Source organism: Jatropha curcas, chromosome 9 (genome assembly GCF_041381405.1).
Source record: "Jatropha curcas cultivar XTBG-Jc1 chromosome 9, XTBG_Jcur_1.0, whole genome shotgun sequence".
Classification (NCBI taxonomy): Eukaryota; Viridiplantae; Streptophyta; class Magnoliopsida; order Malpighiales; family Euphorbiaceae; genus Jatropha; species Jatropha curcas.
In genome coordinates, this window is record NC_143159.1 from 18,295,991 (window position 1) to 18,368,079 (window position 72,089).

The window sequence follows — 72,089 nt, forward strand, 5'->3', positions numbered from 1 at the left end:
TCTAAAGCTTAGAGAGAATGATGAATACTATCCATTAGATCAAAACTTGAGGTAAGTTGAAATTGACTTGGAGAAAGAGTTTTACCATGCATTTTATGTATATATATATGAGTTTATCTTGCATTTTTGTTGAGTTTTGTCTCCTTTTTGATGGAGAGCAAGGAGAATGATGTAAGAGAGAGAGAAAGGGAAAAAGATGTTGAATCGAGTTTTAGAGCTTTTTGGAAGTAGGGTTCAAAGCTAAAGAGGTTGGTACATTAATCTCTCTTTTTCTTTGAAATTTCATTTCTCTTGATCTATGTGAATTTAAGGTTTACGCTTGTAATGTTTAAATTTATGCTAATTGAAATAATTAGAGTGATTTATGATTAAATATAGAATTATAATGAGTTAAAATTGAAGAAAAATGCAAAGGTATAAATTTCTATTTATGGGTGAACCTCCCTTTTATTGTTTAATTTCCTTAATTTGTAAATATTAAATGAGATTAAATTGGGAGAGAAAATGATTGTTTAATGAGAAAATAATAGAACGTGTTAAGTTGGTAAACAGTGTTCAGCTAACTAACTTTTATCTTTGCAAATAAATTTCATATAATTCAATTATATTAATAAAATATTAGCCCTATATAAAAAAATAAAAATATATTAATTCAACAAATTAATCAATCCTATACAAAAATCTTTCTATAAAGACAATGAAGAAGTAGACATTCAAATTGGTAAATCCCGTGTGCTATACAGATCATGAACAATATTCTCATATATTCAACTTGTCCAATTTGTACTCCATACTGGGATAGCAACGGATCAGGTACCCGCTTAAAATGCATTATTTTAATTTGAACCCGATTATAAATTGGGTATTCAAACTTGTTTAGAATTTTATCTTTAATACCCTAATCGTCCCAAACCGATTATAATTACTTATTTAGATATCATTTAACATTAAAAATGTTTTTTATTTTCATTTTTCAAAAATAAAAAGTAAGTAAAAATTTATAAACTTATTGACTTAATAAAAAGTATAACATAAATATGAAATATAATTGTAGCATTAATTATAGTAAAAATGAGAGTACACATAATTTTTCTTTTAAAAAAAATTATTTTAAATATTTTTTGAATATTTATTAAATGGGTAACGAGTAGCAGATACCTGAGTCCTTGAATTTGAACCCGATATAGGATAGTAAAAATATTACCAGAACCCGTCTCAAACCCATTTATTCATTATCTCGAACCCATTATAACCAGATCGGATAGGGTACCTGTTGAGTCGGGTAAACTTGACATCCCTACTCCATATGACATAACCATATATACTTTTTTGGTCTCTTCTCCTTTTGTGAATCTCAAATTCTTACAATCAAATTCTACATCAAAATTTTTTTTTCAGTAAGAACTTTAAGGTTTGAGATTGAGAATAGAAAATATCAACACCAACTCATAGTGTAACACGTTAACACTATGTATCCAAGGATAAATAGTGATGAGATGCTACATAACACATCATACAAATCCATTAACAGAAATATAAGTCGCACCACATGTTAAACAGTAGAAACTAGTATCAGAAAATTTCGTACTTTTCACAACAGTCGTGTATGAGTATATACATGACCAGACAGAATTTAAAGTTACTTAATACATGGTGGACGTTAAGGAGTTTTAAACTCCTATAAGCATATTTACAAACTAAGAATGTGACGTATGCAGATACAACTGATCTGACTTTTGCTCCATTTCTGTCAGTCTGAACATATGAAATTCTGACTGCTAATGCCTCTTAGTGCCAAAATCTAGAAAAACATTATCATTTTATATGAGATTCTGTCAATGAGTAAAAAAGCCATCATAAATGATTATTTGAAATAACATAACATAGCAGAAGCATCTCAAACAAAGTACACAATGCACTCCCAATAATCTAAACATCTCTAACTCCTCGGGTCACCAATGCCCGACATCAACAATTATCAGATAATAATAGTCATTCGTCAAATCATTCTTAATAATAGTGTGCAGATATCACATCATTTCCATTGACAAATATTTAAGTCATAGTTATTCAAGGCATCACAGATACAATGCTACAGAGATATATTTCAGAAATATGATGCAGATGATTGTCAAATTATTTATGTTATGACCTATCAAACCAAACTCGCCCCGGGTATCAGATATCAAATTTAGCTAGCCAGCTTTCATATCAGATATTTTGAGCTCGCAGCTCCAAATTCATATTTTTGAGTACGCAGCTCCTAATAACAGATTTATGGGCACACAGCTCCAGATAACAGATTTATGAGCACGTAGCTCTAGATAACAGATTTATGAGCAGACAGCTCCAGATACATATTAGATTCACGAGTTGGTAATGACACTCATAACTTCTTTTTATCTCAGATGCAAATATGACAGAATTGCATTCACAGATTAGACTCATTGACCTCAGAATAGCACATAACTTTTTGCTTAACTTACCTCTTTTTAGAATAAATCATATGCTTTGCATTCACAGATTAGGCTCATTGGCTTCAAAATAACACATACCTTTTGCTTACTTGCCTCTTTTCAGATCACAATAGCAGGTATAGAATAATATCATAATTGATATATCAAACAAAACATTCATCACATATAAATAACCATCATAAGCTTTTACTCATAGTACACAGAGCTGTAGCTTCAAGGCCTGGATAAGCCTGCTTCTTCGCCTTCTCCTATGATCATTTTACCTAGATGAATATCAAATACCTTAATACTCATTAGGCATTTAATCAAACATTTGGTGTGCTTGACTTAAATGTTTAATATTTTTATTCCTATTTGTATTTTTGAACTTCCGAAGAATTCCATGTATTCACCAACAATCATTAAACAATCATGTAATCTTAATTCAATCAATTACTCATCAATGAACATTATTAAAATTCATCATAATATCACCATTTAATGAATATTTCTTAAGCTCTTTAAACTTCCATAACCATATAAATATGGTAACTTCAATTTAAACACCATTCTTTTCACACTAACACTTGATAACATCATTAGAATGCTTAATCAACTAATTAAACTCATCAATTCAAAATGAAATGCTCATTCAGGGTCATTTCGAGTTGGCAAAATTTCTACCTTTGGCCTTAGGTGAGATTTTCTCAACTCAATCAAATTAAAGCTTGAATCATGATTTATATAATCAATACTTACTAATTAACACTTTAAATCATGTTTATTTCACTTATTAGCATCAAAATCAATCTCCCCTTCAAAATCTCTACTTTGAAACTCTAGCTCAAACTTCTCCAAATCATGAAAATAACATAAACTAAATAGAGATTAAGTTATCTTAGATGATTTCCAACAAAAACTCTTTGAAATTCAAGTTGAAACCTTAAGGTTTTAAGCTTTTCTTCTTCTTCTTCTTCCTCTCCTGTTGTGAACCCCTCCCCCGAAAACACAGGCATATGATGCATATGACTAAGGGCAGAAATGCACGTGAATGTGTGAGTCGCCACCTTGTTTAATTATTTTAGGGTAAACTAGGAAAAAAACCCTAAGTTGACTCCAGTTTTAATTAACCTAATTATTAGATTAATTATCACAATGTTAAGGCACGATCTTCGAACCCGAGGTGGATCCCGAGACCATGTCATGCTGATGAACTAACCAAAAAAAAAATTAATGCTTTGCAAGGTAATTGGACCAAATGGAATGTTTAAGTGATTTCGACTTGCCGCCCGGGGTTAAATCCCGAACGTGCCTACGTACTTCCGTTTGAATGGAAGATCAAAGTCAACGTAGTTCGATAGGCCTTTTTTAAAGGGCTTTGAATGGGTATGCTTTATGCATGAGTGTGTGTATGCTTCGTGCATTTTGTTTAGGCATTTTGCCAAAAATTGATTGATTTGATTTAGGCATTTGTTGCCAAAAAAAATGTCGATTTAAGGCTTTTAGCCAAAAAGATTGATTTAGGCAATTGTTGCCAAAGATTGATATGATTTAGGCGATTGTCGCCAAAATTGATTATTTAAAGGCTTTTAGCCAAAATGATTGATTTAGGCAATTAGTTTGCCAAAAGTGTTTGATTGGGCGATTGTCGCTAAAATTGGTTGGTTTTAAGGCTTTTAGCCAAAAGATTGATCAATTCAAGGCTTTTTAGCCAAAATTTCGATTTAAGCGATTTGTCGCTAAAAAAAGGATTAATCTACTTATAGGCAATTTGTTTGCCAAAAGAGATCAATTGAATTGTAATGTAGGCAATTTATTGCCAAAGAAAAACGTGTTTTATTAAGGCCTTTTAGCTACAATTATTGATTAATTGGACTTAAGCCGGATTGTTCGAAATAAAGGCGATTATACCATAGCTATTAATTAACTAGGCTTTAGCCAATATTGTCAGATTTAGGCTTTTAATACCACGATTATTAATTAACCGGGCATTTAGCCTAAACTTATTTAATTGAGGCAGTTTATTTGCCTAATGATGACGTGAATGCATTTATGCAGTTGTAGAATTAGGAGTAGAAGAGAAGCATGCATGAAGTGCTAAAATTAAATAGGCAGAGTTTCGTTTATGTACCTGATTTAATCGACGGCCGCTTCTTAGCTTCAGCTTGAAAAACTCCGGATTAAGCTCCTCGTTTGGGGAATATTAATTAATTTAATTCAATTTAAGTGACCAAATTATCACAACAACACAATAATAAAAGCCTATGCTAAATGCAGAAAAGCAGTAAAGAATCTCAAGGAGCGTAAGGGATCGCAAGGAGCGTAAGGGAGAAGGAGCGTCCGTCAACACAGACTGAGTGAGTAAAAACGGAGTGCCGGGGTTGTATTTATAGGCAAAAATCGGTCTGGAGGGCGGCAGCTGCCGCCTTGACCGGCGGCCGGAGCCGCTGGCTGCCGGTGCCGCCGTGGCCGATGGCAAGCGCCGCCGGGGTTGGCAGGTTTGCTAATTTTTCGTTCCGGAGGCTTTTCCGGGAGTTCCGGACCTCCTAAAAATATTTCAGGACCAGTTCTGTGATCCTCGTAATTTTCCGGACGTTTCAAGTACCATATTGGCATACTTTCGGTGAATTTTCTGAATGGCCTCCGGTCCGGCCGGACTGTTTGCAGTCCGGGAAAACTGGCTCTTTGAGCCTCAAAATTTGGTATTCACACCTATGCTTCGGCCTCTCTCTCTTTCTTTTTTATTGTTTTTGTTTCTTTAATTTTTGTTAAGTTATAATGTCCTTATAATCTAATAGGTTATGTGCAAGTCACATGACTTTCTAACTTCTCCTTACTCCTTAATGTTTTGCTTATTCATGTTTTTACCCATACTTGTTATCATAACTTTCTTTTATACTAATCAAGTCCATAGTCCTCCACTAACACTTAATTAATCTCGTTTAGGCCTTAGTTACACATCTTAGATAATTTAACACCAAGTCATTAATTACTTAATCAAAACACTAATTGAGGTGCTTCTCGTACTAGCTTCTCATTACTATAACTTGAGCACATTTAATCTTCTTCTAATTAATCTCCATAATCATTTTCTGCTTTCATTAACTTATGATTTTGTGATTAACAATCTCTTACTAGCATATTAAGGCAATTTTAATCAACTTAATCATCAAAATAGACATAATTCTCCATAACAATCTCACTATTTCCACTTAACTTAACTCATTCATAAACACCATATATAGGTTACTAAGAGGCTTTAAAGAACACACACATACGTGTACACCTTCTGAGTCTAAGACATAGTGTTAAGCTTTCTGGGTTCAGAGCTTATTCATATTAATGCATTTGCATATTCACATTATTATCATATGCTTATGTGCATGGTCATGCTTAGGCATATCATTGCCCAATATTGTAAATGTATATATATATATATATATATATATATATATATATATATACATTCATGTTACACGTATCATGTTCATAAATACAGATATATGATCATAATATGGTGTTTCAGGTTCAAGATGTTATACATAGTATGCAATGCAATGGTAATGGTGAAACTATAAAAGAGAGCACGAGACGAAACAGTCACTTTGGCTCCTTTGATCATCGATTTCACAAAGTAAAAAATAAATTATTGAACTATGGAGAAAGGTATAGTGGCTAGTGAAGCTAAATATTGCCGACGCAGACAAAGATAGCTATGAGCTTGGATGATAATGAGGCTTTTGTCAATATGAAGAGAAGAAGTTTTGATTTTTTCTTTTTCGGTTGGCAGCTAAGGTTATTCTTTGAGGAAGAAAAGAGAAGAGATAAAAGAGAGGGAGTGTGATTGGGATTTGAGAGATAAAAAAGAGAAGAGATAAAATAACAATAACAATAATAATTGGACTTTAAGAATATAAGCCTAGCAGGCAAATTTAGGATTTATCTCTAGTTGCTTATCAAATTAACTAGAAACAATTTTCTCACCTTCTACTTCTTTTTCTCTTATTTTATTTTTGTTATTTAAATTAGAAAGTTTGTGATCATCTTAGAATCCCCAAGAATAACTATAATGAATACTCCATAATTTAATTTAATTTAATTATTTTTAGGAAAAAGAGTGGTATAGTGAAGAAGGAAAGGGTGAGTAGGTGGAGGTATGATTATGTTTTCATCATCAGAGCCGATAGATTTACCTTTGATTTTTGAATTTTGGGAAAGTATGGCTTCATTGTCGGTGCAGATGGTGTTTAGGGTTGTTTCCATAAAATTTTGTTGTGTTTGTAGATTAGATAGGTTCCTCTCTACCTCCTTTCATCGTCACTCCATTTTGGTTTTTGTGATGGGCAAAAGGATAGGTCGAACCAACCTGATAGAGTAAAGAATAGAGTTCTAATGGAAATAATAAAAAATAAGATCTGGAATAAAAAAAAAGGCCTTGGAAGCTACCAATTAATTGAAATAAAGAAAAAAATATCAACTAAATAAGAAACAAAGGATAAATGATTGAAGATATAAAACAACCAAAAGAATACTCCCGACGCCAAAACAATCTTAAAATTACTGATCAAAAGATACTCATCACAACCTCATACTCACTTCTAAATACAACGAGGTTTCCTAACTAAATTCTGCCACGTAATCATCCTTTTGTTGTAACTCTTCCTTGCCCTCCAACTTTGGACCTTCTAGAATACATTATGAATGGTCTGGGCTTGGTAGCTTCCCTATCAAAAATACCAAGAATATTAACGAGATTCTTTGCCATCATATTAATATACTACAAGATGCCCAAAGAGATGGGATTCAAGGTGCCAAACGAGATGGGATTATGAGATGGTTATAATTATGCTATATAAATTGTTATTGATGGTTAGTTATATGTTTGAATTTTTTGCCAAAACAATTATATATATACACAACGAAACATGTTTATTAAATGATTAAAGTGGATTTTAGATAAATGATGAATATATATATATATATAATATTGACAACTATTTTATTAATTAGCTATAATCATAATAATGCAAATATATAATCATGGTTTTAGTTCAAGAGAAAAATTATAAATAATATTTAATATTATATAAAATAATAATTGATTTTGGTGAATGCATTACCGTTTGGTCATAATAATAAATTATTCCTTCTGTCCTATAAAAATTATCCACTATTTCATTTTGAGATGTCTATTGTCCACTTTTATTTATAGTATATATTTAAAGCTTTTTTTTCTATTTTACCCTTCAATAAATCCACTTTTACACATATTTACATTTAGTTACATCTTATGTGAATAAAAGTGGAAAAGAGAAACACATGAATTATTTTATATTAATTGCATTTTTTTTAAAATTTGTAAAAAAAAAAAATGGGAATCTTCTTCGGACAGGGAGAACTATAAATAATAAGATAAGAGCAATCATAAGGTGCAAAAACGTTATGAAAAAACTAATTTTTTTTTGAAACTTTATGAAAAATCTAATTGAACACAAAACTCGATTTTGCTGTTATTTTTTTCTTTAACAATAAGTTGAGAGGCAAATTGGACTTATCTTTAAAATATATATATATAATATTTTACTATTATTTTATAATTTCACTTGAGCGAAATAACAACCAGTTGAGTTTCCATTTTCTTCTCTCCTCTTTTCACAATCAAATCCATATCTCTCGATCTACTCCTTTCGAGGCACAATTCCTACAATTTGTCCTGTCTATCTCTCCACTAGATCTCTTGCTCTCTCTATACGTTTTCGTTGGAGTTCATAATAACGTACTTACACAACTTGGTAATGGTATACATTATATAAAGTATGAAAAGGAAACGGTGAAATCGATGATTATGGAATGGAAGTGCTTCTTCATGTGAAATATTGTTGTTATTGTTGGTGGTGGTTTGCTGGAGGCGAGGGACAGGATATTCCTTTGATGTTAGAGCTATGGCGGACTCATATAAGGGAATGTCTTCTGATAACATAAAAGGACTCGTCTTGGCATTGTCTTCTAGCTTCTTTATTGGTGCAAGTTTTATTGTCAAGAAAAAGGGTTTGCAGAAAGCTGGTTCCTCTGGTCTTAGGGCAGGTAAAATGCTTTCTTTATTATTATTATTATTATTTTGTCATCTGGATTTGGTTTTGGCTGAGAAGTGAATTCAATCAGTAGGCTGTTTTGGAGATTTTCATTCAATTGTCAATTTCATCTTTTATCTTTTATGGATGTGGATTTTGGAATTCTTTTGGTTGTTGGATTTTTACCATTAAGATGGGTAGTAAGTGTACTTTTTTTTTTCCCTTTTGGATATATAAAATTTTCCTATAGTTATCTGATAAATGTGAAATGGTTTGACATTTGGTGGTTTATTAGAATCTGAGGTGTATGTTCATGGGTTTTCTCTCAATTGCGAGTTTCCATTTCTAAGTAGAAGGGAGATTATGATGTTTCATTGTTGTATATAATTGTTAGGCTAGGCATTGTTATTCCTTGAGATTAGCTGAGGAACGGATCTGTTCTTGGCTCAGACTGGGCATGGGCGAAACTTTGGTGGGTCAGCTGTAAGTTCTTTTGTATGCTGATTTGCATAACTCCAATGAAATGTTCACAACAAATTGAGAGTTTGAGGAACAGAATTGTATTGTATTCTTAATATCTTAATAGTCTAACTCTTGTGATGAAATGTTATCTCTTGGTAATGCAATTGCATAATGTTTCTGTTTATGATAATGAAGTGATCTGGCTATACTGTATCTAAGTTTATTGATTTTGTTGCAGGTGCTGGAGGTTATTCTTACCTCTATGAGCCACTTTGGTGGATTGGCATGATTACAAGTAAGTTCGTATGATTTTTTATCCCCTCAGATGTTTGTCATTCTTCTTATTTGAGACTTACCCTACAGAAAATTAATCTAACATTGAAAATAGATGTCAAAAATGGAACAGGTGCTGTGATCCTGAAATTTACATGGAATTTGACTTCTATGCATGTGACTTCTGAAAACTTGATTGTTTCTTGGCTTTTCGATAAACTTCTCTCCATTAAAGTGGTTGGTAGCCAACTTAACAGTCCTGTGCTTCGGCAACTGATGTTCCATTTTTTGATTCCTCCACTTTCTTCTTTCTATTAGATCAATGCTTTTTTCTTTCTTGTACTGCTACAAAGTCTCTGTTCTGATTATTTTTACTTTTCTTTTGTTTCATATTTGGGAACATTCTTTCATGTTTTATCATCTGCCTCTCAACTACATGGTATTAATTTATTAAGAACAAGAACCTTAAGAAAATGATTTTATATACACTTTATAGCTGCTCTGACCTTCATGCTTGTCATGACATAAGAACATGACTCACTGTTGACCATTTTTTTTTTTTACATAAATCCTATGTGCTCCCCAGAACCTACCCCCTCAAGGAAAAGATGATGATGTTTGGTTGTCCTATGTTGTTTTGTCTTTTTCCCATCCTGGAGTTAGGGTGGTGGGATGGTGTGTTATTTGAGATGCACGAATTTTATTTAAACTTGTGAGGTCTGTGTAATGTGTTTTGATTTCTTTACAGCTTTCAGTAAATGGTACGACGTACTTCCTTAATACACCAAACCATGGAAAATTACTATGATGTCACACTTTTTGGTGTTGGACATGTTTTAGAGACCAAAACTTTTTGGAGAATTTAAAAATGTTTACCATTGAACTCTTTGAAAAAAAATTGAGACACCTACACTGTGTCTGTGTGTTATAAATGAATTCAATATGTGGAATTCATTTGTAAATGAATTCTATCTAGAATTCATCTATAAATGAATTTTTCTTGCTTAGAATAAATTCAAAATTGAAAATTCATTTGCTTTAATTTCTTTTAATACTCTTGACGTAATAGTTTTAGAAGAATGGATAGTTTTTGTCATTAAACTTTGGATTGTTTAAGTTTGTGGAATTAATTTGGAAATCCCATCTTTTTTGTAGAACTTGGTTTACTTATATTCAAATCCATAGAATTGAATTCATAGAACTGAATCCTCATTTTTTTTTTCATACCAAACATGAAAATTTGGATTTATAAATGAATTCCACAAAATTTTGTGAAATTCATTTATTCCAAACTGGGGGTTAGGCAGATTTATTAATGTGATACAGGCAAGAGGAAACCTAAGAAAATTCAAGTCTAAATGCTCAAAATTCTTTGGATTATGCAGTGCTTATTTCATGCATTACAAGCAGTCTTTAGTCTTTTTGATGGATTCTTAGAAGTATGTTGAATGAGCTGCCAATCTAGCATTGAGGACTATATTTGTGGCCTGCTGAAAGAAGATGGCTTGAGGTCTATGGGTCTTATTTATGAGTTCTTTGCTAGAAATCATATTCTTATGCAATATTTTCTTATTTTACGCCCTGTGCTTTTATAAAACGGCACTTTCATGTATCATATTATGTTTCTTCTCCGTTTCTATATTGCTGCTGCATATTATATAAATTTTGAACTGAACAAAATCAAGTCAAGTAGCATAATAGTTAGATATTTTAATTCCAAAAAAAAAGATAAATTGCCATGCCTTTTTTCTAGTGGCTTTCTAACTGGATTAGGTTCATGTAACTTATCAAGTCAACTGGATTAGTGTCTTTTTTCACTATCCTTTTGAAGTTTTGCCATTCAATTCAATATTTTCTTTCTTTAGTTTTGTTGTCCTTTCTTTATTTTGATTACATAAATGAGTGCATATATTATCTCTGTGCATAACTGCATGTATACATTTATATAGACTTTAAGTTTATTAGTATCAAGCCTATTCAAACCTTTTGCACATTCTAACACAAATAATTGTCGTTATGGCAGTGATTGTGGGGGAAATTGCTAACTTTGCAGCTTATGCATTTGCGCCAGCTATTCTAGTCACTCCTCTAGGTGCACTTAGCATCATTATCAGGCAAGAAAAGATTTCAGGATGACTATGATATCTCAGTTATCTGATTTTAGGCTCAATCTATTTTAGAAAGAAACTTAAATCTAGCAAACTTTTTCCAAGAAAACCTTTTTTGTGAAAATATTTTCTGAAGAACTCATTTTTTGTTTTTTGATTACAATAAATTAGTTAGAAAGAATTAAAAAATAAATTTATTAACAAGTAAAATTTTTAGGGTTTAGTGTCATAAAACTTCATATATCTTTGTTTGAATTTATTGTTAAATAAGAGTAAGAATCCCTCTAAAAATGGTAGTTTTGGCGGTCACCAGATTATGATGATCACCAATGATTGATGTTGGTTGGTGGTGACTGGTAATTATGACTACCGGTGATGAATTGATTAATGGATGTGTTTTTATGTGTTTTTCTTCATTATTATACGTTCATTAAAATTTGGAAAAATGTTCTCTCTTAATAAGTAGAAGTATTTTCCTTAAATATTGCCTATTTTTTCTTTAATCAGAAAATTATTTTCTGTTGGGTAATTTTTCTAGTTCCCCAAACATCATAAACTCCAGAAAATGTTCTACAATTCTCTGGTAAAATGTTTTCCGTGAAATGAATGGAGTCTTAGTGGTAGCTTTCAAATTCTCTTGCAGTGCTGCCCTAGCACATCTTATCTTGCGTGAGAGGTTACACATTTTTGGGATTCTTGGTTGCGTTCTATGTGTTGTGGGTTCAACAACAATTGTGTTACATGCTCCTCAAGAACGTGAAATTCAGTCAGTTAAGGAGGTGTGGGACCTTGCAACAGAGCCAGGTATACATCTCTTCTATCCATGATAGATCCTTGATATTTTGAAATCTTGTCCGTTTTCATTTTTATCTTCCTTGTTAATTATAATCTTTAAGAATTGTAATTCTAGATATTTGGCCATTTGCAGCTTTTCTATTTTATGCTACTTGTGTTATAGCAGCAGTTTTCATCATCATTGTCCATATTATACCCCATTATGGGCAGACTCATGTTATGGTCTATATAGCAGTTTGTTCACTTGTGGGTTCGCTATCAGTATGTGCCAATTTCTTGAATCTGATTTCCTATTAATCTGTTTATGCTCACACATATTCATGCATATTCTGTCGTTAACATAATTTTCCATGTGCACTCTGACAGGTAATGAGTGTCAAAGCTTTGGGGATTGCTCTGAAGCTAACATTTTCAGGAATGAATCAATTAGTATACCCCCAAACATGGGCCTTTACTTTGTTTGTGGCTACTTGTGTGATCACTCAGATGAACTATCTAAACAAGGTATTGCTTTTCTTAGGTGTTCTTTCAGTCCCCTGTAATTTTGGGGGATTAACCTCTTGCATTGACCACATGCTGACTGGGATAATTTTAAATGCACCAAATTATTTGACTAGTGTGCTTGAAAAACCATGAGAATGATTGATCTGTGAGAAAGCCTGAAATCAGGGTTAAACAGCATTTCATTCACTTTAGCATATGAGTTCACTCATTGAGATAATTAGGCATATGTCTCACACTGCTAAACAGTAATTTAACAAAGGATAGATCTGGAAGTCCAGGAAGTTAAGTTTAGCTCTCAAGATTTATCATGATGAGCCCTTGAACTTCCTGTAGGCAAGAGTCTGCAGGATTTCGGTAACTTCAAAACCGCAATAATAATCCTGATGATACTTGAGAAAATAACCACTTTTTAGCTTAAAGAAAAAAGTAGAATCTTTCGTTTGACACATTAAGCAGCTTGTTTTGAGTTAGGTGCTGAAAATATAAAATATTATCAAATGCACCCAGGAGCCAACTTATGAAGATTTTAGATTTTGTGTGCTTAATTTGGGGAAGAAGCTCACTCCAAAGTCTTTTTTCCCCTCTATATATACAGGAAAATTTTCATGTATGTGGTTTTCTTGAAAGCGCAAAATTGATGGATGCAATGGTGAAAGCCTCCAACTTGCATCCACAAGCTTCAAATTTGAATACCGAGTGAAGTTATGTACCATAAACAGAGATATTTTCAAATGCAGAAGTACCCAAATGATTCAAATTGCCTCTAAATTTTATGTTTCGAGAAACCAATGTGGATTGTGGTTTTGACGGTTTTTACATGAAACTTACATTATATTCTCTTAATTGCAGGCTCTTGATACATTCAACACAGCTGTTGTGTCGCCCATATACTATGTGATGTTTACATCCTTGACTATTTTGGCCAGTGTAATCATGTTTAAGGTAATCATTTGGCCAATAATATTTGTTTTTCTTCTTGGTTCATTCTCTCCTCCCTCTCTCTCTCTCTCTCTCTCTTCTTTTGACCTTAAGTTCAATGTTGCCTTAACCAAGTGCTTATCTCCTAAAACTATTCCCTGTCTCAATTCTATACAGCTGTTATTTGATGGTGACACTAAGTTTTCTTCTACAATAAGACATTTAAACATAGGTGCCCGGTAGTGTTAAGTTAATAGGACAATTTAGTTAATCGTGCATGCAAAAGAAAGAGGTGTCCTTCACTGTGTCCAGCAGTGATGACCTTATTTCTCACTTTAGCTTTTTTAGGTCATAATTTTATAATTGATGGTAGTTACTAAACTATACTATGACCATTCCAAGTCCAGAAAGTTTAATGCTAATTCAGTTGGAGTTGACTACATATTCCTTTTTGTTCTATTCCTACAAATTACATTTTGTGGCTACAAATTTCTTGAATTACATGTCTAACCTGCATGTGCAGAGGATTGAATCTATTGAGTTATATTTGATAAATACAAAAGTAAATAAACAAATTTTTGTTCGTGTTTATTTTGATAGAATTCATCTGTACACTTAACGTGATTCAAGTGAATCACATGGCATTATCGCATGATACAGCTCTTTAGAATGCTTTGTTGATGATCTTTTATTTTGAAACCATTATTGCTTCAACCTTTGGTTGTCTTTTGAGAAATTGGGTTTTGTGTTATTAAAAGATTCCCTTTGATTCTGTGTCATTATATTGCCTCCAAATTTTGAGGGCTTTAATATTTTTTCCTTTAGAAGATTGATATATTTTTTCTCTATTGACATCAGTAGTTCTTAACTAGGTCTTGTTTTCACTTGACACTTAAATATGGCTTTTTCCTGTTTGCTTGAGTCTGGGTTGAGTTGGTTGGCCAAAATTTGAAAATTTTCTAGAACAGGAGCTGTGGTCAACGATCAGCATGTTTGCCATGTTGGGCTTTGCTAACAAGCAAATATGTTCTATGCTTATGCAGTAATTATAGAAGGGCTGAAAAACTTTTTAAGTAGACAAAGGAAGTTAGTCTTATTGCTGTTTAGACTTCGATATGCCAATGGGCTTTGCTCAAGTGACAAGGTGAGGTGTGATTGTGATAGGTCACCAACTTGACTCTTTTGACAATGTGTCTATGCTTAATTTATGTATTTGCAAATTACACATAAATCTCGAACTCCTAGGCTTACTGGTGATTCCAGAATTAATGATTTACTCATTTCTTGCTTGAAATTGTCTATCCTCATTTTCAAATGTCTGTTAATTAAGAATTTCGATTTGGAATTTTTTATCAGTTTGAAATACTCTCTCCTTCACACACAATATATGAGAAAGGGTTTCTGCATGCAGAAAAGAGAATATTTGTTTGTGGAAGACTAAATTTCTTATATTTTGAGTGTCTACTTGTCAGTCATTAATATTTCCTTAGAAGCTGAAAACTAATATATAGTACTTCTACTGATTTTTGTAACTAAATTTCATCATTTAAAATTGTGTTTGTTTTTTATCGTAATTAAATGTTTTCTTTTTCCAATTCAGGACTGGGATCGACAAAACCCAACTCAAATTGTTACGGAAATATGTGGATTTGTGACCATCCTGTCTGGAACTTTTCTCCTTCATAAAACGAAGGACATGGTTGAGGGTTAGTATTCAAGGCTTTTTCTGTGATGTTTGGTTGTTTTCTTGCAGTTCCTTAAGAGTATCCATGTGAACAACAAATTGAGCTTCGTCCGCAGGTTCATCACAATCTCTACCACTGCGCCTTTCCAAGCATGCAGAAGAGAATCCATATGAACCTGAAGGAATCCCTCTTCGACGTCAAGAATCCCTGCGACAGGCGTAGTTGTCTGATTCATCGTTCAAGATTTTGCATGTGTTCTGGGGGAGTGTGGGACTCGCAGCCATCGACTTGTGTGTTACAAGTACATTGAGCTGGTCCTTTATGTTCATTCAGATGACGGAGATGGCAAGAATTCTTCTCAGAAGAATTCTTCTCAGATAGAAAATGAAATGAGCACTTTTCGGCTTCTGCCACATAATGTTCAACTCCCCATCTTGCCTACTGGCAAAAGCCTCTCACCCCCTCTCTTGGGGACTTGTAATTTTGTTTACATTATTCAATATAATGTATCTTAGCTTCAGTTTTACAAAGAAATGCAGAATTTTCTGGATATTCTTATGATTGATTGGAGAAGTGAGGGGTGATATGCTACAACACTTCGGAGGAAAAATTATGATTGCCAGTCTTAACAAAAATAGTGAAATTACTATTTAGTACCCAAAGGTTAGTTTAATTAACAAACATGCCCCAGGTTAGTCTAATTAACAAGCCTGTCTGCTCCTTTTGAAATATGAATTACATAATCTCACATTTGTTTTTCTTAACGAAATAAATCTTTGTTCAGAATATGTGCTTATAGTAAAAATATGAAAATGCTTTTCATGATAAGAAAAGAATAATAAAATTTTAAATTAATTTCTGATTTGGTTTTTTTAAAAAACTTGTCTATTCAAATTCAAAATTAATTATATATGAGAATTAAAAATAATATATTTTATTTTGGATGAATTGAATTATTTCAAAAATATAAATAAGTTAATTTTATATTTTTTAATAATATAAACTATATTTTAGATGGAATATTATTTATATATTAAAAACTAATTAAAATGAAATGTTAAATAATTTTTAATAATGCAAAAATGAATTTATCATTAATTATGTCAACAATGTTATAAAATAATAGAAAAATAGGGAGAGAAGTAAAAAGAAAATAGGGAGAATAGGGAGAGATACGAGATTATATTTATTATTGATTAGAAGTCATATATATATATAGTTACATAAGTGGAACCTTAATAGATAGTTCTACACAAATCAGGAAGATAGAGTTCGCAATAATTAAGAATATAGATTTCTAGCTTATATATGGCATCCACTTATTTCATAACACTCCTCCTTGGATGTCCATTCTTCAAAGAATATGCCTTGTTAAAATCTTACTAAGAAAAAATCCCGTGGGATCTTAGTGAAGAAAAAAGAGTACATTATTCTTTTCTTAAATACACGTTGAAATACTGCTTCATTAAAAACCTTTAACAGGAAAATCCAGTGGAAAAAAAAAGCCTTGGTTAAAGGGAAAAATAATATAATGCGCATTTACTCTCCCTTGTATTAGTTATAATATAACTCATATATATCATGTCATGGAGATGTCAAAATACGTATAACTATATTCAATTTCTTCATATTCAAGAAGAACTATATCTTGCAAATAAAATTTATAAAAATGCTTATATCTAGTCATATGATTAGCAAGAAACATTAGCGTCTTTATTACACTAAGATATGATACTTTATGGCCAATAAGTTCTTCATAATTTTCTCAAAGTTGAAAAATAATCATTTTCTTATCAAGTGATCTCATAGCATTTAGAATCCACATAATATCATTTTAATAACTTAGTCATATGTGTGGATTCATAGATAAAATTTCATTTATGAATTGCTCGATCTTCAAGCCAAGACAAAATTTTATATTTCTAATGTTTTTCATCTCAAACTCTTTCTTTTAGGAATTTATAATCTTTGAAAGTTCTTCAGGAGTTCCAATAAATATTTATGATCAAATAATGACAAATTTATATTCAAATATCTCTATAAAAATTCATGAACATAAAACAATATTATTAAAATATCCTTTCAACAGATATTCACTAATCAAGAGATCACCTTACTCATGATAGTATATAAAGCAAATATTAAAAATATGAAAGTATGTGACGCTCAACAAAAGAATATTATAAATACAATATAATTATAAAATAATTTAATATTTTCTCAGCCATAAATATCATTAAGGCGATTATAATGTATGTATTGAGATTTCTTTATTCTATATAGAAATCTTGAATATATTTCTCAGGATCTTGATTTGCTTGTTTGAAGCATTTTTTTCAATATTTCATGGTTATCATTATCTAAAAATCCATATAGAACTCTATAATATTAGTTGGATTTTCATATAGATTTCTACATCAAGTTAGCGTATAAATAGGCAGTCACTAATTCATTAGACACCTTTCGAATTTTCATAAATTGCCAGATTAATCAAATATCAAATTATAATTGCATCCACCATATGAGGGTGTTTTTCCTCATAATAAATGCTAGTTCTTTGCAGAAGACATGTGCAATAAGTTTATTTTATATCTCATGACCTCATTTCAATTTCGCATAAATACATATTTGTATTCTAGTGGCTTGACATCTCTTGATGTTCATACTAAAATTTCAAAATTTACTTTTCAAGTAAATTAAATGCCAATGCGTCGTTCTATTTTGGCCAATCAATTTTATGTTTATATTCTCCAATAGACTATATGCTCAAGATCCTTATCATTTTTCACAATTTCAAGTGTTATATTTACCGTCGACGTTTATTTTATATCAGTTTCATATTTGTCCTAACATGACATAATTTATAGAGATCTCATAATTGCATTGATTTTAGGTACTTGAGTTTCTTCGGGAAACTTATTAGTCATGTCTAGGATCTCTTCTATAATTTACTTTTCTAGAACTTAACCATCTTGAATATTTGCTCCTTTTCTTTTTCTAGGATTTTTATTTTTGGAACTGATTGGTCTATCATGCTTTAGGCTTACCTTAGACTCATTAGCATAGGCAGTTTGTCCTTCAGGGACTTCAATTCTAATAGGAGCAATTTACAGCTAGTATGTGAGCTTTAATTATCTCTTTTTGGATCGGTAAATATATATCTGGCAACTAATTTATAATATTTTACAAATGAATTATTTTTTAAACTTTTTTAAAATCACACTGCCTTATATGAGGATCAAATATAATAATGATATGTTTTTTTAATCAATTATGCTTCTAGTTGCTTATTTTTACCCCCTAATATCGTCATCCATAACAATTTGCAAATTTGGCCATAAAATAACTTTCTTATTTGAAAGTTCTAGAAGATAGATGTAAATCTTATTTGAAAGTTCTAGAAGATAGATGTAAATCCATACCCGACATATTTGTTCAACCTCTTTCGAATATCCATCTTAATGCATTGTAGGGGAACAATTAGAATATATGGCGCACATTTAAAAATTCCTTGATGTGTATTTGGTTCCGATCCAAAACCAATTATGAAAGAGAAAACTTATAAACTTATTGGCATGATGCGAGTAAGTGCTACTATATATAATAGCATGCTGCTCTACAAAAATAGAGAGCTTTGTTCTCATAATAATTGCCTTGCAATTAATTACAATTATTTAACAAATAATTCTACTAAATCATTATAAATAAAAGTAACAACTAGTTGCACTATAATTATTTTAATCAACACATGCCATAATCATTAAAAGCCTGATGTGTAAATTCACCATCATTCTCAAGATAAATTAGCTTAATAGCATAATCTGAAAATGTGTTTAATTAAATTCTGTGAATAATCTTGCAAACTTCAGGTTGCAAGCTAAGAATAATATTTGCAAACTTCAGGTTACAATCATGTAACTACCTTATGGATAATACATCCATATAATATCCAAATAATCCACATGATGGATGAATTGATCAATAATTTCACTTTATATATTCTAGAAAATGCGAGCAGTTCAATTTGAACTCTTAGTGATTACTCAATAATTAATTTGATTTGAGAATAAACTAAGCATGAAAAATTTATTAGATTTAAAGAAACTGCTGGTTCTTCAAGAAATATCCATATAAGGATTTAAAATTTTCTTTTCCGCATCATTATTGTCACGACCCATTTCCGTGGGCCGGACCGGCACTAGGACCTGGGTGGGCTTAAAGCCCCCGAAGCCCGTAGTAAGCCTAACTTATTTAAATTTCACATTCTATTCATAATTATGGATTCAGGCCCATTAACTTATTATACATATGCATCCAAAAATACAGTTCATATATTTAATATGGACTTTTATTATTTATTTACAACCCAACTGGAATACAATTGCGGAACTCTACCTTTACATTCACATCGTTATTTCTATCATTAACAGTCTTTTATAATAAGTGTTTCCACTCCATAGGGGTTTCCTTCCTTTCTATTACCTGGAAAAAAAAAAAGGTAGGCAGGAGTGAGCGCCAAACTCAATGAGTAGGGTTAGATAACCCTCTCACCCCACACAATCACACAAATGCTGAAATATTTTATTAGTCATCGAATAATTTTATGATCATGCAGTGTCACACAAATGACAATACAACAGCAATCACAGTTATTATCACCTTCATTTAATCACATCACGTGGAAATTAGTCAATGGCACCACCTGAATCCCCAACGAGCCGTCCTCACACATGGCTCGCCCTCTCATACATGTGCACCAGGGAGCCGATCCCCCATACGGCCAACTGGTCTAATCCTCACTGACCAGTCCTCTCATTGTTTTTCCATTCTCTCTTTTCTTTTCCATACCAACAGGAGGCAACCCGGTGGTCTCCATCCAATCTAGATCATCAAGTGCTCACAACAGGAGGTCACCCTGCGGGCTACAATCAAATCTAGATTATCAGGTGCGCAACAACAAGAAGCCATCCTGTGATTTTCCATATAATCCATATCATCAGGTGCACACGGGGGCGCCGATCTCCCATTTTCCCGGCCGACGGTCAAATTCCATATCATATCATATTCAGGATCCATATCACAGACCGTCCTCACAAACCCATGGTGGTCCACGTCATCCCAATTCCACACAAACAAGGCACAGTATATTCATAGCACAAGTAATCAAACAATTTTTAATATCAACAAACAGTGCATCATAATATGGCAATTCAACAAAATAATGCATGATAACATTTAGCCGTGAATGCATGAATGCAGGCGGATGATACTAGTTATCTAACACTACTCACAGTTCTTTATTGTCCTTTAAAAGGACTGCCTTTTTAGCCACATGCTTCCAGCTTTTGTCCTCGCATTTTGGTATTCTATAAACCTTTAAAATAAACAAGAAAATTCTAAATAAGAATTTTAATTCAAACACTTATATTTCACATTCATTTATTTATTTTGGTTACTGGTCATTTAATTCACTTGTTATATATATGCATATATATCTGAGTTCTCTCATTTATATAAATAACTATTCTAATTTATAACCTTTAGATAAAATCTCTAATTATTCGGTGAGGAATATTGTTTAATGATAATTATAATATTGTATAATATTTCTTAATACCTAAAATTTTAATCGTCACTACTTATTAAGAATATGATTAATTTAAGTCTTTATTAAGTGCTTTACTGAAAATTCGGCAGCATTTCCTTTATAAACTGTACTAACCAAATTTTACATAATCCACATGTCAACACATAGCCCATCCATCGGGCAATTCACATTAACTCATTTCGTCCGCCATAACCATCATTCATTCTTTCATTCAATTGACAGTCTATTCATCGGGCATATTCTTAATCAAATTAAATTCTCATTATAATTAATTATTCTATAACTATTTACTTACTAATAAAATTTCTAAATTTTACTTACAATATTATTAGCTAGAAATTTATATTTCAATACTGATCTTATAGTTATAATTAATATTCATGGAATATATTTAACAATATCCAATTTAATTTATTTAACTACTTAATTAAATTCATTAATTAATTATCTCGGGATTTATTCAAAAATTGCAAATTAAGCTTTAGAGTGTACCGATCAAAAATCGAATTTGATTTCCGTGATCCGCGCGAAGAGGAGAACATTCTGCCTTTGAAGTCCTCGCCGGAGCCTCGCCGGCCGGTCGACGGACCGCCGCCGCCGCCGCCGTGCACGGTGGCCGGAAAATTCAAATCTTCACCAAAATTAACAAACAATATATCATTTTATTCGTTTCGATGAGAGGATCACTAATATGTATTCAAATCAAGGTGGGTGTGAACTATTTGGCCGGAAATTGACCGGAAAGGTTCGGTGATACCCATTTTGGGTTTTCCGATGCCGGCTATTACAGTCGACGAGGAGGCCACCAAATGAAAGAGGAAGAAGAGAGGAGTCGATCAACACCTACCTCGACGCCTCAAGTCATCGGAAACGATGGGAAATCGCTGGAGAAGTTGTTGCAACGGTGCTAAATGTTTCGGTTGAGATTTCTCTCAATCCGGGCTCAAATCGCGCAAACCAAAGTTTAAATAGAACTCCTTGCGACGAGTAGATATTTTTAGAGTATCTATTTGCCAGATTTGGCTGCCGGTGGTCGGAGAACGAGAAGAAAAGGGGAGGGGATTGTTGAGAGAGGAGAGCGAGAGAGAGACCACTGAGTCTCTCTTCTCGTTTCTCTTTTCTTTCTTTTCTTTTTTTTTTTTTTTTCTTTTTTTTTTTTTTTAGAATTTTCTAATTGGTGGATGGGGTTTGGGTCGATTCAAGTCTGGTTTGGTTTAAATCATGGTTTTAGCTTGGTTTTTCAATTGATTTATGGATTTTTTATCTGATTTTCGAAAAATTAATTTGATTTTTGGGTCCGGTTCAATTTATTTGATTATTTTGTTCAGTTCCGTAATATTTTCTCAATTTATTCATAAAATATTAATAACAAAGATATTTAATTTTAGGCTGATTAATTTATATAGTAGTTACATATATATAGACACATTTTTTTTTTTTCGATTAACAATTAGTGTTCCATTTTTTTTTTTCATCGAAATTTTAAGTATTATCCAAACGAAAATTCTAAATAATATGTTTTTGGGCTTGGGCCCAATTCGTAAAACTTTAGGCTCAATTAGAATTACTCGGTCTTAACAGCCCATATTATCATAAATCTGGATTTTTGATTTAATGAAAATTCAAAAGTTTTGAAAATAAAAATTTGGGGTATTACAATTATTGATTGAGATGGTCCAAACCGATCATGCCAAATAATAAAAGTATTTAGATTTGTAAACTTTCAATTTATAATCATATTTATTTCAATCATTATCTCTATATGATATCCATTTAGATGAATATCTTTGGAATAGTGCATTATGCGTAAAATTCATTCTTCTAGGTAGTAAACATACTTTTTTGAAGACTTTAAATATTCTTTTACTACCAATGCCAAATTTGATCTAACATATTTTAGTGTACATAAGTACATAATCAAATATTCATATATATCACATTATTTGTATCACTTCTGATGGTAAAATTTATTCTTAATTATGTGGCCACCATAATTGTTAAGACCATTAATATCAATTGTGATCTTATTAATATTCTCAATGATAAGTATATCTTTTTCACTGTTTATGTTCATACCCAATATCATATATTATTGTATTCACTTTAGGGAATGCATCCAATTTAATTAGATACACATCGCTATATCCATATATATGTTATTCCATTCACTTCAGGTATTGGAGCAAAATCTAATTAGCGACCTCAATGATCTTTACTAAGATTTCTTTACTTTGCTCAATGACAAAAAATATATGAAATAAATCCAAAATATATATTAAAAACCTCTGTTTTGAATTTGTTACTTTAGGAGCATATTCGAAGCATAAATATCATTGGCAATTCTAGATGAAGGGATAATATAGCTCCAAATATAATAACAACAATATCTTAATTGTATTTAAAAAATCAATTCTCAAAATTTATACTACATGAATAATACATACTAATATAGAACAATAATAAAATAATCCATATGGATAATATATATAAATGTATAGCAACAATTATAATAGTAAAACAATAACCTTAATGCTGCAGAATTATTTTATTATGATGAAACTTTAGCAATTGTACCTTTCTTTCAAACAATTCCAAAAAAAAAAAAAAACGGATATTTAATTATCAAATATTCAATTGAGAAAAATTATTACCTTTATGCTATTTTGATTTTATTCTTAATTTTCTTCTATATCTTCAAGATCCATGGTAAATGATTCATGCCCATAACACTAAGGGCCATAGATTTAAGTTTTGTAAGGTTTGACAAGATGATAGTATTATAACAAAACAAAATAACTATAGCTGATAATAATATTATAGGATGAACTCACTAAAATAGAATATTATATAATTAATTTGTTATTGTAGTTCAATAGACATCAAATCTAAATCTCAAACATACTTAATAAAAGGAAATTAATAAATATTGTATATTATTGTTAATAATTAATTGAAATTGTATAGCAATCATAATTATAATCTATGAACAGTAATAATTATATATATTTGATCTTTTAAATATCAAAATAAATTGTTAGTATTGTTCGATACAACAAAAACAAACAATGAAAAGGAAGTAAAATCGTTGACAATCCAAAATCAACAATACATGTGAAAGTGAAAATTAACAATAATAACTTTTACACAAACAAACTGTGACAATCCTAGATCAATTTTTTTCATTTTTTTCAGAATAAAAAAAAAACCGTGACTGACGTACAAGTATCCAAGTTAATAGTTATTAATAACTGTGGGTGTTTTTAAGTATCAAAATACTACAATATACAATTAGTAATTTAATATCATAATAAATATTTATTTATGATTAATAATAATAAAATTCTCAAACGCGTTGAGAATTACCTTTCAAAGGAAAACAAATTTAAAATACTCATATCTTAATTTTGATTGTCGTAAACCACAAATTGTTCTTTCTTTAAGCGACTTGATCAAAAGAGTAATAGAACAAAAATCAAAGCGATAAGGTAAAATTGTAGTGGTAGAATGGATCGTGCTGATAACGTGTTATAAAATAATAGGGAGAGAAGTAAAGAGAAAATATGAAGAATATGGAGAGATTACGACAATATATTTATTATTGATAAGAAGCCACATGTATATATATAGTTACATAAGTGGAACTCTAATAGAAACCTATACAAATCAGGAAAACAGAGTTCACAACAATTAAAAATATAAACTTCTAGCTCATATAGGACATCCACTTATTTCATAATAAATAATTTTTTTTTTTAAATTTACTTTATAAATTATTTTGATTTTTAATTTTATTTATTAACTTTGACTTTTTTTTTTCTTCCTAACTTTTTTTTTTTTTTTTTTTTGGAAAAGGAAAACTCAAACTTCTATTAATTTGAGTGATAAATAGAGGCCAAGCATTAGGTATACCGTCCCAAACATGGTTCTTAGAATAATTATAGGAAGCTCTAAGAAGCTCTAGCTAGAGTATAAGCTCCTATGTTTGCTTGTCTCCTAACCATCTAATAGAAATATTTTGCTTTGAATAAATTTACATTGAAGTCACTTGGGATTAACTCATGGTTCAAAATTCAAAGTCCACCAACCAATCTCTCAAAGGAAAAGAGCTTCCTCATTTTGTTCATGAGAAGCACTATAAGCCACTGACTATAAATGATTTGGAACATAGCTTGATGCATGCAACTTCTATATCTAAGTAAAAACTCTAATACATGCTTAAAACTCCAAATTTACTATAAGTAACTCTTTTTGTTTATCTATTCACATGGAAAGGACGAATTAGTAATAGCCTTTGACTTGATGACGACTTGTCTAATTTCAACATACAAATTATGTGTAGTATTTGCAAATTGCAATCCCTTTCAAAGCTATATAATAGAGTCAAGGCCACTAAATTGGAAAATTGTAACCAAAACTTTAATCAAATGGAAGCAATTCCTCCTTGCAATCCGGCGGTAGATGAGATGTTCATAGTTTCCTTTTTCAAAGGCTAATTCTATTTCTATATATGTTTTGTTTTTGGAATGTACAAAGTTTTTTTGTACCGTTCATTTATACCATTTGATATTACAAATTACTAATAATATGTATAACTTCATAATTGGTACTGCAAATTTATGAAAGAATGAATATATCATAAAAAATATCATATGATCGATGATATAATTAAGTTGGTAAGGACTGTTTGGTCTTTTTATTTTCATTTATATAGATCACTAAACCCATGAAAAAAGAAAAAAAAAACATTAAGGTATGTATTAATTAAGATTATTGTATATTTTAAATTATTGAATATTTATTGTATTATTTACTTATAAAACAACTTACTTTTTTTATTACAATATGTAATAGTATTAATTTGATATATATTAATATCTAATTATTTATGAAACAAATATTTATATTATTATCTTTTTGAATAAAATATTTATATTATTATTGATATCATATTAAAGACGGTAAAATATTATGATATTAGAGATTATCTATTTTAATTTATAAGTCTTTATTTTTATATATGAAAATTATGTATTATAACTTATCTTAGTATATAGAAAATTATTTATTTATGATAATTTTTATTTTTATTGAGTCTAATATCAATTCTTATAATTTTAGGAAAATCATATCCCAAAAGCTAACTGTCGATGTCGAAGAGTTTAAGTTCATATAAACCCCACACTAAAAATTTCATACCTCTAATTTGAAATATAAAATAATTTTCATATATACCTTATCTTGCAACTAAAATCCTAACACTTTCTCTCTCTTTTATGGCAACTAGAGTTATTTTTTTCATTCTCATCATCTCATCTGAATTAATTCTAGAGTGTGTACCATCAATAGTTAAGATAGGATAGCTAGAGTCTTTATTCATTAACTAGAGGTTTCGAGTTTAAGTCATGCAATTTATCTATTATGGATCTATCTGGCAAAAAGCTGGATTAATTGGGCCAATAAACTTCGAACATTGGATATTTTTTATAAAAAAGAGTTTGCCTAAAAATAATATATTTATTTGAATTTGATGAAGATTATAAAAAATACATATAAGTGAATTTGATATAAACACTTATACAAAATAATAAAAAAACACTTATGTATTAAGTGTATTTGATACAAATTCAATTACATAAACACTTATGTGTTAAGTCTTCATTGATGGTAATCAATTTCATTTTTTCTTTACTTGTATTTGTATAATCAAAATAATAAAAAAAATTAAAAAATAAGGGAAAAAATGAAGAAAAAGCTTAAATTTAACAATTTATTTTATGTTAAGGACAGCGTGGAGGGAGGGAAAACATTTTCTTGGTAATTGGATAATATATAAGACTTTGTTCTATACATTAAATTTGATAGTTTCACCACATCTACACTTTCTATGTAAGTAGTTAAATTATTTAACAAATTATCCAATTTCAAAACAATATTCCAAATTTTAATGGGCCCACACAAGTATCCAAATCTAATCTTCCTATTTAGGAACATTAATCAAATTATGTGGGACCATAATACCCTTATTCTTCATCCAAAAACCAAACACAAAACATATGTTTTGTAGCGGTTGAACTACTAATGTCCAAAAACCATGTGCCTTAGACCAAACTTTCTATCCTTCTAATACCCAAATCTCTTATTATTTTTCAAGAACCAAGCCATGCCCACCACCACCGTTACCACCACCACGACCACTTCTGAAGACTTCAGCTTCCCTACCTTGACGGGCACGGTCCCGGCGGCCATCGACTCCCCACCTCTTTGGCAGTTATCTCCAGATTCTTGCCATAGTAAAAGCACAAAGAGAGAAAGTAATGAAGAAAGTGACCAAGAAGAATATTTTAAAGATTGTTTTCCTCTTAAAGATAAACAAATCAAGAATAATATTGGTCAAAGAAAGAGCTTTTCTTGGGTGGAAGATGAAGAAAAGATGGATATGTTATGGGAAGATTTTAATGAAGACTTAATGTTGAAGAGAAACTATAGCTGTGGGAATAGTTCAAGATTTTCAGGTTCTCATGATATGGTCAATATGGGTTGTGTTCCAATTCAATCTTTAAGACCGTCTGTTAGAAATAATGGTGCTATGATTTCTGCTCCAAGGAAGCCTAATGCTGGCTTTGAGGTTTTCATGAAAGCCCTGAAGAGGGTTTTCTTGCTTCATCAAAATCATTCCCCTCGAATCAGACGAGTCAAGAATCAATCATGATCAAGATCAAATCATGGTTATGAATATTTTTTTTTGTTTATATTTCTTGGCTTCATTCTGATGATGAAGATGATGATGGTGAAGCTTTACTCAGCGCCGTTCAATCCCAGGCTGACATGTGTCTGGGAAGGTAATATAGATATAAAAGTTCCAAACCAATTTGTACATTTACACAGAAATTGCTATTAGTATTAGTATGAAGGTGAAATTTACAGAAGCTCTACATTTCTTTTACATTGATTTGTTGGATTCTATCTAGAAGATAAGGATATTCCTCAAAGCCTGATTGATTATTTATTTTCTTTTAGAATATACAAGTTTTATATTATACCCGCACTTGCTTGCGGGTAGGTTTGATGTCTATTTAAGCAAAATTTTTTAAATAAAATAAGTATTATCTATCACATTTTTCTTATAAATTTCAGTTTCATCGTTAAAAGCTTTTCAGATTAAAATGTAATTGAAAAAATTTAGTGGTAAATAATAAAAATCTAAGAGTATTAAAATGAATAGTTACAAACATAATAGAATGATAATTTTATAGTATAGTAAATTTTTATATTTAGAGAATAGTCAAAAAAATTTTTCTTATAGTTTAGTAAATTTTATATTTAGAAAATATGTAAGAAAATAATTGAATAATAACTGAATTGAATAATTTCTAAAATAAAATATCATAAATTATAATTATGTACTCATAAAGTAAGTTTAGTCATAAATTTATATTTGAATACCTCCTGTGTATATGCAAAAGGAAAAATTTTTATTTGCATCAATACAGTGATTCCAAATGGACAAAACTAAATATTAAAGTTTGTTTAATAAAAAAATATTTATAAGATAATTTTATTTGTAAAAAAAATATTTAATTTGAAGTAATAATCTAGTTGATAAATATGTAATCAATAATTTTTTTATAGAGTTGAAATCTATACTTACTAGTTCATTTATAAATATTTAAGTTTATTTAGTTTTGAGAAACATAAATTAAATTAAAAAATAATTTAAAAAAAGAAAGATGGAAAAAAACGATTGGATATTCACTTATTTAAATGATTCTTTTTGCCGTTAAACTTTAGACATAAATCTTAAATAAATTATTAATAAATTATAGTATTTAGGACGTGAAAACTTTAGAAAGTATAGTAAAAGAAAAGATTTTAAGGCAAAATTATTAAAATGCTTGAAACATAAACTTTTTAATGCTAGTCTGTGGTAAAATAAAATAAAGAATAAAATATCATATGTGGAAGACATATGTGATAAAAATTAAAGTTAATAAACCAATTTAATTTCCAAAATTGATGTTATTTTGAATGTCCTGAACATAAAAGAAAAAATTGAGAAAAACATAGTAAATCATAATATCTCTACACGTGTAGAGAGGGTACAACTAAAATAGAATTTCACACGTGTTAAAAGAATGAAGAAACTGCAATAGCCATAGAAAAGAGTGCATGAACAGTGAAAATCACTTATAAAAAGCTAAAAGACAAAGATGGAATAGTATTAAAAGAGGATGGTTAAACTGTCAATTCACTGTTCGTAGGTTTCCATTTATATATATATATATATATATATATATAAAATATGTGAAAAGAGAATTAATTAATTTAATTATCATATATTCCACTTTGTGAGAGGCGAGCTTTCGTTCAGCCAATTCGATTCGGTAAATAAATGTTTGGTTAAAATTCAGTTCAAAAAATTAAATTTTCGGTGATTAATTAAGAGTTCTGTTGGCTCAAAGGTCAAATATTTATCTCGAAATTTTGATGATTGAAATAAAACAAATAAATTCAAATTATATTATTTGTGCTAATAATATTTTTATGCAGATTATATATGGAAGGTAATAAATAAACAAGGCAAAATCCTACAATTTCAAGGATCATGAAGACTATTGAAGACCTTAGTGGTTAGATTTTTAGGATTCATTGTAGGATAGAGAGAACATCCATATATAAGCACAAAATTAATTTCTTCTCTCTTTATCAAAAGGATTTTTCGAAAATAACTCTTTAAAAATCAAAAGATTTTTTCGTTCCTTGATTATCTTACCTAAAATGGAGGAGATCTTGTTTCAATCATTTTTAGTAATAAATATTTTAAAAAAAACTTGTTTTAGTTTTTCAAAAATTATCTTCATAAAGGTTCGAAATTCACTTACCTAAATTAAAGAGACTTTGTCTCAAACGATTTTGATAATAAGAATAAATCGAATAAGGTTTTTATGCTCTTCATTTTCGAAAACAAAACTTTTAAAGAGATTCAAAATCTTGATTTTATTCTTACCTAAACGAAAGAGATTCTATCTCAAATCGTTTTTGGTAAATATTTGTTTCAAAAAAAATATTTCTTTTATTTTCGAAAATCTTGTTGTTAAAGGAAAGTTATATTTCTCTTATTCGCTTACCAAAAAGAAAGAATATTGATTCAAAAGAATTTTTGGTAACAAAGATCTCCGTATCTTCTAAAAATAGAAATTTGAAAAAGAGATTTTACTTTCTAAAAACGGGATTATTATCTCTCTCTATAAAAGGTGTCTTTTCTTTAAAAGATGTGGGGAAAAAAGTTTTTAAGAGTGTTCGTCCATTGATCATATTTTTTATCTCTCAAGACTTATTCTCAACCTCCTTTATTTCTTTTTCATCTTAGTACTTTACGTTTTATCTTCAAAAGAGAAAAGAAATTTTATAACAACTTCTTTTGAAAAACAGTTCTGATTTCTAAAATGATTTTCTAATCTTAAAAACTGTTTTTCCTGTGCTTATATTTGCATTTTTGTCTATCTATTTAGATTCTGTAATCTTTAGTAGACAGGTTTTCGTTTGATAAGCTTTTGTATAATAGCTTAGGTAAAAAGTTATTGTAAAATAGGTTATCAAGCGACCTTCTCCGTGAAGGAGATTCTAATATCTTGATTTGAGTTTCTGTTCTCTGCCAAAAACAGAGAGGGTTGAGGTTAACTAGAACCTTTGAAAATTTAGTGGGATAAAGGATAGATCTAGGAGTTAATCTATTGCCTTGTATTATTGGTTTGTCTCTTACCCTTGAAAAGAGATAACATAGTTGAGGATCTCAAGATGAGTCTTGGGGAGTGAATGTAGGCGAGTTAGTGCCGAACCACTATAAATCACTCTGTTAATCTTTTTATTTTCTGAAGTTCTGCTTGATACTATTTTACTCACACACTTTTGTTTATATTTTAGAAATATTAAAGTTGTTAAAGGTTTTAATGTTCTAAATTGAAATAAGTTTTATCAATTACTGAACATTAGAACTCAGGACTTCTGCATAGTGAAAATACCAAGTTCTAAACTGTTCTTCTATTTTTAGTATATTTCACTATTTGGGTTTCTAATCAGTTTTCTAATCTTGATTAAAGCTATGTGAAGCAGTTCAGAATTCAATAACTGTCTCTCACATAGTCTTTTATATTTATCTAAACTTTATGAGGATGTTCTCAAAGTAATAGCCTTCCTTCATAAAGAAGTTTTAAAATTGAATAAGACATTGTGAAGCAGTTTTAATTGATAGCTGCACTTTGCAAAGTCTTTCTACTTTCTGAATAGAGCATTGTGAGAAAGGTCTAATCACAATAACTTACTCTCACTAATGCATCATTTTTCCGCTGCATCAGCATTCTGAGTTTTGTTTTTAAAGTTAAATTTTTATTTTTAGAAAACCCAATTCACCCCCTCTTGGGTTGTGCCAAACATATTCAGGACCCGCAATCTGGTATCAGAGCTTTGGCTCTTGACTTACCAAAGCTTAACAGCTTAAGAGATAAGATCCTATGGTAGCCCCACTTCCTTTTACTTCTTTAGAATGTCAATCTGTTTCTTGACTACCTTTGTTCAATGGTTCTAATTACTCTTATTGGAAAACTAGAATGGAAAATTTCATAAAATCAGTTGACATAAATTGCTGAAGGAATGTCATTACTGGTCCTCGCATTCCTATGAAATTGTAGAAAATGAGAGAGTTAGAAAATCAGAAGAAGAATATACTTATGCTGATTGGAATGATATTTCTATAAATGCAAAAGCTATTAATATTCTTCATTGTGCTTTTCATCCAACAGAATACAACAAAATGTCTGGATGCAAGTCTGCAATGGAAGTTTGGGAAAAACTTGGAGTTACCTATGAGGTTATGGATAGAGTGAAAAAATTCAGAATAAATATCCTTTAGAGAGAATATGAAATGTTTAGTATGAGAGAAGGAGAAACTATTGCTGAACTAAATTCTAGATTTACTAATACAGTTAATCCTTTGAGAACTCTCGGAAAGGAAATTTCAGGAGATGAGCTTATTAAGAAAATCCTTAGACTTCTACCTAAAAAATGGGATTCTATAGGAAATGTTATGAATTACATAGAAACTCCTGTTACTTATGATTATTTGATAGGAGCTCTTGTTTCAGAAGAGATGAAATCTTCTTTGACTGTAGAAGATAAGAAAAAGAAAGAACTGACTTTGAAAGTAGTTTCTAGTGAAGAAAGTTCTTCTGATCTTGATAGTGATGATTTAACACTTGTTGCTAAAAGATTCAAAAAGTTCTATAGAAAGAGTAGAAGGCCACAGAAAAAGTTTATCAAAAAGAACTTTCCACCTAAAAATAGCAACTTGCCCAAGAAAAAACCTTCTGAAGTGGTTTGTTATGAATGCAACAAGCTCGGACATATCAAGCCTAATTATCCTAAACTGAAAAAGAAGTCAAAGAAAGAAAAGCTGAAGCAGGCATTCGTAGCCACTTGGAGTGATTCAGATGATTCGAATTCTGAAAGCCAAAGTAACCAAGAAGAAACTGCAAATATCTGTCTGATGGCCACTATCAATTCTGACTCCAAGGAAATCAGCACTCTGACTTCAACATAGAAAGTTGATGAAACAAATGCAACGGTCCAAAAGCGTGAAGAAAGTAATGTGTGCTTGAGGAGTGAGCTGAAAATAGAAATGTGGTACATGGACAATGCTTGCTCTAGGCATATGAGTGGTGATAGAAAGAAATTCACCAGATTATAAAAGAAAAAGGGAGGTACAGTAAGCTTTGGAGATAAAGCGAAAGGTAAAATCGTTGGTATTGGTATGGTAGGTTCTAATCCTTCAATAGAAGATGTATGCTTATTAGAAGGATTATATTATAACTTGTTAAGTGCAAGTCAGATTTGTGATAAAAATAGAAGAGTGATCTTTGAACCCACTTATTGTGAAGTTCAAAATATGCATGATAACAAAACTTTATTTGTTGGAAAAAGGTTTGAGAATATATACCGAGTAGATCTCTCTGATATGCATAACCTAGACATATGCTTAGTTTCTGTTGATAATTCTAGTTGGTTATGGCATAGAAGACTTGGACATGCAAGCATGCACCTTATTTCTAAATTGTCTAAGAAAGACCTGGTTCGAGGTTTGCCAAAACTAAAATTTGAAAAAAATCACATTTGTGATGCTTGTCAATTGGGCAAACAAACTAGAACATCTTTCAAATTTAAGAGCATGGTTTTTACTTCTAGACCTTTAGAATTGCTACACCTTGATTTATTTGGTCCTATTACTCCTAGTCTTAGAGGAAAATCCTATGCATTTGTTATTGTAGATGACTATTCCAAATTCACCTGGACACTCTTCCTTAGAAATAAGGATGAGTCATATGACATGTTTGTTCACCTTTGTAAGAGAATACAAAATGAGAAAGGATACAACATCTCTGTAATTAGAAGTGATCATGGGGGAGAATTTGAAAATCAGAAATTCAATGCTTTTTGCAACGAATCAAGAATCTTTCATAACTTCTCAGCACCTTGAACACCCCAACAAAATGGAGTAGTGGAACGCAAGAATAGAACACTTCAAGAAATGGCCAGAACCATGCTGAGTGATTCTAAATTACCAAAGTATTTCTGGGCAGAAGCTATTAACACTGCATGTTATATTCTAAATAGGGCTTTGGTAAAATCTAAACTTAAAAAGACTCTATATGAGCTATACAAAGGCTGAACCAGAAGATGATCATGAAGATCAGAATGCAACTGAATGTCAAATGCCAAAGACAGAAAATGAAAATTCTCAATTACCAAAAGAATGGCGATTTCACAAGTATTATCCACAAGAGGACATCATGGATAATCCTTCAGAAAGGATGATGACTAGAGCTCAATATAAAAAATATTTTGGTAATATTGCTTTCGTTTCTCAAATAGAACCTAAAAATTTAGAAGATGCTCAAAATGATGAAAATTGGATTCTTGCTATGCAAGAAGAGCTAAATCAATTTGAGATAAACCAAGTATGGAAACTTGTTTCCAGACCTAAAAACCATTCTGTTATTGGAACAAAATGGGTGTATAGAAATAAGCTTGATGAACAAGGTAATGTTGTGAGAAATAAAGCAAGGTTAGTGGCTCAAGGGTACAACCAAGAGGAAGGCATTGATTTTGATGAAACATTTGCCCCGGTTGCTAGACTTGAGAACATTAGAATGCTTTATGCATTTGTATGTTTTAAAAACTTCATGTTATATGAAATGGATGTGAAAAGTGCTTTTCTAAATGAAGAAATGTATGTAGAACAACCTCTTGGTTTTGAAGTATATGATAAACCAAATCATGTTTACAAACTTACTAAAGCTCTTTATGGTTTGAAACAAGCTCCTAAAGCTTGGTATGAAAGATTAAGTAAGTTTTTATTAGAAAATAGTTTTTCTAGAGGAAAGGTTGATACAACGCTGTTTATCAAAAATAAAGCGCATGATATTCTAGTTGTACAAATCTATGTTGATGACATAATCTTTGGTTCTACTAATGATCTTATTTGTAAGGAATTTTCTAAGATTATATAGGGTGAGTTCAAAATGAGCATGATGGAAGAATTAAACTTCTTCCTTGGACTTCAAATCAAACAATGTGAAAATGGAATTTTCATAAACCAAGATAAATATATTAGAGAATTGTTGAAACGATTCAAAATGGAGAATGCAAAGGTATGTAGTACACCAATGAGTCCATCCTCAAAATTGAAAAAGATGAAAAAGGTAAGGATGTAGACATCAAATTGTTTAGAAGTATGATTGGTTCTTTACTATATCTAACTGCAAGTAGACCTGACATTAAAGTGAATGTCTATGTGCTAGATTTCAATCATGTCCCACGAAATCTCATTTAACTGCTGCAAAAAGAATTCTAAGATATCTTTATGGAACTTTTAATTTGGGTCTGTGATATTCTAAAGGTGATACATTTGATCTTATTGGGTATAGTGATTCTGATTTTACAGGAAGCAAAATAGATAAAAAAAGCACGTATGGAACTTGCTAGTTTCAAGGTAGCGCCCTTATATCATGGTTTAGCAAGAAACAGACATCTGTTGCTCTTTCTACTGCAGAAGCGGAATATATTGCTGCTAGCACCTGTGTTGCAGAAGTTCTATGGATTAAGCAACAATTAGCAGACTACGGTCTGAAATTAGAAACAGTACCAATCAAATGTGACAACAAAAGCACCATCAATTTATCCAAAAATCCAGTCCAGCATTCTAGATCTAAGCACATAGAACTCATACATCACTTTATATGTGATCATGTTCAAAAAGGTAATATAGTGATTGAGTTCATTCTAACAGAAAAGCAATTGGCAGATATCTTTACTAAACCATTGAATGAAAGCCAATTTTGCTTAATTAGAAGAGAACACGTCTTCTCTCTTGCCCTCTTGCAACAAAACCCTAGGGGAGAGAAGCATAGTCAGAAAAAGGATCAGAGTCACAAGGAGGACGGTTCATCTAAATCTTCCGGCGGAAAATATGACAAGCTGCCCAAGGGGTATGATTCTAAACCTCTGAAACCTTGCTTCATTTGCGATGGGCCGCATTGGACAAAATATTGCCCCAATAAGAAGGCAATAAATGCGATGCATGTCGAATATAAAAAGCAAGAGGCAGAAGAAACCCAAGCCAACTTGGGATTCCTGTAATACTTGAGCTCCATAATAAGAACCCTTCCTCCTAGCATCCCCAAGATAAAGGGACTGCTATATGCTGATGTAACAGTTAATGAAAAATCAATTAGCATCATGCTAGACACAAGGGCTACGCACAACTTTATTGATATCGAGAAGGCCAAGCGACTAGGCCTGGATATCATTAGAGGCAGTGGCATAATCAAGACTGTAAATTCCAACTTGAAGTTAATTGCTGGATTTGCAAAGGCTGTAACAGTTAAAATTGGCCCATAGTACGGTAAGCTAGACTTCATCGTCATGCCTATGGACGATTTTGATATAGTATTGGGACTAACATTCTTCCGAAAGGTATGCGCACTCCTTTTCCCTTACTCAAGTTCCCTAATTATACTTGAAGGAGAGAAGCTGTGCATTGTCCTATTGAACTGCATAGAGAAATCACCATCTACGATCTCAGCTATGCAATTTAAGTGGGGCTTAAGCAAAGCCGAAAACTTTATAGCATCAATAAGGGAACTAAATGAGGTTAGAAGTAACAAATCCTAAACAGTCTTTACCTGAATGTGTGCAAACGATTTTGGATGAGTACAAGGATGTCATGCCTCCCCAATTGCCAAAAATGCTCTCTCCCAGAAGGGAGATTGATCACCAAATTAAGTTGGAGCCTGGTGCCAAGCCACCAGCCATGGCTCCTTATCACATGTCTCCTCCGGAGTTGGGAGAACTAAGAAAGCAACTCTAAGACCTCATTGATTCAGGGTACATCCAACCCTCTAAAGCTCCTTATGGCGCACCAGTCCTCTTCCAAAAGTAGAATAATGGCTCTTTACGAATGTGCATAGATTATCGGGCCTTGAACAAGATCACTATCAAGAACAAATACCCGATACCCTTGATAGATGATCTCTTTGATCAATTGGGGAACGCAAGATGGTTCTCAAAGCTGGACCTGCGGTCAGGTTACTACCAAGTACCCATAGCGGCAGGAGATGAGCCAAAGATGACTTGCGTAACTCGATATGGTGCATTTGAGTTCATGGTGATGCCTTTTGGTCTAACCAATGCCCCAGCAACATTTTGCACTCTCATGAACAAGCTATTCCACCCATTCCTTGATAAGTTTGTGGTGGTATACTTGGACGATATTGTGGGATACAGCACTACCCTTGAAGAGCACGTGCAACATCTCAAACAAGTCTTCCAAGTTCTCCTGGAAAATGAACTCTATGTAAAGGTGGAAAAGTGTTGCTTTGCTCAACAAGAAGTGGAATTTCTTGGGCATCGGATCAAGGAAGGCAAGCTAATGATGGATCCAGCAAAGCCGCTTCATAAAGGGATATTTAGCCATCTCAATTCCTTTAACAAATCTACTCAAGAAGAATTGCTCATGGCATTAGGCATCACAGTGCCAAGATGCCTTCGAACAATTAAAGCAGATAGTGTTCGAAGAGCCCGTCATGGTGCTGCCCAATTATACAAAGCCTTTCGAGGTACACACTGATGCCTCAGATTACGCTATCGGCGGGGTACCAATGCAAGAAGGCCATCCCATTGCCTATGAAAGTTGAAAGTTGAATGATATCGAACGTCGGTATACCATCCAAGAGAAAGAAATGACAGCCATAGTTCATTGCCTACGAACATGGCGACACTACTTGCTTGATAGTAAGTTCGTGGTCAAGACGGACAACGTAGCTACCAGCTACTTTCAAACTCAAAAGAAGTTGAGTCCCAAGCAAGCTTGATGGCAAGACTTCTTGGCAGAGTTCGATTATCGGCTTGAGTACAAACCAGGGAAGGCCAACGTTATTGCTGATGCGCTGAGTCGCAAGGCAAAGTTAGCCAACATTAGTGCTAGCACCCCACAAAGTGACTTCTTGGAGCATATCCGAGAAGGCATGCAGCACGACACCTTTGCCAGGAACTTGATCAAACTAGCAAAAGAAGGAAAGACTCGAAGATTTTGGGAACAAGACGGAGTACTTTATTCCTATGGTAATCGAGTCTTCGTGTCGAAATGGGGGAATCTTCGTAAAGAAACTCTTAAGGAATCCCACGATTCAAAATGGGCCGGACATCCAGGTGAGACTCATACTTTAGCCTTAGTAAGAGCTCACTACTACTGGCCGAGGATGCAAGATGACGTCGAGACATATGTCAAGACTTGCCTTGTCTGTTAACAAGACAAGGTAGAACAACAACCTCCCACGGGTCTACTTGAACCACTTCCCATAGCGGAGCGACCTTGGGAGAGTGTCTCGATTGATTTCATCGTCGCATTACCAAAGTCTGAGGGATATGGTAGCATCATGGTGGTTGTTGATCGATTTAGCAAGTATGCTACCTTTATTCCAGTATCAGCCGATTGTAAGGTTAATGAAGCAGCCTGTATGTTCTTCAAGAACGTGGTGAAGTTATGGGGACTTCCTCGGAATATCGTAAGTGATCGAGACCCCCGCTTCACTGGCAAGTTTTGGCGAGAGTTGTTCGAGCTGATGGGGACAGATTTGAACTTCTCAACTAGCTTCCATCCCTAAAGTGATGGGCAAATAGAGCGTATTAACGCGTTGTTCGAGTTATATCTTCAAATTATGTCAGTGCCCATCAGCGAGATTGGGCTAAGTTACTTAACATTACCCAATTCAAATCTAATCTCCAAAGAAGTGAATCCACGGGCAAAAGTCCCTTTGAGATCATTATGGGACAGCAACCCCTCACTCCCAATGCAATCGCAGCTTCATATGCCGGCACAAATCTAGCAGCTCACAAGTTTGTGAGGGAATGGCATGAAAAAGCTGATGAGACTCGTGCTTGTCTCGATAAGGTTGCTCGACGAATGAAGAAATGGGCCGACACCAAGCGGCGACCAAGAGAGTATGCCGAGGGAGACAAGGTGCTGATCAAACTCCTTCCTAACCAATTCAAATCATTGCGCAAGGTGCATAAAGGGTTAGTGAGGAAGTACGAGGGACCATTCCCCATCATCAAACGAGTAGGGAAGGTTGCTTATCAAGTTGAACTGCCTCCCAAGTTGAAGATTCATAATGTCTTCCATGTTACCATGTTAAAACCTTATCATGCAGATGATGAGGATCCAAGTAGGGATGAGTCTACTCGAGCACCAACTGCTGTCGTTACCAAATTTGACAAAGAGGTTGACAGCATTCTCAATTCACGAGTAGTACGGCGACGCGGAGTGCCAAACTATCGCGAGTACTTGATCAAGTGGAAGAACTTGCCCAAGTCTAAAGCTAGCTAGGAGGATGAAGATATTCTTTAGCAGTTCAGCGATAAGATAAAGGAGTATAACGCGACGAGGGCATCACGAGATTGAGTGGGGGAGAGTGTTACGTGGAATTTTCTGGAAGCCGCTAGAATTCATGGGAAAAGTCTAGTAAGGCTAAGAAAGAGCTACCAAGTTCAAGAAGCTTCTGGATCCATGAAGAAAACTCTAGCCCACAAGATATTTAGGTGTATAATCTATAATATTCTAGATTATTCTACACATGTGTAAGGTGGATTGTGACATCCTACCGAGTTGAGTCTTTGCATTGAGTCGAGTCTTGCATTGAGTTGAGTCGAGTTGAACCAAACCTGGTTGGGGTAGAAAGAGATTAGAAGTGGACTTATTTGCATATAAAGGTTAGGACTTGTTTGCATTAAAATATACAGCTTGTGTATTAAGTTGTAGCCTTTGTACACTTGAGGTACCAATTGGGGAGTTTACACAGCCAAGTCATTTCATCTAGAGACTACCCGTTCTTATCAACTCACTTTCCCATTTTCCCGTTTCTCCTTCTCTTCTTACTTGTCCCGCCCATTTTCTTTCAATTGTCAACATAGTTAAGCATTAAGTCAACTTCAAGTAAGTAGAATTCCTTGAAGTGTGATGTTATTTCCTATTTCATTTAGTTCTATTGGAGACGAGTTATGAGAATTCTTGTGTATAGGAGAAGAAAGTTCAAAAGGTGCAGAAAAGAGAAGCTGAAACAGAGGTCAAGCTTTTGACGTCAAGGTTTGATATCTCATGTTGTTTACTATTTTCTTTGCATGTAAATTGTGTGGTGTGTTGCTAGTGAGATGATATGTTGCTTATTGTTGAGTGAGAAGAGTGGACATGATGTGAAAACAGGGGATGAATATATGAAGTGGAAACAGAGTTTGCTGGAAATTTTACCAGCAACTTCATCTTGATTTTGAACCCATTTAATGATGGAATTAGGAATTGTCACAGAAGAGTTATTTGTTCCTTTTTGTGTTAGCTTTACACGCAATTTGGAATCACTCAATTTGGAGATAGCTATTGAGAGTTATGGCCAAAAGAATACAGACTGCACAGAATCACGTCGCGCGCTCGCGTATGCTGGAAAGCACGTCGCGCTCGCGACTTCCCATTGCGCGCTCGCGACTTGAGTCAGGTAGCTCTCTGACTCTCAATTGCACAACTCGCGCTCGCGAGGATCACATGCGCGGTCGCGACTTTGGCCAGAAGCTCTCTGACTCTCAGTGTGCGCATCTCGCGCTCGCGAATCACACAAGCGCGCTCGCGACTTCATCTCGCGCTCGCGACTTGTGCTGCGCGGTCGCGACTTCAGCCAGAAACACACTGACTCTCAGGATGCACAAGTCGCGCTCGCGACTTGAGCCAGAAACCCTCTGACTCTCAGTCGCGATTCTCGCGCTCGCGATGTTGCAAGGCGCGCTCGCGACTTATGCTGTGACACTCTTTTGCCTTTCATTTGCTATGTAATTACATTCCTTTGCTCAACATGCATGCATCCAATTATTTTACAACAAAAATACAACATAAGAACATGGATTAAAACAACATACAAGCATTCATATGATGTGAAATCAAATCAACATGATGAACTATGAAGTTATGCAACCATTTATGTGTTATGGTGTTATAATTGACATGTACATAAGAAGCTCCATTGAGGTTAGGTAGAAACCAGGCAGATAAGGCTATGTCGCGACATAGAATAGCAGATCTGCGCCCCATACAGTTTGGAACTCCGGCTACAGGCCGTTGAGTGGATATGATTATACAGGCCATAGCAGCCAAGCATACAGTATTCATACAGTTTCATACAGTTTATCTTATCACTTCGGTTTCACTATAACCTTATGGAGCCATACAGATATTTTAACTTGCTACTGCATGAATCATACAGTAAAATAAACAGTAAGAAAGATCATTAAGGTAAAATGAAAGCCGCATGTTATGTGTGATTATATGTGCTTACATAATGCTTTTTGCTTATATGTGTGCTTATTGTTGTTTTATGTTGAGATATCCACTGAGCTTTATTTGCTCAGCGAGTTACCTGTTTAACTCGCAGGTTTTGAGATTGGTCCGTAGAGGGTCCGTTTACAACTGCTGCCGTTCATCTATAGAAGACTCGGTCTTCAGGGTAGAAACTCATTTTGTTATTCTTTTTATGGCATGTACAGGGCACACAGTTGGGCCCAATCCATTTTGTAACTAGTATCATGTCTTGTAAATATTCAGTACATTATTACTATAAGCAATCTCAGCATGATATTAGATTCATTATACATTATGATTTCAGCATGTCAGTTCATTCAGTCAACCAGTTTGTAGCGTCTCGGCTCGGTTTATTCGGGTTTACGGGTGGACCGGGAAGGGATGTTACAAATTTTGGTATCAGAGCCCTAGGTTCAGTTTCCCTGGGCTTGCATTCATAAGTCAGTATAGTGTACATGCCATGACTACCCTGATGAACTAAGCAGTTGTTGTTCTTTTAGGAGGATGTCACAAGAGGGTGAGAGTGAGTCACACGCCTCCAGAGCAGTGGAGGGTGAGGCTCCAGCAGCACCAGGTCAAGAGGCATTATTAAAGCAACTTGCAGATACTTTCAGACAGATTGCAGGAGTGATACCTCAAGCACCAGTCATAATAGAAAGAGACAGAAAGCCCCCACTGGAGAAGCTTAGAAAATATGGTGCAAAGGAATTCAAAGCGAGCAAAGATGATAGTCCCGAAGTAGCTGAGTACTGGCTAGATGGGACATCGAGAGTTCTAGAACAATTGCAGTGTACAGCAGAAGACAAGTTGGTTTGTGCCACTTCATTGCTGATAGAAGAGGCATATACATGGTGGACCACTGTGCAACAGAGAGTAACAGCAGATCAACGGACTTGGCAATTCTTCTTGGATGAATTCAAGAAGAAGTTCATCACCGAGGCTTACCTAGATGCGAGAAGGAAGGAGTTCTTATACCTGCGACAGAATAGAATGTCTGTAACTGAATATGAAAGAGAATTCACTAGACTAAGCAGGTATGGTAAACAGATAGTGGCTACAGAAGCCGAAAGGTGTAAAAAGTTCCAAGAAGGTCTAAATGATGAGATTCAGATGGGAGTGGTAGCTTCCAGATTCAAAGAATTCTCAGCCTTGGTAGAGGCAGCTCAAGAGATAGAGCGAATTCAGGCTAATCAGCGTACTAGACGCCAGCGGTCTCAGCAAAGAAGAGATCAGACTCCGAGTGCACCGAGTACACATCAGCCGGAGGGTAAGAGATTCAGAGGTGCTAGTAGTTCAGCTGGTTCTAGACCTTCCTTTAGCCAAGGCGCAGCTAGGGGTGCTAACATGCCAGCGGTATCAGTTGTGGCTAGTTCCGCCGGTGGTAGTAGAGGTTCAGGCAGAGGAACTGGTAGAGGCACCAGTAGAGGTGCAGAGACGGCCGGTTATCCTTTTCCACCTTGTGAGCATTGTGGCAGACGGCATGGTGGAGATTGTTGGTTGGTGACTGGTAAATGTTGGCTATGCGGAGCATCAGACCATCAGAAGAAAGACTGTCCTAAGAGGGCAAGAGTTCCTACACAGTTCATAGCAGGCAGAGGTAGAGGTGAGAGCTCCGGAGGGCAGAGACAACAATCAGAGACTGTGGATAGACCCGATACTAGAGGTCCAGCCAGGGTTTATGCTATGCGAACCAGAGAAGAGGAGGAAGCTCCAGATGTAATAGTTGGTGAGTTTTCTCTAGGTGGTCATACAGTTTATGCTTTAATTGATCCTGGATCATCACATTCATACATTAGTGTACCTAAACCTTGGGTTAAAGGGTTAGAAGTTGCATATGTGAGTCAGGGTATGGTAGTTACTAATCCACTAGGTGATGTAGTAAAAACCCATACAGTGATCGAAGGATGCCCAATTGTTATACATGGAAAAGAGTTTCCAGGAGATCTTATGGAGTTGCCATTTAGAGAATTTGATGTTAGTCTGGGTATGGATTGGGTAGCCAGACATCAGGCTATAGTTGATTGTGCAAAGAAAAGGGTGACATTATATACTACAGCAGGGGAAGAGATAATAGTAGTCGGGAAGCGGCGAGATTTTCTGGGTAATGTGATATCAGCCATGACAGCAAAGAGATTAATTCAGAAGGGTTGTGAAGCATACTTGGTATGTGCATTACACGCAGAGCAAGAACAGTCAAAAGTGCAAGATATACCAACAGTGTGTGATTATCCAGATGTATTTCCAGAACAGTTACCAGGGTTACCACCAAGGAGGGAAGTGGAGTTTACTATAGATGTCTATCCTGGAGCAGCACCAGTATCAATTGCCCCTTACAGAATGGCACCAGCAGAGCTAAAAGAGTTAAAGATTCAGCTGCAGGAGTTATTAGACAAAGGCTTTATCAGACCCAGTGTATCACCTTGGGGAGCACCGGTATTATTTGTAAAGAAGAAAGATGGATCATTTAGATTGTGCATTGACTATAGACAACTGAACAAATTGACAATCAAGAATAAGTATCCATTGCCTCGCATTGATGATTTGTTTGATCAATTAAAGGGTGCAGGTATGTTTTCTAAAATCGACCTCAGGTCGGGATACCATCAGGTGCGGATAAAGGAAGAAGATATCGCTAAGACTGCATTCAGGACCCGATATGGTCACTATGAATTTTTAGTAATGCCATTCGGGCTCACAAATGCACCAGCGGTTTTCATGGACCTCATGAACCGCGTGTTTCATTCATATTTAGATCAGTTTGTGGTGGTGTTCATAGATGACATTTTGGTCTACTCCAGAGACAGGGTTGAACATGATAAACATTTGCGGATCGTACTTCAGACATTGAGGGATAAACAGCTGTATGCCAAGCTCAGTAAGTGTGAGTTTTGGCTGGAAGAAGTTTCTTTCTTAGGACATGTGGTATCATCGGAGGGTATCAGAGTGGATCCTAAGAAGATTGAAGCTATTGTTAATTGGAGACCACCCAGAAATGTTACAGAAGTTCGCAGTTTTCTGGGTTTAGCCGGTTATTACAGAAGGTTCGTAAAGGGATTCTCTATCATTTCATCACCTTTAACAAGATTATTGAAGAAAGCAGTTGTATTTCAATGGGATGATAGATGTCAACAGAGTTTTGACACTTTGAAGAAAAAGTTGACTGAAGCACCAGTGTTGACCCAGCCAGTGTCAGGTAAAGACTTTGAGATTTACAGTGATGCTTCTCATATTGGGTTAGGATGTGTACTTATGCAAGACAGGAAGGTGGTAGCTTATGTCTCCAGACAGTTAAAGCCACATGAATTGAATTATCCAACCCATGATTTAGAACTGGCAGCTATTGTTCTAGCATTCAAAGTATGGCGGCATTATCTGTATGGTGAAAAGTGTCACATTTACACGGATCATCAAAGTTTAAAGTATTTACCAACACAGAAAGATTTGAATTCAAGACAACGGAAGTGGATGCAGATTCTGGCTAATTATGATTATGTCATTAATTACCATCCGGGCAAAGCTAATGTGGTAGCTGATGCCCTTAGCCGGAAATCATTGTTTGCTTTGAAAGCAATGAGAATTCGCATGGAGTTGCAACAGCAGGGAGTGATTCTAGCACAGATGCAAATACAGCCATCTTGGGTTCCGGAAGTTGCAGAAGCACAGAAGAAAGATGCACAAACAGCACTATGGGTGAAACAAGTACAGGAAGATCATGGTGGGAAATTCAGAGTGGATAACAGTGGAGTCTTATTCTATGAAGACAGAGTTGTTGTACCGCAGACAGGAGAGCTTAGACAAAGGATTCTGCATGAAGCTCATAACAGTCCATATACAATGCATCCCGGTAGTACCAAGATGTATCAAGATTTGAAGAAAGGCTATTGGTGGCCGGGCATGAAGAACGATATTGTACATGTTGTAACAAGATGTTTAACATGTCAACAAGTAAAAGCAGAACATCAACTGCCATCTGGGTTACTTCATCCAATAACAGTGCCAACATGGAAGTGGGATCAGATCACGATGGATTTTGTTACTGGATTACCTCAGACGCAGCGGAAGCATGATGCAGTATGGGTGATTGTGGACAGATTAACTAAATCTGCACACTTTTTACCAGTTAGGATGGACTATTCTCTAGCCAAGTTAGCCGAAATTTATGTTAGAGAAATAGTTCGACTACATGGAGTTCCATCATCCATTATATCTGATCGTGATCCAAGGTTTACATCGAAGTTTTGGGGTAAACTGCAGGAAGCATTAGGAACGAAATTGCATTTTAGCACTGCATTTCATCCTCAAACAGATGGCCAATCAGAGAGAGTCATTCAGATCCTGGAAGACATGATGAGAGCATGTGTCATAGAATTTGAAGGCAGTTGGGACAGATATGTACCTCTCATGGAATTTGCCTACAACAACAGCTACCAATCGAGCATTAAAATGGCACCATATGAAGCATTGTATGGGAGACAATGCAGGACACCTGTGTGTTGGACAGAACTTAGTGAGAAGAAGATTTTGGGTCCAGATTTGGTTAGAGAAACTGAAGAGAAAGTGGAGATTATCAGAAAATGGCTGAAAGAAGCAAGTGATCGACAGAAGTCTTATGCTGATTTAAAGAGAAGGGATATTGAGTATTCGGTCGGTGATAAAGTATTTCTGAAAGTTTCACCATGGAAGAAGATCCTAAGGTTTGGACAAAAGGGTAAGCTTAGCCCTAGGTTCATTGGTCCATACGAGATTGTTGAACGTGTCGGACCATTGGCCTATCGCCTAGCATTACCTTCAACCTTAGATCGGATTCATAATGTCTTTCACGTATCAATGTTAAGGAGATACAGATCAGACCCATCACATGTGTTATCAGCAGAAGAGATTGACATTCAGCCGGATCTCACTTATGAAGAAGAACCAGTTCAGATCCTAGCAAGAGAAATGAAAGAACTGCGGAACAAGAAAATAGCATTGGTAAAAGTTCTTTGGAGGAATCATAAGACAGAAGAAGCAACTTGGGAATCTGAAGAAACCATGCGACAACAGTATCCGCAGTTGTTCACAACAGGTAAACTTCGAGACGAAGTTTTTATTTAGGAGGGGAGAATTGTGACATCCTACCGAGTTGAGTCTTTGCATTGAGTCGAGTCTTGCATTGAGTTGAGTCGAGTTGAACCAAACCTGGTTGGGGTAGAAAGAGATTAGAAGTGGACTTATTTGCATATAAAGGTTAGGACTTGTTTGCATTAAAATATACAGCTTGTGTATTAAGTTGTAGCCTTTGTACACTTGAGGTACCAATTGGGGAGTTTACACAGCCAAGTCATTTCATCTAGAGACTACCCGTTCTTATCAACTCACTTTCCCATTTTCCCGTTTCTCCTTCTCTTCTTACTTGTCCCGCCCATTTTCTTTCAATTGTCAACATAGTTAAGCATTAAGTCAACTTCAAGTAAGTAGAATTCCTTGAAGTGTGATGTTATTTCCTATTTCATTTAGTTCTATTGGAGACGAGTTATGAGAATTCTTGTGTATAGGAGAAGAAAGTTCAAAAGGTGCAGAAAAGAGAAGCTGAAACAGAGGTCAAGCTTTTGACGTCAAGGTTTGATATCTCATGTTGTTTACTATTTCTTTGCATGTAAATTGTGTGGTGTGTTGCTAGTGAGATGATATGTTGCTTATTGTTGAGTGAGAAGAGTGGACATGATGTGAAAACAGGGGATGAATATATGAAGTGGAAACAGAGTTTGCTGGAAATTTTACCAGCAACTTCATCTTGATTTTGAACCCATTTAATGATGGAATTAGGAATTGTCACAGAAGAGTTATTTGTTCCTTTTTGTGTTAGCTTTACACGCGTTTTGGAATCACTCAATTTGGAGATAGCTATTGAGAGTTATGGCCAAAAGAATACAGACTGCACAGAATCACGTCGCGCGCTCGCGTATGCTGGAAAGCACGTCGCGCTCGCGACTTCCCATTGCGCGCTCGCGACTTGAGTCAGGTAGCTCTCTGACTCTCAATTGCACAACTAGCGCTCGCGAGGATCACATGCGCGGTCGCGACTTTGGCCAGAAGCTCTCTGACTCTCAGTGTGCGCATCTCGCGCTCGCGAATCACACAAGCGCGCTCGCGACTTCATCTCGCGCTCGCGACATGTGCTGCGCGGTCGCGACTTCAGCCAGAAACACACTGACTCTCAGGATGCACAAGTCGCGCTCGCGACTTTCACATACGCGGTCGCGACTTGAGCCAGAAACCCTCTGACTCTCAGTCGCGATTCTCGCGCTCGCGATGTTGCAAGGCGCGCTCGCGACTTATGCTGTGACACTCTTTTGCCTTTCATTTGCTATGTAATTACATTCCTTTGCTCAACATGCATGCATCCAATTATTTTACAACAAAAATACAACATAAGAACATGGATTAAAACAACATACAAGCATTCATATGATGTGAAATCAAATCAACATGATGAACTATGAAGTTATGCAACCATTTATGTGTTATGGTGTTATAATTGACATGTACATAAGAAGCTCCATTGAGGTTAGGTAGAAACCAGGCAGATAAGGCTATGTCGCGACATAGAATAGCAGATCTGCGCCCCATACAGTTTGGAACTCCGGCTACAGGCCGTTGAGTGGATATGATTATACAGGCCATAGCAGCCAAGCATACAGTATTCATACAGTTTCATACAGTTTATCTTATCACTTCGGTTTCACTATAACCTTATGGAGCCATACAGATATTTTAACTTGCTACTGCATGAATCATACAGTAAAATAAACAGTAAGAAAGATCATTAAGGTAAAATGAAAGCCGCATGTTATGTGTGATTATATGTGCTTACATAATGCTTTTTGCTTATATGTGTGCTTATTGTTGTTTTATGTTGAGATATCCACTGAGCTTTATTTGCTCAGCGAGTTACCTGTTTAACTCGCAGGTTTTGAGATTGGTCCGTAGAGGGTCCGTTTACAACTGCTGCCGTTCATCTATAGAAGACTCGGTCTTCAGGGTAGAAACTCATTTTGTTATTCTTTTTATGGCATGTACAGGGCACACAGTTGGGCCCAATCCATTTTGTAACTAGTATCATGTCTTGTAAATATTCAGTACATTATTACTATAAGCAATCTCAGCATGATATTAGATTCATTATACATTATGATTTCAGCATGTCAGTTCATTCAGTCAACCAGTTTGTAGCGTCTCGGCTCGGTTTATTCGGGTTTACGGGTGGACCGGGAAAGGATGTTACATGGATGGTAAAATATCTCTAAATTTAAAATGATCCACTAAACCTCCACCACACATTTCTTGTAAAGAATTGTAACCACATGTGAAGGAGGTGGAAATTCCTATACATACCTCACCTCCCCTCATTTGTAAATCATCCAAGCATTTGAGTAATAAGAGATCTACAACAAAGCTCTTACAAGCTCTCTTGTGTTCTCCTCTCTACTTAGCTTACATTTTCGCTCCAATATGACTCCAAGGCTTACTTAGCGCATCCTAAAGTCTTAAATGTGATAGGCCAAGGAAAAACCTATCTCCATGACACTAAATACTTGATAAACATATGTTTATTACATTTTTATATATACCAAGTACTAAACATATCACAAGCACACATACCACATCATATAGTGAAGCAAGGCGTGAGACATCGCACAATCTTTATTTCACTTTCTGCACGATCTATAACTTTTTTAAATTACTTTGAATATCTAGGTCCTTAACCAACCCTAATGTGGAGAGAAGTGCACACCAATCCCAACACTATAATCACTGATGAATGTTCCCCTTGAATGCCTTACTCAAATGTTAACTGTGCTCCATAGATCTATCCAACAACCCAAATGCACTGTTCAGCTACAAGTGTTTTATTTTATGCATAATAATGTCCGATATCATGCATATGTTGTTTAAACCTGATGCATCATTTTTTCCATATTAGCAACATTAATCAATTTATCAAGCGTGTAATGGGTTTTCAATGGCTTCGCAGATATTGAACGTCAATAGCATTCATTCATCTGGGGGCACAATGTTTATAATGAACAACATGTAGACTGAATACCATTGTTCCCTACCACGAAATTATTAGGTCAGCTTTTTTTTAGGGAGGGAGGGGGTGGGGCTGCGTTTTACAAACAACATAAATACATATATAGGGAAACTTATGAAGTCTTCAAGCGTTGTTATCATCGTCAATGCCATGATATTCATACTATTTGGACACGTCCACACCACACTGCGAAGCGGAATATGCCCAGTTGAACCTCAGTGAAAACAGAGACGTCGCCAATTTCCAAACTATATCGGCGAACAAACCAACCCCAGCCCCCCTAAAACCTTGTTGTATGCATTATTTACCAATTTTTTCTATTGTGTGAGATTCTGAACCTGTACACATCGGTGGTAGTGGACTTAACAACAGATGCTACAATAACCTCCTTTATGGCAGTGCTGCAGCGGAAGGGCAGTTCGCCGCATAGTACTACTTCAGTTAATATATTCGAGTTTAAGAATAGAGTTTTACTATCCTGAACAATTACTGCATAAGCAATTACATTGGACAAGCGAGGACAGTTCAACTAGAGTAAATTAACCTCCATAATCTCCAGATTGTTGTGACTTCTATCGATCTCTGCTTGGACACTCTATCCTGCAGCCATTTTGGTCCTCTATGCGCACCTAAAGCTCATGAGTCCCTGTGAGCCGAAACTGGAGAAGAAATTGATCCTTCACACCGTGGTAGTGGAAGAACTCTATAATACCCCTCGTCATACATGCATAAGCACCACGTGCTTCTTCAACCAATACAGGGAAAACATCATTTATGGGTGTTTGAACGATGAATGTCTCTGTTCGGTTTGTTGTTGCTCTTCTGAGAATGGACAATTGCACCAACTACAGATTAGATTTAAAATGAGACAATATTATTGCATAATGAAAACCAACACGATCAAATCCAACTACTATAGGAGCAGGTTACACCAACAACAGAAGTTTGATGGAGCAAATGGGTATAAACTCATGGTGGAAATAGAATCAAAGTTAACAGACATGTTTAATTATAGCCGAGACTTGGGAAGCTTACCAGCCTTCCAAACTCTATTGCGTGGGTTTAAACCACGGTGCTGAAAGTGCATTGCCCCATGTTCGATGAAGCTCCAGTATATCGAAGGATTATGCAGACGGAGAAGTTAAGGGCAAACTTTGGGGGGCCAGGTTTGAGGAAGCGAAGGGGGGTCTATAGAGAAGGGCGTCCTTGTCTTCTGACTAGAAGTGTGTGAAACGATTTTCATCTTAGAGCATTTGGTGCAATTATTGGACAAATCGTGGCCTTGCTGTGAAGTCTAGTAAAGGGGAACCTAGGGCCGACCTCAGTTACTGTGTGGCTTCGCGTGTTCAGTTAAACAAAACTGTAAAATGGGGCATTTCCTTTCAAAACACATCGGTTGTTATATGAACTCTGCGTACGTGCCTCTCAATTACCGTGCAGCATAAAATATTGATTTCGACCCGTATGATGACGTTGGACACTCAGAGCATAGATCATTAAATGCGCTTCACTTTGTCATAATTACACTGACAGATATTGCTGACAATGCCCTGATGCGCTTCTCTTTGTCATAATTATGTTGACAGATTGTTACTAACATGGCCCTAATCCACAGCCCTTTGTCTAACTGATTGAAGTGATGCGGCCGCAAGCGATAAAATCTTGCCTAACTTGAATGATTTTCCATGATCGCTAGATTTGATACTTCCCACTAAACCATATCCAAGGCCCATTGAGAAGGCTAGGGTTCACCTCCCTTATTTTATAGGCTAAATAATGTATGTATGTGAGATATTGTTTCTAAGTTAATTCACAATTCATTATATTTTGTTCAAAATCTATAACATAATTTATAAAATGTCATTATTATTATGAATTACACCTTATAAATTAATAAACAGTTTGTGGGGCAAACCCTATATCACGCTTCGAATATAAGATATACCCATTCATGTTTGATCGACCCTACTGCATGTACCGAATATGAATTAATTAACGCCGGTTGAGTTAGCTTATGTTATAAATGGATATAATTAGTACATACTAATAGTTAAAACACGCAGATTGAATTATCAGTAAATTAACCTGATGTAAACCTTATACTAACCAAAATTCTATGCTTTGTTAATCATCTATACGTGACAGATGTTTTTCCCCTAATTAGCACATTTTTCCTTCTACCATAATTATAACCCTTTACCCATAAACTCTATATATGTTGTACCCCTCCATCAATACTAGTAGTTATATTCAATGTTAGGATCCATTTCTATATATGGTATGCTTCTATCCTTACTAATATGCACATCTTATATTTGGATATATTTGGTACATAATAGTGGTTCAATCATGCGGATGCATTATCGATAAATTCACCAAATACAAAATTTAGACTATTTGAATCATTGAAACTATGTTTGTACTTGTCGGCTTTAGGCCGAACCAACTTAGGCCTGCACGAAAATGTTCCTGGGATATAACAAACTCATAGCCAAAAAATGCAAATCTATTATAGATAAATTAACCTAATGCAAAATTAACATTAACTGAATCACTGAAACTCCATTTGTATTTTTCGGCTTTAGGCCGAACCAACTTAAGCCCGCCCTAAAATGTTCATAGGCTATAACAAACTCATAGCGAAAATGCGAATCTATTATCGATAAATTAACCTAATGTAAAACCTAGAACAACTGAATCACTGAAACTCCATTTGTACGTGTCGGCTTTAGGCCGAACCAACTTAGGTCTGCCGGAAAATGTTCCTGGGCTATAAAAAATGCATAGCCACAAATGCAAATTGAATATCGATAATTAACCTGATGCAAAATTAATAGTAACTGAATCACTGAAACTCCCTTTGTAAGTGTCGGCTTTAGGTCGAACCAACTTAGGCCCGCCCAAAAATGTTCTTGGGCTATAATAAACTCATAGCGAAAAAATACGAATCGATTATTGATAAATTAACCTAATGGAAAACTTAGAACAACTGAATCACTGAAATTCCATTTGTACTTGTCAACTTTAGGCCAAACCAACTTAGGCCCGCTCAAAAATGTTCCTGGGCTATAACAAACTCATAGCCAAAAAATACGGATGGATTATGGATAAATTAACCTAATGCAAAACATACAATAACTGAATCACTGAAAATCCATTTGTATGCGTCGACTTTATGCTGAACCAACTTAGGCCCGCACGAAAATATTACTACGTTAGAACAAACTCATAGCCAAAAACGCGTCTTTACAGGTGGTAGGACAAAACCAACTCTATTCACCTTACACCCACAAAAACTATCTACTTTGGCCTAAGCAACTCAGGCCTCACGGCTTTAAACGTGTCTTGCAAGTTTGAGGATTGCATCTGCTTATATACGCCACTTCGACCTTGTGCTCAGACGATGTGGAATCGACTAGGCGGTAACAAACATAGTTGAGGTAGTAAAATGAGGGACTATGTAAATCCAGGGAGGATTTAAAATTAAATAAAGGGAGTAATCTGGTATATATCCAATCAAAGATTAATCTTATCCCCAAAAAATTGACATATGCAAAGCCCAATAACAGATTCGCTTGTTATTTTATAGTACTTCATATTTGACACCGAACCAAGTAAGCTGTTATTTTACCCTCCTCCCTATTTGACACCCAACCAAACAAGCTGCATAGGTTCATACTTTGGAGCATTATTTCCATTCAGTATGTGTACTTGTTTGCATGTGATACTTTGGAGCATTATTTCCATTCAGTATGTGTACTTGTTTGCATGTGATGATAGCTAGCGTATCTAATGGGTGAGTGTCAATCCTGTTGATTCCAATACGATTTGTTACTAAGTGAACGGGACCAAGTGATGAAGTAACTTCAACAAAGTTAAGTTCAACAGATTAATGATGCAAGTGAACACAGTTATTTTTAATTATTTATGTGGGTCCAATTTATGTATGGCACAACCCAAGAGGGGGGGGGGTTAAATAGATTTGCTAAAAATTTGGATTTCAAAATAAAATATCAGAATTCTGTTGCAGGGGAAATAGAAAGCATTTATAAGAGTTAGTCATCAAGTTTAGAACTACCTCATAAAACTTGTTGCAAATTTAGAAAGACATTCTAAAGAACAACAATTGCATTTAGAACTGATTCACAAAGCTCAAGCAATTTTAGAAAGACTCTATGAAGAATAGTTATTGGGTTCAGAACTACTTCCCAAAGCTTAAGCAGATTTAGAAAGGCTCTGTGAAGAATCAGTTATTGCATTTAGAACTGTCTCACAAAGCTTTAAGTAAAATTAGAAAATTGAATATAATTCATATTATGATTTACAATGAATGTAGAAGGACAGATTAAAACTTGGTATAATCATAATACAGAAATCCAGAGTTCTAATGTTCCACAAAGATAAAGCTTATTCACGTTTAGAAATAGAAATTAATTAACAACTTTGCATTTCTAAAAGATTAACATTTGTGTAAATAGAATAAAATCAAGAAGAATTTTAGAAAATAAAAAGAAAATAAACACAGAGATTTATAATGGTTCTGCACTAACTCGCCTACATCCACTCCCTAAGACTTATGTTGAGATCCTCCACTATGTTATCACTTTTCAAGGGTAAGAGACAAACCAACATTACAAGGAAATAGATCAATAAATAGATCTAACCTTTGTCCCACTAGATTTTCCAAAAGTTCTAGTCAGCCTCAACCCTATCTGTTTTTGCAGAGAACAGAAACTTACATCAAGACATTAGAATCTCACACAAGGAGAAAGTCGCTTAATAACCTATTACACCATATCTTTTCACCTAAGCTATTACACAAAAGTTTTTCATTTAAAAACCTATAGTCTACAACACATTACAAAATCTATATAGACAGAGAGAAACACAATTATAAGCACAGAAAGAACAGAAAACAGAATTAAAATTCAGAATTATTCTTCAGAAAATGTTGTTATAAATTTTCTTTTCTCTGTGCAAAATATTTCTTGAAGCAAATAGATGAAAAGAAATAAGGTGGTTTGAACACAGAGCTTTGAGAGTTTAAAACTTTTATTCAATGGACTCTTACTTTTGCAAAAACCTATATGTTTTCAAAACAAGAAAAACGTCTTTTATAATAGGAATGAAGATCACATTTTTAGAAAGTGTTGATCCTTAGCTTTTAAAGAGTATTTAGACTTTCCAAAGGTAAAAAGATATATGAATCTTTTGTAAATACTCATTTTATTTGTTGCCAAAAATGTTTAAGTCAAAATCTTTTTCATTTAGGTAAGTAGAATGAAGAAAAGCTTTGACTTACCTTTTTACAGTAATTTCCGAAAATAAAAGATATGCAAATCTTTTTCAAATATTTAATTAATGTTGCCAAATATAATTAAGCCAAAATCTTTTTCATTTAGGTGAGTGAAATTTAAAAAGATCAAGATTTGACTTTTATTTTTAAGGAAATTTCTGAAAATGATTTTTTGAGAGAGAAAAATATTTTTATGCTTATAAAGGAATATTCTCTCTATCCTATAATATATCCTAAGATACTAACCACTAAAAAAAATCTTCAGTAGTCTTCATGGTCGTTAAAAAATCTTGGATTTGTAGGAACTTGCATTCTTTAGCAATTTTCATATTTGAAATCTGCATAAAATAATATTAGCACATACAAGAATATTAAATTTATTAGTTTTGTATAATCATCAAAATCTCAAGATAAAAGTGACCTTTGAGCCAACAATCTCCCCCTTTTTGATGATGACAAAACAAATAAATTTATCATACATAAAATCATGTGCTCCCCTAAGTTTATGCATGTCAACAAAATACAAGTTCTAAACATAATAGATTTATCATGAAGCAGGACTAGAACTTATATAAAACTCCCCTGAATAAGTGCAATATAATATTTGTGGAGATTAGAACAGAATACAGATTTAGACACTAACTTTAGAATTAAAACTAAGTTCTAATTCTAACTATCAGTGCATACGTTAGAATTTAAAAACAAAGTTGTAAAGTCTAACAATCAGAGCATCATACAAAACATATTCTATTTATATGGAAACGAAACATTAGAACAAAAATATCACAGATTAGAACATGATAAACGAAGAGATTAAATACTTAAATAAATATATTGTGTTCTTCTTCAAGTACTCAAGCATCAAGAGTATTATGTTCTCCCCCTTTTTGTCATCATAAAAGAGGGTTAGTAAATCAGAACAAAATAGAAATAGAAACAAAAATAAATAGAGCTAGAAAATTCTAAACAGAGTACAATAAGACAGACTACAAACACAAATAGAAAACAGAGCAAAATAAGAAAAATGTTCACAAAAGAAAATAAAAACAAAGTTAGAACATGTAACATCCCTTCCCGGTCCACCCATTAGCCCGAATGAACCGAGCTGAGACGCTACAATCTAGTTGAACCTATGTCCTGTCATGCTGATATCATCCTGTATGCTAAATATTATGTCATGTTATAAGAAGTTCCCTTAAAAAAAAACTGAGCTCGCCAAACATGTGAATACAAAACACTCCCAATTAAACTCCAAACTTCCAACATCTCCAAATAATCATCATAACACAATAACACTTTATATATTTTCATAACTGTATAAATCCTCAATAGCATTTAATATGCATTAATTAATTGCATTCATTATATATACCAAGTCTTAATGAACTAATCATACCAACTATTTTAAAATATTTCATTGAATAAGTATTATTCTTATCTCCAAATACTTATGCCAAAATAATTGCATGCTTCAATTATATTTCAAATCACATAATCTCTAAAAATGTAATAATTATACATGCCATAATTCTTAATTATATAACTCTCAATCTACTACTACCAAATTAGTCACTTCTGCTTTGATATTACTCTTCAAATCTTCAAGTAGCAACCACGATCTTCAACCTACGCGTGATAAAAATCGACGCGCTGAGTATAAAACTCAGTGGTGCTCATAATTCACATACTTACCAAAGTTGCGATGGTAACTTACTTAAAATACAAATTTCATAAAATCATTGATAATCATAGAATCATTAAATTTCAACATAAAGTTACATTTATAGCAAAGAAATATCAAATAATCTTATAATTAATAACATACATAATTTAGTTCTAATTATACCATAAATCCTTTACATACACATTTAATCATATATATCATTATACTTTCATGATCTTACCTAATATTCCTTATGCTGTATGAATTAAATAAATAAACATGTAAGCACACATAAACATTATATTTTCATGATCTTACCTGATGTTCCTTATGTTGTATAAATTCAAGAAATAAATATGTAAGCACACATATCATTATACTTTCATTCTCTAACTTGATGTTCATTATGCTGTATGACTTATGTAATTTTTAGTCAACATCGTATAAGTTATTCTCATAACTGTATGGCTCCATAAGGTTATAGTGAAACCTAAGAGATAAGAAGAACTGTATGACACTGGATGAATATTGTATGAAACTGGATGAATACTGTATGGCTGGGCTATGGCCCATATATAATCATATCCACTCAACGGCTTGTAGCCGGAGTAACAAACTGTATGGGGCGCAGATCTGCTATCCTATGTCGCGACATAGCCTTTTCTACGTGGTTTCTCCTTAACCTCAATGGAGCATATGATCTGTATGTCATTAATACAATCAACATATTAACTTATTCATAAAATGCATAAACCATACTGTTTATCTGTATGCTGTCTCATTCTGTATGTTGCTAACCGGTTTCATGCTTTAAAAGGATGTCATAGACAATTATCAGTAATATCTAATGAGTAATAATGCAAACAATTAATCATTTGTAAAAGAAATTGCATGGAAATAATTTGACTGTTGCACTCGCAACGCAACTCTTACTAATCTTTATGTGACTTCATTTATACCAATCAAATTAAGGAAATTCTTGATTTTAATTTATGTTAACTCAAAAGGTTAAATTCAGTAAATATCTTAGGCTGAATGAATCTACATATGCATCCCAACATCATATCTCATGTAGCCTTGAAATCTACCAAGGCAGCCTGTATTTGTTTCATAAATTCTAGCATAGCTCTTTCTTCATAAGTCCAATTTAGTTAAGTCTACATTTTATGGTTAGATAACACAATAAACTTTGACCTTTGTTGAGTGTTTAAGACATATATTGAGTTATAGGGCTTCAATTTGAATGAAATTAGATTCATTAGAAAGCTAAGACAAAATGATACAAATTTTATGAAGGGATCATAGCCAGATCAATGTGTAAGATGGTAAACAAAGACTAGGAACACAGACCAACAGTCCAGACCTGATTCAGCAGAACCAAGTCCACTGTTTGTTGCATTTCTACTTATCCAAACACTCAAATTAAACCAATCCAAAACCAGAGAAGTCTCAATACATAGGGTAACAACTCTCATGAAGATCTTAGAACATATTCTTGCAATTATAGTGGTCAAAATGGGCACTCAAGTCAGTGATGCATGTGGCCCGTCATAACAGAGTCAGTTTGGGTGTTTCAGCCATAAGTTGAGCTATATATATCCAAATTGGACATAAGAGGATGGGTTGGAAAGCTAAGAAGTAGACCTAAAACTTTTATGAAGGACTCAGGTACAAATGGGAAGTAGAAAGGATCGAAAAGTTGTCCTTAATATCACCCAATAACACCTTTTCCCAAATTCAGCTTACTTTAACCATGAAAAGAACATGAAAGACATAGATACAAGGTAGAGGTTCTACCACATACTAAATACTCATCAAACATCACCCAAGAGCATGTTATTGCAACCAAAATTCAACAAATCAATCATTTTATATAAAATCCCAAAATATACACATGATAGCATAAATGCACAAAATCAAAATTAGAGTAAGGTAAGTGTGTTTATAAACACTAACCTTAAAAATAAGCTTTAGCAAGCTTAAATTAAAGCTTTCTAAGCGCTAACTTTGCCTTTACTCCATGGTAGAGGTTTCTCCAACCTTTGGCTCAAGTAGAGAATCTCCAAATTTCTTGAAATAATTAACCAAAAATCACTTCTCGAGCTTTAATCTCTAGGATTAATAACTTAAATCAAGTTGGGTGGAAAAGATTTGGTGGATTTAGTGAGTAGGAAGTGAACAAAAACAAAGAAAAGAAGAAGAGGGAGTTGGCGTTAACATGGCGAAGAAGAAGAAAAGAAAAAGTGTTGCTCAATAATTGAGAAGTTGACATATAAAGCAACTAAAAGGTGGTTTAGTCTTTTCCCACAATTGGATGGCTAAGATTAAGTCAAAAGTAATCTCATCTAATGGCTACAAATAATCTCCAATTAAAGTTCTTGAAAATATTATTTGTCTCCATAAAATTCTCAAATTTAATCCTTAAAAAATAATTCCTCAAATTTCCTTACTTAATATAACACCATAATTCACTATTCACTAATTATCTAAATTCTCCAAAAATATTCATTACTTATTTTCTACCCATAACAATCATGTATGCATACTCCAAAAATAGTAAATAAAATATGACACATAGATAGTAATTTGTCCGGACCAAAATAATACTTATTCTGGGACCGATGGTACTATTCACAGACCGGTGGTACTATTCAGAGACCAGTAAAACTATTATTTTAGACACAGAAAAATCAGGGCATTACAGAACAGTTTGGGAAGAAGTCATTGGAGTTTTGATTCAGTTCTGAGCCTTTTAGAACTCTTGAGATTCTAAGCAGGTGAGGTCTCAGCTGGATTCTCAGATCCTTTAGAAGAAGGATGCAGAAGAGGTTTTCTTCCGTCAACTCTATTCCTCCCAGCAGAATGCTTAACTCTTTTAGGCTTCTCTGAAGTAGGAATGTAGGACGTAGCCTTAACTTTGAGAGTAGCAAGTCTTCTCTCATTGACATTCTTTACCTTTTCCATAGACTCAATGAGAAATTGAGTGTATGCTACTGCAGCTTTACCTTATCCATGCTTGATGGCCTCATCAAGTTCCCTATTGTGCTCTTCAATGAGATCTTTTTCCATTTTGTTCAACATTGCCTCTCTACTCTTCTGTCCTGATATGTATTCTGAAGTTTTCTTGGCTTCAGTTGCAGGCTCTTTTTCCTCTTCATCACTTATTTCTAATTTCTCAATTTCAGCATCACTAGCATCCTCAACTACTACTACTTCTTCTTTTCCAGTTGTCTCAGGTTCCTTTCCTTCAGGATTCACGAAATACTTTTTCTCTTCAGTTTCAATCTCAGCTTCCTTTCCTTTCTCTTTTCTTTATTCTCTTTCTAGTTCCATTTCTGATTCAGCTTTTGTTTCTTTTTCTTTTTCTATGTCTTCCTCTTCCTCTTTTTCTGCTTCTTCTAATTTTCCTTTTTCCAATCTCATTTTCTTCTTATCTTCTTCTTTTTCTAAACGTAATTTCTCCTTTTTTGTTCTATCTTTCTTAGCTTTTTCTTTTTCTAAAATATCTTCTTTTTCTTTTTCTTCCTCATCTTCTTCGTCTTTCAGTTTCAAAGAATTGCTATCTAACTTTGAAACATTGTGACACTCCTTCTTTTCTAAATCTACTCCTAGAAACTCAAAAATAGGAGTTAACACTATACCATAAGGTAGCTTTTTGGGATTGTTCTGCATCTTATCACAAATAATCTTATCACAAATAGTATGACACAAATTAAAAGGTTTCTTTTCGAATATGTGCCACATTATGCATAATTCAACTTGATTAACATAGGTGAGAGAGCCGCTCTTAGGATAGATGTAGTGGACAACTAATTTGTACAGCCACTTCATATTATCATTAAGATTAGAGTATTCAATCGCACTCTGTTTCTCTGCAAAACCCTTAGTAATTTTCTTTATAAATTCATCCTTTTTATACTCATCAACCCTAGTAGTTTCCTTAATTTTAGTTACCCTAGACCCACTCTTTGGAATTTTATAAATGTCGCTCAGGTCTGTGTAGGATAACACTCTGGTTTCTCCATCAATTTTCATAGAGAACACTTTGGACCAGTGGCTTTAAGAGAACCATAAAATTCCTTCACCATACTCTTATAGCAAGGTTTATTCAGACATAAGAACCTCATCCACCCTTGAAACTCAAATAACTTCCTAAAATTGAACTCTGGTTTCCCAAAGAACTTCCAATCAATTACATAATAGCGTATAAGAGGATTTAGGGATATGATAGCTTTACCTTGGCCACGAGAAGCCAAAATCTTTTCTTTTGCTTTTTCTTTCCCTTTCAATTTCTCTATTTTGCTTTTTGATTTTGCCTTACCTGAACTTGATTCCATTACCGATTTCTTCTGTCCCGACTCTTGATTTTCGTACTTCTTAGTTAACTTCTTGAGAAGTTACAATTCTTTTTCAGTCAAAGAATGAGAGGAGGAAGAGGTGGAACTCGATTTGCCCATGTTTAGGGTTTTGGAACAGACAGGTGTTTAGGGTTTCGTTGAGAGAAAGAAATAAAGAAGAGAAAATAATTAATTTAGAGAAGTTATGATTTTAGGAAAGAGAGAAACAAATTAAAAGAGAAGTTATGATAGAGGCGTGGGAGAGAGAACAAAACTAAAAGAACAAAAATGGTTTAAAAGAAAAGTGAACCGACAAAATTTAAATAAAAGAAATAACGCACAATAAAAAAAATGCTGCTAAAAATAAATGAAATAAAATAAAATAAAATAAAGAAACAAAATAAGATAAAATAAGTAAAAATAAAATAAAATAAACTGACTCTTTTGATTTGTCTAAAAATATAATCTGATGTAGGTGGTGACATTAGAAATCTACATCAGAACCTTATATAGCTCTACTAAACACAAAAACGTTTTTCAATTTCAATGCCACACCCACATCAGAACCTTATATAGCTCTTCTAAACATAAAAAAGTTTTTCAATTTCAATGTCACACAGAATAGAATATTAAAACATAATACAGAACAACTCTTTCAATTTCAAATATAGAAAGCATTTAGAACATACACGCAGATTCTAAAGTTAAGAGTTTAGAACTAACATACACAGTTCTTTTCTAATTAAGCAGAATTGGCTTTCATTTAAAGATTTAGTGAAAATATCTGCCAATTGCTTTTCTATAGGAATGAACTCAATCACTATATCATCTTTTTTAACATGATTATGTATGAAGTGATGTTTGAGTTCTATGTGCTTGGTTCTAAAGTGCTGGACTGGATTCCTAGATAGGTTGATAGCACTTATGTTGTCACATTTGATTGGAACTGTTTCTAATTTCAGACCATAGTCTGGCAATTGTTGTTTGATACATAGAACTTGTGCAACACAACTTCCAGCAGCAATATATTCTGCTTCTGCAGTAGAGAGAGCAACAAATGTAACATCCCTCCCCGGTCCACCCATAAACCCGAATGAACCGAGCCGAGATTATTTTCGTACCTCGCCCCCCCCCCCCCGCGTGGACTCGAAAACATCCTTTTTATTTATTTTTTTTATGTTGTTTATTTTGTTGTTGAAAGTAATTTTATTATGAAGTGGTGATAAAACATTTTATTGCATACGATTCCGATAAATCGGTCTTATAAACAGTTTTTGAGTCGCCACCCATTATTTCGGCAATGGGACCATTTTCAATTTTATTTTATAAAGAAAAGTGACTCCATTTTAAACCTAATTTTATTTAAGGCCAAATTATTAAAAAGATTGGTCAGACACACTAATGCGATTCTGGATAAGGGAATTGGGTACGCTGGCCAGTTGGAAGCCGATGCCGAGAAAAATCGGCCTCTTTTAACCTATGATTTCTAATTTATTTTAGTTAGAAAAGCCAAATTTGTAACACCCTCCGCCGAGTCCCGTGAGACCCGACGACGGATGCCACATTCGGTGCCAGAGACACCGTCCTAACTGAACATACAAATCATTAAATAAGATTATGAATTAGAAGTAATTGAGTATTCACAAGTGTAGCGAGTAATTTTTTTTTTATATATAGATAATCATTTCATTTCGTTTTCATCTCTCTTTTTTTTTTTTTTTTGAAAAATAGATTGGGAAAAATCCTACATAAATACTGTAAGAATTTCCCTTTTAAAAACTAAGCTCGCCAAACATGTGAATACAAAACACTCCCAATTAAACTCCAAACTCCCAACATCTCCACATAATCATCATAACACAACAACACTTCTATATTTTCATAATTATATAAATCCTCAATAGCAGTTTAATATTCATCAATTAATTGCATTCAGTATATATATCAAGTCTTAATAAACTAATCATACCAACTCTCTTGAAATATTTTATATTCAATCATTTAATGAATCTTATGCTTATCTCCGAATATAGACACCAACATAATTGCTAATTACATGCTTAAGTTATAATTCAAATAATACAATCTCTGAAAATATAATACTTATACATGTCATAGTTCTTAAGTACATAAATCTCAATCTACTACTACCACAATAGTCACTTCTGCCCTGATGCTACTCTTCTAGTCTTCAAGCAGCAACCACAGTCTTTAACCTGCGCGTGATAAAAATCAACGCGCTGAGTATAAAACTCAGTGGTGCTCATAATTCACATACTTACTAAAGTTGTGATGACAACTTACTTAAAACACAAATGACATAAAATCATTAAATTTCAACATACATGTACATTTATAGCAAAAGAAATATCAAATAAACTATTAATTAATAACATAAAGAATTTAATTCTTTCAACTCATAAATTCATTACTTGCACATTTATTATACCAATACATATACTATTTATGTTTAAAACCATGTACCGGAATATCATGCTTTGAAAATTTATTTGATAATATAATCATTAATTTCCAAAGTAAGATTTACTAAAATAATATGATCTCATTCGTTTAATTCAAATACTTTGAAAGTAATAAGACGATTATAAATACAAATATGTTAATTCTTTAGTTAAGGCTCGTACTAATACAGAATGAACATAAGCAGATTTGATCGTGGCCTATGTTAGCGCCACCCCCATCACACAATCGTGGCCTATGAAAGCACCACACCCATCACACAATCGTGGCCTGTGAAAGCACCACCGTGGCCTATGAAAGCACCACCCCCATCACAGAATCGTGGCCTCTGAAAGCACCACCGTGGCCTACGAAAGCACCACCCCCATCACACAAATAAGCGCGTCCGCCTATTTATAAGGGCTGATAACCCTAGCATATGATCATAGCTTCACATAACAAAATCAATCTCATCATACCACGTTTCAATCATGCATAGTAGAGCCCAAATCAAAATCATTCTTTCACAAAAGCAATAATTCTTAATCAAAACCTCTTCATTACTTAATACCCATCATTTCAAATTTCTCAACTTACAACTTACAAAAATTACCACATTCTTCAAAGGAAATATTGAAAATATATATATAGATATATATACTTAATATAGGAAAATTTCTCATAAATTCCTTTTCTTTTAAAACTTTCTTAACATCATAATGAAATTTATCATAAGAAACTTCTTATCATAAAAAAATAATACTTTACTTATGTAAAATTCAAAGCACATACACCTTAAATACCCATTTTTTTTTAAACTCTAAACATATGAAAGTTATCAAAATAATCATACTTTTGTCATAGATATGTAGATAGCATACCATACAAAAAAAAAAAAAAATTAAGTAAGCCTTACCACCCTAAAGTGGTTTGGCCTCTTAATGAAAACCAAGGGGAGGAATTTCCTTCTCCAACCAAGCATACTAACATAACTCTTATGCACCAAGGTATCCATTTCTATCCTCATCATGCATTATCTAATTCCACACTTTATCCCAAAATTTCCAACAATTTTTCCCATTTAAATATATCCACAATACCACTTTTCAACCTTATATCTTATTTTTGTCAAATCAATCCTCAAACATACAAATAATCAAGAGAACCTCATCACACATGATTCATACATACATTTATCCAAATAAACCTATGAGTCAAGGCATAGGAAATTTCCAGCATTAAAATATCCTTGACCTTTGCTGTGTTTTTAAGACATAACTTGAGTTATAGGTCTCCAAATTGAACGAAATTAGATTCATTAGAAAGCTAAGACAAAATGATACAACTGTTATGAGGGGACCACAGCCCAGTTCAATGTAGAAGATGGTAAACAGAAGCTAGGAATACAGACCAACAGTCCAGACCCGATTCAGCAGAACTATGTCCAATGTTTATTACATTCCTACTTCACCAAACACTCAAATTAAACCAATCCAGAACCAAGGCAGTCTCAAGACACAGGGCAACAACTTTCATGAAGACCTCAGAACCAAATCTTGTCATTATAGTGGTCAAAATGGGCACTCAATTCAGTGATGCATGTGGCCCGACATAACAGAGTCAGTTTAGGTATTTCAGTCATAAGTTGAGCTATGTATCTCCAAATGGGACAAGAGGATGGGTTGGAAAGCTAAGAAGTAGACCTACAACTTTCATGAAGGACTCAGACACAAATGGAAAATAGAAATGGTCGAAAACTAGTCCTTAATCTCTCCCAATAAAACTTTTTCCAAAATTCAGCTTACTTTAACCATGAAAAAAAAACATGAACAACAAAGATACAAGGTAGAAATTTCTACCACATACTAAATACTCATCAAACATCACCCAAGAGCATGTTATTGCAACCAAAGTTCAACAAATCAATCATTTCATACCAAAATCCCAAAATACATGTATGATAGCATAAATGCACAAAATCAAAAATTCAAGTAAGGTAAGTGTGTTTATGAACACTAACCTTAAAAATAAGCTTTAGCAAGCTTAAATTAAAGCTTTCTAAGCTCTAACTTTGCCTTTACTCCATGGTAGAGGTTTCCCCAACCTTTGGCTTAAGTAGAGAATCTCCAAATTTCTTGAAACTAATCACCACAAATCATTTCTCAAGCTTAATTCTCTAAGATTAATTACTTAAATCAAGTTGGGTGGGTTTAATTTGGTGGATTTAACAAGTAAGAAGTGAAGAAAAACAAAGAAGAGAAGAAGAAGAGGAAGTGGCGTTGAAGAGAAGAAGAAGAAGAGAAAAAGTGGTTGCTCAATAATTGATGTTGACCTTATAAAGTGATCAAAGGGTATTTTGGTCTTTTCCCCATAATTGGATGGCTAAGATTAAGCTCATCTAATGGCTAAAAATATTCTCCAATTCAATTCCTTCACAATATTATTTATCTCCACAAATTTCTCAAATTACTCCATAAAAATTATTCCTCAAATTTCCTTAATTAATAAAGCATCATAATTCACTATTCACTAATTATCTAAATTCTCCAAAAATATTCATTACTTACTTTCTACCCATAAAAATCATGCATACATACTCCAAAAATATTAAAGAAAATATAAAACATATATAGTAATTTTTCCAGAGCAAAATAATACCGACTCCCGGACCGGTAGTACTATTCACAGACCGGTGGTACTATTCATAAACTGGTAAATCACTACCCATTCATAGTTAATCATACTCAATATCTTCCTCGGATCTAAATAAAATATCATCCCCCTTTTTGTAGCACCATTCATGACGCGATAAAATAATATTATTTTAAGATTCGAAAATTTTAGGGGGTTACAAAATTATTTATTTACTTAAACCCAATCCAAATGAATCGGACCGAGTTCTTATATGAAAAATTACTTAATCGCCCCAATCAAATCCTTTTATCGCATTTATAATCATTCAAACCAAAGCGATTAAATCAAATAAACAAAAGACCCGCTCTTGCCTTATGGTTCAAGGCGGGCAACAAACCGAACCTAAAATACATTCTACCTGATTCAAAATTAAACCCAAAAATCAAAAACTAAAATCATGCATAATCATTATTTAGCACATAAATCACATTTTATTTTTTAATTTAATCCTAAACATACAAATTACTAATAAATCCATAAATTTAATTTCATTTTTCATTCAACCTAAAATTGTAAAATTCATACAAGCAAATACGTAAAATTACATTTTAGTACTCTAAACTTAATTAAATTGCAATCTGTTCATAATTGGACATCTTCGGATTTATTGGAGAAATTAAACTTTATTTTGTGCAAAATTTATTATTTTTTTAAAGAAATAAAAATTATTTCTGGAATCTTAGAACAGTTGCGTCACGGATCTTCTAGTTCCGTGACGAAACTGTACCTAAACCCCAGATCCATTAGAAACATATTTTAATCCACAATCTGGAAAATAGAACACTGAGTATAGAAATAAAATTTTGGGTATGAACAGATTCGTCACGCATCTTCCAGATCCGTTACGGATCCGTCAGTTGCGTGACGCAACTGCTCTGGCCCAAGCTTATTTTTCAAATGATATGAACAGATCCGTCACACATCTTCTAGATCCGTTACGGATCCGTCGGTTGCGTGACGCAACTACTCTGACCCAAGTTTATTTTTCAAATGATTTGTTTAGATCATTTTTATTTAAATATTCTTTAAGGAAACCTAAAATGACCAAAGATGAACAGAATGCCGTTTAAGGAAGCTTAAACTACTAAAATCACAAAAGTAAATAAATAAATAAATAAAATACAAAGAAAGGTAAAGGAGTTACCTAATCCTCAGATTGAGGATTGTACATGGCTTAAATGCCTTAACAAATGAGAGTTAAGGCCTCCTAGAAGCTTTATCACCAAGGATTCAAACACTCATATTTTTCTCTATTGATTTTTTTCTTTTTTATGATTTTGTTTTTACCTATATTGATATCTAACGGCAATTTTTCTTCAAAATGAACTCAGAAGAGTCTCTGGAGAAAAATGTAGCCGAAAGTGTGTTTTTCAAACGCCGCAAAAAACTTCCTCAAATGAGAGAAAAAGATGAATTTATAGAAGTAGGGCAGCAGAGGATAGCTGCGTCAGGCAGCTTACGGCTACGTGACGGATCTGTTAGATGCGTGACGCAGCTTCCTTTCTAGACCACAGCCACGTGTCACGTGTCACTCAGACATAATAAAAAAAACTGTTATGTCGTCATTTTTGGTGACGTCATACAAATCCGAGCTGTGTGACGCAACTGACAGTCCCGTCACGCACATGCTAGCTGCGTGACGCAACTCTGATGCAACCAGAAACTTAAAATCGGTTTAATTTAAATCCTTGGATTAAAAGACTTCTAGATAGCATTAACCTTTCATTTTGTATCCTCGCATCCTCATCGGATCAGGCGGGGGCATAAAGACACGCGTCAACAGTTTGCCTCCCCCCCACTTTATCATTAATCGTGTAAACAATTAATGTTAAAGTGGCTCACTAACGCGCCTTCAATCTTGGGTTGAATGAAGTAGTTGTCTTGATCATCTGGTCACGTCCAAAGCTCAGTTTGATTAGCTTTGTTGGCTCCAGTCGGATCTGTAATGATCTCCAAAGCTCGATCTGATTGGCTTTGAAGACACCTCCGAAGCTTGGTCTGATTGGCTCGAAGGATTTTGGGTTGAATGAAGTAGTTGTCTTGATCATCTAGTCACATCCAAAGCTCAGTCTGATCGGCTTTGTTGGCTCCAGTCGGATCTGTAATGATCTCCAAAGCACGGTCTGACCTAAGCTCAGTCTGATCGGCTTTTTAAGGCGGGGGACTGTGAATACCCAAATTTTGAGGCTCAAAGAGCCAATTTTTCAAGACTGCAAATAGTCCGATCGGACCGGAGGCCATTCGGAAAGTTCACTGGAAGTATGTCAATATGGTACTTGAAACGTCCGGAAAATTACGAGGATCGCAGAACTGGTCCCAGAATATTTTTTGGAGGTCCAGAACTCCCGAAAAAGCCTTCGGAACGAAAAGCTAGCGCACCCGCTTGCCGCCTGCCTCGGCGGCGGCATCCGCCGGGTACGGAGGCCGCTGCCGCCGGACACTCCCGCCGCCGAGCACGACGACAGCAGCCGCCGGTTTAGGCGGCAGCGGCCGCCGCCCCCCAGCCCGAATTTTGCCTATAAATATTGTCCCCGGCACTCCGTTTTGACTCACTCAGTCTGTGTTGACGGACGCTCCTTCTCCCTTACGCTCCTTGCGATTCTTTACTGCTTTTCTGCATTTAGCATAGGCTTTATTATTTTATTGTTGTGATACTTGGTCACTTAAATTAAATAAAATTAATCAATATTCCCCAAACGAGGAGCTTAACTTGGAATTTTCAAGCTGAAGCTAAGAAGCGGCCGTCGATTAAATCAGGTACATAAACGAAACTCTGCCTATTTAATTTTAGCACTCCATGCATGCTTCTTTTCTACTCCTAATTCTACAACTGCATAAATGCATTCATGTCATCATTAGGCAAATAAACTGCCTCAATTAAATGATTTTAGGCTAAATGCCCGGTTAATTAATAATCATGGTATTAAAGCCCAAATCCGACAATATTGGCTAAAGCCTAGTTAATCAATGACTATGGTATGATCGCCTTTATTTCGAACAGTTCGGCTTAAGTCCAATTAATCAATAATTGTGGCTAAACAGCCTTAATTAAACACGTTTTCTTGGCAATAAATTGCCTACATTGCAATTCAATTGATCTCTTTTGGCAAACAAATTGCCTATAAAGTAAGATTAATCATTTTTAGCGACAAATCGCTTAAATCAAAGTTTTGGCAAAAAGCTTCTAATTAATCAACCTTTTGGCTAAAAGCCTTAAAACCAACCAATTTTGGCGACAATCGCCCAATCAAACACTTTTGGCAAACTAATTGCCTAAATCAACTCTTTTGGCTAAAAGCCTTTAAATAATCAATTTTGGCGACAATGTCTAAATCATATCAATTTTTGGCAACAATTGCCTAAATCAATCTTTTTTTTGGCTAAAAGCCTTAAATCAACACTTTTTGGTAACAAATGCCTAAAACAACAAATCAATCAATTCTTTGGCAAAATGCCTAAACAAAATGCACAAAGCATACACACACTCATGCATTAAGCATACCCATTCAAAGCCCTTTTAAAAAGGCCTATCGAACTACGTTGACTTTGATCTTCCATTCAAACAGAAGTATGTAGGCACGTTTGGGATTTAACCCCGAGCGGCAAGTCGAAATCACATAAACATTTTCATTGGTCCAATTATATCATTCACCTTGCAAAGCATTCATTTGGTTAGTTCATCAGCATGACATAGTCTCGGGATCCACCTCGGGTTAGTAGACCATGCCTTAAACATTGGGATAATTAATCTAGCAATTAGGTTAATTAAAAATTGGAGTCACTTAGGGTTTTTTCCTAGTTTACCCTAAAATAATTAAACAAGGTGGCGACTCATACATTCACGTGCATTTCTGCCCTTAGTTACATGCATCATATGCCTGTATTTGGGGTAGGGGTTCACAGGGATGCTAACCTAAGCCCTGTTGTGGGTTTATTCTCTCCTTTGGTTTCGGATAATGATAACCTTATGCTTCTTAAAGAGATTTCAGTGGATGAGGTTAAATTGGCAGTGAAACAGATGCATGCGGATAAAAGCCCAGGGATAGATGGATTAAATCCTAGATTCTACCAGAGGTTTTGGGATATTGTGGGCCATGATGTTGTTCAAGGTTTTCGAGACTGGTTTAATGCAGGTGTTTTTCTGGATAATCTGAATGATACCTTAATTTTGCTGATTCCAAAAGTAGAAGACCCAGAGGCAGTGAAGGACTTTCGACCTATTTCACTTTGTAACTAGTTTACAAAGTGTTTGCTAAGATTTTGGCAAACAGGCTGAAGACCATCCTATCTAATCTTATCTCATTATCTCAGTCGGCTTTTGTCCCAGGTCAATTGATTTCGGATAATGTGTTAGTTGCTTTTGAGTTAATCCACTCTATGAAAACAAGAATGATTAGCCGATAAGGAGCTTCCACACTGAAAGTTGACATTTCTGAAGCCTATGACAGAGTTAACTAGTGCTATCTACATGCTGTTATGCAGGGCTTGGGTTTTAGCCAGTGTTGGGTTGACTTGATCATGTTGTGTGTTTCCTTTGTTAAATACTCGGTTGGAGTGAATGGGGATGAGGTTGGCCCAATTATTCCGGAACGGGGGTTGAGACAAGGTTGTCCATTATCTCCCTACGTATTTATTCTCTGTGCCGAAGGACTGTCAAAGCTGTTTAGTAAGTCTAAAATTGAAAGCTATAGAGTCTATAGAGTCTCGAGAGCTGCGCCTCGATTATCTCACTTGTTGTTTGCGGATGATAGTTTGTTTTTTTTAAGGCATCACGGACTCAAGCTCTAAAGATTAAAAATATTCTAGTTACTTATGAAGCAGCTTCGGGTCAAGCGGTTAATTGGCAAAAATCCGGTATTTTCTTCAGCTCTAACACTTCCGGATTGGATAAGGATGCCGTTAAAGGGGTTTTTGGTGTGCTTGCTCCTTTGAACCATGGAAGATATCTAAGCTTACCTCGTTAATTGGTCGGGAAAGGAGGCATATTTTTTCTTTCTTGAAGGATCGAGTGAGGAAGTTGGTCAGTGGTTGGAACCAGAAACTTCTGTCGAAAGCGGGTAAAGAGGTGCTAATAAAGTCTATAGCACAAGCTACTCCTTCATTCTGTATGAGTGCTTTCCTTATACCAGTGTCCATCTTATAGGATTTACAGAGATTAATGAATTCTTATTGGTGGGGAGGAAAGATGAGATGGTTGCGTTGGGAGAGGCTGTGTGTAGCGAGGGAAGGAGGAGGTTTGGGTTTCAGACATTTGCAAAGCTTCAATCTAGCCATGTTAGGAAAACACTGTTGGAGGCTCTTACATAATACAAATTCTCTCCTTTATAGTTCTTTCAAATCTAAATATTTTCTAAGTGGAAATTTTCTTGGTGCAGGCGTTGGCCGTAATCCAAGTTTTGTATGGAGAGGGATTTGTGCAACTAAGGATGCTATTTGTTCAGGTTTTCGGTGGAGAATTGGAGATGGTCAGTTAGTCAATGTCTGGACCGAGCCATTATTATTGAGGGATAACCAATTTCGAGTTAACATGCCTACTCTTCCTGGTTTTGCTCATATAAGGGTTTCAGACCTTATTTTGACACAAGGGGAACGTGCTTGGAATTTGCCTCTGATACATGGTCTTTTCAATCCTTCAATTACTGAACTTATTACTTCTATTCCTTTAGCTACAAATATTCAGGAAGACACCCTTATATGGCATTGGACAGACTCAGGGGTATATTCTGTGACATCTGGATACAAAATAGTAGCATCTCAATATGTGAATATTGAAGATGATTTGCAGTAAGGTTTCTAGAAATCACTTTGGTCTCTGAAAATTCCGCCGAAAGTGAGGCATTTTCTCTGGAGGTGTTGCCGAGACATTCTGCCAGTTAAAACAACTTTGGAAAGAAGGGGAATGGAGCTTGATATAGGATGCGATTACTATGGTGCTGCTGAAACATTAGCACATGCTTTGGTTGAGTGTCCAAAAGCAAGAATTTGTTAGCAGTTTTTTGGTGTTCAACTTAATATTGGCAATTTTCCAAATTTCTTACAGATGTTCGAACATTTACACAAGGTGTGGGAGGGTGAATTTTTTGAGAGTTTTATTATGGGTCTATGGACTGTTTGGTTGAGCCGTAATGAGCTAAAATGGAACCAAGTGGATGAAGGACCTTATTATGTGGTTACTCGAGCTAGAAGTATGCTCGCATCTTGGAAGAAAGCCCAGCTGAAATTGTCAGGTTCAAATACAAGCATAGGTATTTCTGCAGGTAGTCAATGGTTTCCACCACCTCCTGGCACTTTTAAAATAAACTTTGATGCCGCTCTTCTCCCCTCTGTCGGCCATGGAGCTGTTGGTGCTGTCATCTCAAACTGCCATGGCGGATTTGTATCAGTAGTAACATCTTCATTGCAAGGTTGTTCTTCTCCAACTGTCGCAGAAGCTCAAGCGCTAGGAAAGGTATTATCCTGGGTGCTGTCGAGCCACCCTAATTTGACCATTCAGGTTGAGACTGATTGCCTACATGTTTATCATGCTATGAGGAGTTCTGTCCACGACTAGTCTGAGTTTGGAGTTGTCATCGCTGAATGTAAGCTACTATTAGTCCAATTGCCTAATGTCACCTTGGCTTGGATTAGAAGACAAGCAAATGATATAGCTCATGTGTTGGCTAAATCAATTCCTAGTGGGGCTTGTTTTCAAACTTGGGATAATACTCCCACTTGTATTGCTCATTTCTTCTCTTAAT

General features: G+C 34.3%; 3 protein-coding genes and 2 long non-coding RNA genes across 5 annotated transcripts; 3 read left to right on the forward strand and 2 right to left on the reverse strand.

Moving 5' to 3' along the window:
* The first annotated feature begins 8,042 nt into the window (after nt 1–8,042).
* Nucleotides 8,043–15,824, forward strand: LOC105632234 (putative magnesium transporter NIPA4). Its single transcript, XM_089726084.1, has 9 exons — nt 8,043–8,540; nt 9,228–9,284; nt 11,286–11,376; nt 12,014–12,174; nt 12,299–12,426; nt 12,532–12,669; nt 13,519–13,611; nt 15,188–15,293; nt 15,388–15,824. The coding sequence occupies exons 1-9, from the start codon at nt 8,399–8,401 to the stop codon at nt 15,492–15,494; spliced, it is 1,023 nt and encodes a 340-aa protein (XP_089582210.1). The 5' UTR covers nt 8,043–8,398; the 3' UTR covers nt 15,495–15,824.
* A 3,757-nt stretch (nt 15,825–19,581) lies between these two features.
* Nucleotides 19,582–21,997, reverse strand: LOC149493730 (uncharacterized). Its single transcript, XR_016322424.1, has 4 exons — nt 21,728–21,997; nt 21,373–21,511; nt 20,564–20,646; nt 19,582–19,754 (listed from the first exon to the last, which is right to left on the reverse strand). It is a non-coding gene; the product is annotated as an uncharacterized LOC149493730 (long non-coding RNA).
* A 4,985-nt stretch (nt 21,998–26,982) lies between these two features.
* Nucleotides 26,983–27,882, forward strand: LOC110009320 (hypothetical protein). Its single transcript, XM_020678766.3, has one exon. It carries the CDS (start codon nt 27,041–27,043, stop codon nt 27,587–27,589), a length of 549 nt encoding a protein of 182 aa, XP_020534425.1. The 5' UTR covers nt 26,983–27,040; the 3' UTR covers nt 27,590–27,882.
* A 10,372-nt stretch (nt 27,883–38,254) lies between these two features.
* Nucleotides 38,255–38,815, forward strand: LOC149493731 (uncharacterized). The gene has a single exon (XM_089726321.1). It carries the CDS (start codon nt 38,255–38,257, stop codon nt 38,813–38,815), a length of 561 nt encoding a protein of 186 aa, XP_089582447.1.
* A 10,028-nt stretch (nt 38,816–48,843) lies between these two features.
* Nucleotides 48,844–50,326, reverse strand: LOC149493732 (uncharacterized). Its single transcript, XR_016322459.1, has 2 exons — nt 49,938–50,326; nt 48,844–49,724 (listed from the first exon to the last, which is right to left on the reverse strand). It is a non-coding gene; the product is annotated as an uncharacterized LOC149493732 (long non-coding RNA).
* Between the last annotated feature and the right edge of the window lie 21,763 nt (nt 50,327–72,089).

Bases quoted from the DNA above. Each gene is read 5' to 3' on its own strand.
- LOC105632234 (XM_089726084.1), top strand. From the start codon at position 8,399: ATGGCGGACTCATATAAGGGAATGTCTTCTGATAACATAAAAGGACTC. The intron at 9,285-11,285 runs GTAAGTTCGTAT...TCGTTATGGCAG, and splicing joins GTGGATTGGCATGATTACAA to TGATTGTGGGGGAAATTGCT. The intron at 15,294-15,387 runs GTTAGTATTCAA...CTTCGTCCGCAG, and splicing joins AACGAAGGACATGGTTGAGG to GTTCATCACAATCTCTACCA.
- LOC149493731 (XM_089726321.1), top strand. From the start codon at position 38,255: ATGGGACAGCAACCCCTCACTCCCAATGCAATCGCAGCTTCATATGCC.
- LOC110009320 (XM_020678766.3), top strand. From the start codon at position 27,041: ATGCCCACCACCACCGTTACCACCACCACGACCACTTCTGAAGACTTC.